We start from the raw sequence: 72,089 nt of genomic DNA on the forward strand, positions 1-72,089 counted from the left end.
CAAATTCATTTATTAGTTCTAGCAGTTTTTTTGTAGATGACTTAAGATTTCCTACATAGACAATCATGGTGCCTGTGAATAATGACAGTTTTACTTCTTCCTTTCCAGTTTATAGGCCATTTAGCTCTTTTTCTTGCCTTATAATACTGCTGAGGACTCTGGGTATAATGCTGAATGTAAGGGTAGAGTGAATATCCTTGCCGTGTTCCCAATCTTAGAGAAAAAAATCTTCACTCTTTCACTATTAAATATTATGTTAGATTAAGAAAGTTCCCTTTCGTTCTTAGTTTGGTGGGAATTTTAAATCAGAAATAGGCTTATATTTTATAAATGCTTTTTCTGTATCTATTAATATGATCATAAGATTTTCCATTTTTAGTTTGTTACTATTGTGCATTCCTGGGAAAGATGCCAGTTGTCAAGCTATATTATCTTTTTATATATTGCTGAATTCCATTTGCTAATATTTTGTTGAAGATTTTTGCATCTATTTTCATGAGGATATGGGTGCATAAATTTTTTTATCATGCATTTATTAAGTTTTAAGATTAGGATAATGCAGACCTTATAAAATGAGTTGAGAAGTGTTTCCTCCTCTTTTATTTTCTGAGGGTTTGTGTAGAACTGGTATTATCTATTTCTTAAATATTAAGTAGAATTCATCTGTGAGGGATCTGAGACTGGAGGGTTTGTTTGTGGGGGGAGAGAAGATGGCGTGGGGAGAAGGATAGGGGAAGTAAGACAGACTCTTCTAAATTGTTACTTTAATATTTCTTATTATATATTCTATAGCAACTGTTGATGTTAATATCTTCAGGCCCATTAAATGCTTTCAAGTTGAGATCCTTAACAGTAGTACAGTAATTGCAGATTTTAAATAATTTACTTTGGTCAACCCTTTTTTTTTTGTAATGTCTCATATTTATAGTCTTCCAAATACTACCACACTCAGTTTTGTCTTCAAAGAGTCCAGTTTTCCGGTAGCTTACAAACCATTAAGATCCAAGAAGTTACCCTCGCCAGTTGACTTTTCTCTCCATGACAATAGAGGTAGCTAGGTTTCATCACTTTTCATTTTACCCAATGGTCAGTTGAAGTATAATATCTTATTGCAGCAGCATGGTAAGAGCTTATGAGACTCTTATTATCTTATTAATAGACATCTATTCTGGAAAATTAATTTCTTGGTCAATTGAATGCTGCCCCTTTTCTTCTCACTCTTCCTTCACTTGCAATTTTGACCCCATCTTGCACCATTTTGCTTTTTCTACCCTTTTCTTTTTAAGTAAAAATTGGAATCTAGGCTGTTTCAAAATTTGGTCACCTTGGATAGGAAGCTCCTTAAAAAAATAAATGCCTTTGAGTCACAGAGACTTCTGTTCTCCACACTAATCTTGAGACTGGCTTTAGACAGTCTATCTTGAGACAAATAGAGCTGGAAACTATGGAACTAATGCCAGTGACAGAGAATCAAAGTAAAGCACGGTCATTTGTTTAAAACTGAAATTAAACACAGTGAAAAAAACTTTAAGACTTTAAGATTATCTGGAAGTCCATATCAGAATCCTTACATAAAAATACCTGTCAAGTCATAATTCTTTAATTAAATATATCTTCCCCACCTACCAGCATTCAAGACACATAGAAAACAGTTTATTGTTAAGATTTATTATTCTGGTTTTGTTTTATTACAAGTGTTGCAACAGCATTTCTCTCCTCCAGCTTGAATCATAAATCTGCAGTTTCTGCATTTTATTATGAACTAGATAAGTGCTGTAGGCTGACCTAGGAAATTAACCTCTAATGTAGCATTTTTTCCATGAGAAATTGCATTTGAAATAATAATCTCTCTTCATTCAAAACCAGATTTCTTAAGAATCTAGGCTACATTTATTACCACTAGTTACTCACTTTTTATTCCTCCCTCACTCACTGCAATCTAATTTCCACACCAATCCCTCCATAGAATCTACTCTTGCTGAAGCTACCAAAGACCTTGTATTTATGGAAGCTAATGACCTCTTTCCAATCCTTATTTTCCTTGACTCATCTTTACTCTTGATAGTATTGATTGCCTATTTCTCTTAAGAGTTTCCCTTTGTTTCTATGATACTTTTTCTTCTAGTCCTCTTAATATCCTGACCATTTTCTATTTGTGTTTCTCACTACATTTTTCCCTTTCTGTCTCTTTGGGGCAAGTTGTTGATTTTCTTATTCCTGAGTATATTCTTGCCCATCGTCTGTTTGGGTAGTCTCATTCACTCTCACAAATTCAACTCCCTAGACTTGCACACTTTACTTTTCTACTGAGTTCCAGTCTCATATTTCCAATGCTGAAGTGTAGTTTATCCTTTTCTTCCTTTCCCTCTCTGTTTCAGTTAGTGGAGTCATTCAACATAAACCCAGTCTCTCTTCGTTACTCAAGTGTTAGCTAGGGCCATTCCAAGTTGGACTTAAAAGTGACTACAATCAGTCCTAGGGCTGTTGAAGGTCTGTGCAATGCCTTTTTGCAAATTAGACAAAGTCACTTCCTTCTATGAGATATTGTACTTCTTAAAACAATATATAATAACTTCCATTGTGTAGTTATTTATAATGAAACATTTTATGTAAATCTATAGTGACTAGGATGTAAATGATACTCCCTTAGATACTGTGCTGCTTCTGTCGAGCACTGTACAACCTATATAACTGTACAGAGCAGAATAATATTTCATATCTTTATGGCTAAGAAAGAGAAGGTCAAGATGGTACTCATCGTTCCTATGGGGCTCTACCAAAATTTAAAAGATGTGATTCCAGCTACTACTTTCCAATGGTTCATGGAAAAAATGATTAGTGATGTGAATTATTGGGAAGAACAAGCTTGAATACATGATATAATTATCTTAGAAATATCTTGCAGGCAAATGAACAAATGTCTTGGTGATATAATCTCAACACTGTTCCTTGACTGATGCCGTGAAATACATGAGATGCTCAGTGTCCAAACAAGTGCTGAGCGTAAATCCTGAGAAAATATAGGTCACAATCTTTGTCAAATATCTGAGAGTTCAAACGTTTTTGGGATTCAGTGATTTGCTAAGTCTTCCAATAGTCTGAACTGTAGGTTCCAGACAATCAGCAAACCATCATGAAAATAATACATGAAAACAGGCATCTAGAACATTTTGGGGAAGGTGAAACTTATTATCCTTTGCGGCTGTTGGGAGTGTACAGCTTTTCTTTTTTTGAGCATTATTTAGTCATTTGGGAATAGTGTCTGATAAAAGGTAATGGTGGCAATTCCTGGCAGAAACTTCAGTTCTCAGTAGGGCAGTCCCAAAGAAAACATTGTGAAGGAGTGCATAGTGGTAGTTAAAGTGAACATATTCATGTACACTTCCAGGTTACTCTCAGAAATACTCAGGGACAATTTTGTAGGAGACTAGGTAATACAAATTTGTGTATATATATATTATATATATATATATAATATATATATATTAGATCTACAAACTAATGAAGCATAGGAAAGTCTATTTAGTTATTACACATACATATAATACCATTATTTATACATGTTAAATATACTTATAAAATTAGATTATACTATTTGCATTCTTATTTTTCATTTGTCTTATCATGAACATTTTGCCCATGTCCATATATATTTTTCAAAATCATTGTTTAAAAGTCTGTATAGTAGCTCATTTTGTGCTATAATGTAATTTATAATTCTATTTTTATGTTTGCTTTTTTAACCTTTATAAATAACACAGAAATAGAAGAAATATAAAAGAATGTAAAATCCAGAAAAAGATTTATGCACATAATGTTGGATTATTTTCTTGGTATATATTCCTGAAGGGAGATTTTATAAGATGATTTTTGTGAGCCTTGGTATATACTTTTAAATTGGTTTCCAGAAAGGTTATACAACTTCTTTTTGGCAGATAATTTGATTGTTCTATCAAGGAAAAATAGCAGGTGTAATGTAACTCGATGTAAAGAAGGGTTTGGAAAAGAATTATTTCAAAAAAAAAAAAAGAATTATTTCATCCTTATGGAAAAGTTTGTGAAATGCAGAGTAGATAATAGTTCAATAAATGAATTTAATGTACCCAGGGGTACTGATTAAAATAAAGACGTCAGCTTTAGACAGGGTTTCTAGAAGCTTGCCACTGGGCTCTATTCTATATAGTATTTTTTTAAATCAATGATATAAATGAATATATAGAAAATCTTCTTAGAAAACTTAACGATTAAGAAAACTGACATCTAGGAAGCAATTGTTTGGCTAAACTTTGGAGGCACCAGAACATAGTAGTAGTTAGATGCATGGGATTTGGAGTCAGACTCAGTTTTAAAGATCAGCTTCACCACTTGCTGGCTCTGTAACTTTGGCCAAGTCACCTAACCTCTCTTAATCTCGTTACCTTTCTTTTTTTAATAAAAAGTACCTCATTTTTGGAGCATTTTTAGGGTCACAGCAAAACTGAGAGGAAGGTATAGTGATTTTTCATATACTCCCTGTCCCCATACACACATAGCCACCCCCTTTATCAACATTACCCACCTGAGTCAAACATTTGTTACAACTGGTGAGCCTACACTGACATATCAAAATCACCCGAAGTCTATAGTTTATCTTAGGGTTCACTCTTGGTCTATTAGTTTGGACAAATGTATAATGACATGTATCTATCATTATAGTATCATACAGAATATTTTCACTGCCCTGAAAGTCCTCTGTGGTCTGCCTATTCACCCTTCCCTCTCCCCAGTCCCTAGCAACTACTGATCTTTTTACTGTCTCCATAGTTTTACCTTTTTCAGAATGTCATGTAGTTGGAATCATACAGTATATATCCTTTTCATATTGGCTTCTTTCACTTAGTAATATGATTTAAGTTCCCTCCATGTCTTTTCATGGTTTGATAGCTCTTTTCTTTTTAGTGCTGAATAATATTCCATTGTCTATATATATATATATATATATATATATATATATATATATATATATATACACAGTTTATCCATTCACCGACTGAAGGGCATCTTGCTTGCTTCCATGTTCAGGTAATTATCAATAAAGCTTCTATCAACATCTATGTGCAGGTTTTTGTGTGGACATAAGTTTTCAGCTCCTTTGAGTAGATACCAAGGATCACAATTGCTGGATGATATGATAAAATTATATGTTTAGATTTGTAAGAAAACACCAAACTATCTTCAAAGTGACCATACTATTTTGCATTCCAACCAGCAATGTGTGAGAGTTCCTGTTGCTCCGTATCCTTGTCAGCATTTGGTATTGTCAGTGCTCAGGATTTTGGCCATTCTAATAGGCATGTAGTGGTATCTCATAGTTTTAATTTTCATTTCCTTGATGAGACATGGTATGGATTTTTTCAAATGCTTATGTGTCCTATGTAGATATTTGGTGAGGTGTCTGTTAAGGTTTTTGGTTAATTTTTTAATCAGGTTGTTTTCTTTATTGTTGAGTTCTTAAGAGTTCTTTGCATATTTTGGATAACAGCCCTTTATCAGATGTGTCTTTTGCAAATATTTTCTCCCAGTTTGTCGCTTGTCTAAGTTATCTTGACACTGTCTTTAGCAGCATAAAATTTTTAATTTTAATGAAGTCCAGCTTATCAGTTATTTCTTCTTCCTTTGGCATCTCATTATCTTTTTAATTATGACCTTCCTACCTGTTCTTATCTATTTACATAGTATGGACACATTTTTCATGAAGCTTATTTATTTATTTAATATACAGTTATTTATATAATTCCATTATGGTAAGATTGCTGTTCACCTCCACTAAGAAAATTAACTTCAATCAAAAGAGTTATGTTTTTCTTTCCAAGGGTGAGGGGGTAGAGAGTGGTGGAAGCTGGGAACAAATAAACACATTTCCAGTAAGATTGTTGTGAAAAAATGCAATAATATAAAAGATATAAAATGCTTAACATGTTTTCTATCACACAGAAACTATATAATTAGTTATTACTAATCCAAAGTTGTCTTGGCAAACTGGAAAAATGAGTATATTAATAGGATCAAATATGCTAGGGATAAATACACACTTATATATTTGGATTAAAAAATAACAAAATTGAGTATCAGCTTTAATGATAAAAACAAGTTTGATTTAGTTAAATGTAAGGTCAGTAGTATGATGTAGCTATCAAAAAAAGTAAATATGACCTATGGCTGCATTAAGAGAAGTAAAGTGTTTAGAATAAAGGAGGTGATAGTCTTGTCCTACTCTTTGCTAATCACACAATGCCTGAAGCATTGTGTTCAGTTCTCCACACAAGATTTTAAAGAGGCTGGGGTCTGGATTTGGGATTAAGGTCTATTTTAAAAAATTCATTTCTTTAGACGGTTGGGATTTTTCTCCCCCAGGAGAATAATTTTGAAGAAAAGATTAATTATGTTTTATGTGGAGAAGGGAAGTTTAGAGGGATATGATAAATATCCTTAAGTATTTGAAAATGTACCATCTGGGCAAGTTAAATAAAGTTCCTTTGGATACAAGTAACAGACATTAGGAAAGGATCAGGATCTAAGGAAGATCTGAACAACCAGGCTTCAGTGAGGCGGGCATCAGGGAAGTTTCAGTGTTTAAGCTTGAGACTCCTTTTTCTGGATGCCACTGCCGATGTGTCTCAGCGCCAGCATCCCAGTCTCTTCTCAATTCTCTGGAGAGAGAATCTGACCATCCAGCCTATGTCAGGTCCACTCTTGGATCAGAAAAGTATGCTCAGGTAGTAAAGTGGGCTTCAAATTTAGTTTTCTAGAAGTCAGAACTAAGAAGGGACACTTCACATATTCACAGCTAGAACTGTGAACTTTACTCTCTCTTTCTGCCTTCTCTGAAGTCCAAGTAGATAGAAAGATTTTAAAAGAAGCTTTATTGACATTCTCATCCTTTTCTTCCAGTGTATTGCCCTAAATTCATCATATGACTGTTGCTGTTGATCTGTCCTTAAGACTGAGCAGAAGGAAATGTCCTTCAATAAGAGATTTCCTTTCCTCTGAAATTAATGATTAATGTGATGCAGCTTAAAAGGTGGAAGACTGTAGTTGAAAATTCTGTGTAAAGGATAACTGTTAGGTAACGGATTTGTTTTAGATCTGGGCCTGTGGAGGCAGTCCCTTTTAAGACTAAGCCATTGGTATGGAAAAATAAACGTAAATTTCATGGCAAAAATATCATATCAATTTTATTAAAATTTTAATCAATATCAATGGCTTTTAATAATGAAAAACAGGTTTTTAAAAAATTCACTGAGCCAGGGAATTTTTAAAAAATGTCTTAGATACTGTAATATTGTAACTCAGGGGTTGGCAAACTTCTTCTTAAAGACCAGAGTTCAACTATTTTCATCTTTGCAGGCGGTACTGTCTCTGTTGTAGCTACTCAGTTCTGCCATTGTAACCCACAAAGAGCTATAGACAATACAGAAACAAATGAGCACAGCTGTGTTCCAGTGAAAGTTTATTTACAAAATCAGCTGGCAGATAGAATTTGGCCAAAGGGCCATAGTTTGCCACCCCTGCTGTAACTAATTATACAGTTGTACTTGTTTTGGCTGTTAGGAAGCTCAGACCCAACTTTGCAGTCCGCTTCCAGCATGGACCACACCGCATGCAAGCTGTACATCACCCCACTCATGTCATCTTTCCTTTATGCCAGTGTCCTCAGCCACCTTTTAAATATTCTGTTCTATTGTTTGTATCTCAAGCCATCACATGAATTCATTTTTGAAATAAGATTAACATAATTGAATTAGATTAAACATAGTATTTAATTGGGAATTGATTTTATATTACTGTAGATATAATTCTCAGTTCATAATGTGTAAATTTGTTAAGCAAATACCAAAATATCAGTTTGGTAGATACAGATATCTATTTACCATGGTAGCTGTATCTACCATGTGCTATGGTAGCTGACTTCTATTATATCTCATTCTAGCTAATATTCAAAGGCATCAAGTTGTACTGGTGTTTTCTGATTCATCTTCATCCTGGATATTGGGAAAATGATATCTTTTTCTGTTTATTATCTTTTGGGCTATATTCATAGGATATAAAAATTAAAATACACAAAGATAAAAATCCCAATCAACCTCCCCCCAAATCCAGTGGTTCTGACAGGTTTTTACCCCAGAATCTCGGAATGTCAGTTCACATGCCCAGTGCCTCTTAAGGTTAGACATGCTTCAGTTAAACAAGATATCTGGGGCTTCCCTGGTGGCGCAGTGGTTGAGAGTCCACCTGCCGATGCAGAGGACACGGGTTCGTGCCCCGGTCTGGGAAGATCCCACATGCCGCGGAGCGGCTGGGCCTGTGAGCCATGGCCGCTGAGCCTGCGCGTCCGGAGCCTGTGCTCCGCAATGGGAGAGGCCACAGCAGTGAGAGGCCCGCGTACCGAAAAAAAAAAAAAAAAAAAAAAGATATCTGCTATTTAAGTTGAAATAAATGTCTCACAAACCAGTCATTCATATACAACCTTCATAATTTTTGTCATGTTTTATAAAACTTTTTTCACTTAGCCTAGTAAATGTAAAACAAAATTATGTATCACCAATATAAACAGAAAATCAGTGTCGTTTGTCATAGAGAGGTTAATTAAAATTATTAATGTACATGTATTATGTGATCTAATTTTACCTGTTTAATACCTGTAGTAAGTGCTATATTTTTGGAAATACTTGTTTAAATAATTTCTGCTTCCTGCTCCCCTGCTAGTCCTAGCCTAATCAAGCAATCAATCAGTTAATCAATCAGAAACTAGGAATTTACTCCCCGCAGTTTTGCTCCTACCCCTGCCCAGTCAATAGCCATATAAATTTCTTGAGGCCGAGGATCTAACAGAAACTGGCTCACCTTAAGATCCCTGCTTCTTAAAATTACTGGGTCCCAATCTGTCCTGTAGGTGCTATATCCATCTTGTCAACATCCACCCAAGGACCACAGAAATCCCTAAAGAAAGGACTGCACGTGACAAATCCATGGGTTTCCTTTTTTGAGAGAGAAATGACAGTTTCAGACCTGATTTTCTTTTCTTTGATATATTGATTTCTAGAAATCAGATGTTTTTCTCCTTAACTCACTAGACGCAATTTCTGAAAAGGATGTTAGACTTTTATCATTAATGTACACAAAGCTAATCATAAAATAGAATTTTAAGGAGTGAAAGATGGTCCTACCCTTCATTTCCACATTATACAGAGCACACTGCATTTTTCAAAAAAAATACATGATGTAAGATTATATAATAGTTGAGACTTGGTATCATGTCTTAAATCTCTTTCTTTATGATGCAAAATTGCTTTAAAATAGACCAAGATATTGTTTGTACTCTGGACATGTTGATTTAATTCTCTATTACCATTAAAATTTGACATAATTACTAAAGGAATTTGAAAAAGTTAAATCTAAATTTTGTCAAACCAACAAGCGCCCCTGAATCTTCACCTTCTGTTTAGCAGAGAGGACTTTATAGAAAAGCCACAAAAATTTGACCTACTTAGTCTGTCACAAGAGTTGTCCTTCTAAATTTGAGATCTGTCCAGTTGGCAGTGTGACACTGACAGGCCTAATCCCTCCAACCAACTGCCATTTCCACAGCCAAAAAGGCTTACAGGGGGTCACACTGTCCATCTGTCATCCTTTCCAATGAGTAAAATTACTTTAGATTTAATTAAAAAACCCATGACCATTCCCCTGAACTAGTGGTACAGTTGCTTCATATCCTTTTGTAAGATGCATTTCTATCCTTATAATGACGACCTACTAAACCCTTTGAGGAACTGCCTTACCTGTGTATGATGTTTCACCTGCACGCAGCAGGGAACAGAGAGGAAGTCCGAGAGCAAATGTCTATCCTAAAATTAGTGGTTTAAATTGTTCATCAATATCAGTCTCATTATTATAATAATTCATACCTACTGCCTTTCATTTTGCACCATATATTGCATAGACAATATGCATCATTCTAACAACAATCCAGCACAATGGGTAATTACACTCATTTTTCTGTTGGAGAAACTGAGACTAAAATGTTAAGTATCAAAGCAAGGCTGTGCTTCACATTGAGTTCCAACTGGCATCATCCCTAACATTTCTATTTTACCCCATAATCTTCCCTTTTTATCCTGCATGCTTTTTAAGTCTGGAGTCTACATGATTGACAATCAGAGCTACTGATTGGCATGAGATGACCAGGTCAACAACCTTGAGGTCGTATAACGTGCTTTAAAACACCTTTTAAAAGCTTTGTTTAACCTATGCATTCTGATTGAGGGGATTCACTGGCCTCAAACTGTGTCTCCAGCACCCCCCCACACAGACACAAAGTTGTTGCAAATAAAGTTCCTGAATTCTCTACTTTCCAGGACTTTCTAGAACACTGGACTTGGCTTGGCTGTCTAAACCATGATTCTAACAGGCTCTCTCTACTGAACTCTGTGTCCTTGATTGTTCTTGACCGGATTTGTGAATCGTTGGTGACCTAGCTTAATAACTTGTCCTCCTAGAGAACATCTTTTTCCAGGCTCCTTCTTCTTAATCAATGTCTAGCTATGGTCCCTTCTATCACTTTTTTTTTTTTTTTTTTTTTTTTTTTTTTGCGGTACGCGGACCTCTCACAGCTGTGGCCTCTCCCGTCACGGAGCACAGGCTCCGGAGGCGCAGGCTCAGCGGCCATGGCTCACGGGCCCAGCCGCTCTGCGGCATGTGGGATCTTCCCAGACCGGGGCATGAACCCATGTCCCCTGCATCGGCAGGCAGACTCCCAACCACTGCGCCACCAGGGAAGCCCAAACCCTGAATTGTTGACTTGAGTCTGAGAGTAAAAGTCAGGGCCAAGATTCTACATGCCCTAGCTTTTGACTGTATTGTAGCAGAGAGCTATTTCTCTGCGAGCTCCATCAAAAGCAAGAAAATAAAATATTTGCTGAGAGAGCTAAACCATTCAAGAAGAAACGAGGGGTTAGTGGAAAAGTGAGGAAACCCATTTCCTTTATGGAAAAGAAGGATATTCTTTTGTGTTTAATATGTAAATGAAGTATATTAACGCTGAACCACTATCAAATGGGAGCTTCACTCCTTTACTCACCTCTGTGGGTATTTCTACATGTGATCCCTACCTCAGAGTGACTAATCATAGTAATCGGAACTAACAGTAGTGGAAGTGGAGCAGGAGAGAAAGGGAATCAAATGAAATAGAGACCTATTATGACAAAGAGGAAAAGAATAAAACAAATAAATATGTTCTCCCCTACTATCCCTGACACTCTGTATGGTGGCAAGAAGACAGTTACTGATTCTCTCCTTTAAGGGACATCATTAAATAATGTCTGAAATTAATTGAAAATAATCAGTTTGGATGCTTTGCTCCTCTAATTTTTTTTTTTTTTTCCACTAGGAAGCCTGTGTAGTAAAGAATTTAACCTTGCTCAAAAAGCATTCTGGCCTTTGACCTTGGCTTCTGGGAGGTAATCACTAAGCCCTTGGAATTACAGGCCTGAAAAAAGTGTCTTTATTTTCCTGGGCCTTGGTTCACCAGATAGTCTAGCACTATGCTACATAGTGGGCACTGGCTATACCCAGATAGTCTTAGGGTGGAGCCAGCCACCCTAGAAAACCCAGCAATGTCATTTAGAATTATGCTGGGTCAGACAACCACATGGGCAGTGAGCCCATCAATCATATCTATGTAATGGAGCCCCAATAAAAACTCTGGACACTGAGACCTGGCTGACTTTCCCTTTTTGGCAGCACTCCATGTGTTTTGTCACATACTGGTGCCAGGAAAGTAATGTGTCCTGACTCCATGGGGAGAGGACAGTGGGAGCCCCATGTTTGGTACTTCCCTAGACTCCACCCTGTGTGCTTCCTCTGTTGACTGATTTTCATCTGTATTCTTTCCCTGTAATAAACTGTAACTGTGAGTATAACATTTTCCAGTGAGTTCTGTGAGTCCATCTAGAAATTGTCAAAACTGAGGGTGGTTCTGGGATCCCCACAAACTTGCAATTGGTGTCAGAAATGAGGATGGTTTGTGTATTCTGTGTGCCCTCTAATTTTACAGTTGGCTAAACTCTTCCCAGTCTCACTCTTGATTTTAATTTAATACACACACATATCATATCTTGATTACTTAATGGCAGTAGAATTCATGGGGACAGGGACAAATGTTACCTCCTACTTACCCACTTCCATACTGTTTTAAATTTTTATAAGTACCCATTACTTAATAATAAAAAACATTTTAAAAATTTAAGAGTCTTATCTTTTCAGCATTACCCCTTTATCAAGCAAGAATTATGGTGGAGAAGGAAGATGGTTTACAAAGATAACAGAAATGTGAATCTGGAAACTAATCACAGAAATACGTAATTAAGGTGAAATTATGCACTGTACATTATAATTTATTTTAATCCTTGGCAATATTTTAAAGAAGTATGTTGAATTGGGCATATAATGTGTCTAATTTTGAATAGCAATTAGATCATTTAAACTATAATTAGAATTTTAAAAGAAATCATCATAATTTCTCTAAATATGAACACTGAGTCATAGTATTGCTTTATGGAAACCACATCAGAAAACTATTTAAGTAAAGCTTGGAAACTTTCATGAGTTTATGTCTATGTATGCATTGGACAAAATAGAGTTTTTCAGTCTGAAAAAAAATGAACTCTCTAAATGCCAAATTTGGGACTAAAATAAAATAAATATTTGGAAATAGTATTGGGAGATAGTAGAGTTTAAGAAACACAGAATACTAAAATAAAATAAAATAAAATAAAAAAGCATCTTCTGATTTCTCTCTACCCTCTTCCCTCTTCATCTTGGGAGGTGGGGTAAGATAGGACCCTGAACTTAGGCTCAAGGTGGAACTGTTTCATGATGTCAAAGACAAAACTGCATCAGAGACAAAATGAGCAAAGGCTGTTGATTCATAAACTGGGCAAGGGAACCCATCTGTCATTGCTTTCATTTCGGCAGGAGTTCTAAGGTGGTAGAAAGGAGAATACGTTTACAGAGTAAAGAGAGGAAACACAGTCTCTGACTGGAAACACTCTCTGGAGGTGGGATTTTTGCAAGTGAGGGGGACTTGCTGCTTGGACTCCAGGCACACTCATAATTCCTTGGTTGGCTTTAGGGGGCAAGTGAGCCACCCAGGGACATTTCTAAAGAGGAAGATGTGTTTAGTGTTGGGAGTAGGGGTGTTCTGGAGGTGGCTATTTCCTGGAACAAGTTGGGGTCCATGGGATCCTCTTTTTGAGGTCCAACTATCATAATGGCACATAATGGGCAGGGATGGCTACCATGGTAGATAGTTTCTCATTGAAGACAGGGTTGGACAGCTATGCACTATTATTCTAGGGAGAATGATGTATTCTTCTTCCTTTTCTTCTGCCACACCCTCCCTCATCCACTCTGCATCCATCACTTTGACCTTCCTTCTGATCCTTAGATACAAGATACCAATTTCTGTCCTGGAGCCTCTGGTCTCTCTCTCTCTTTTCTCTCCCTGGAATGTTCTCCTCTTCATCTGGTTCAATCTTCCTGCTACTCAGGCCATACCTAATTACCCCTTTTAAACCAAGCATTTAAAGGAAGGGAAGAAAAAGAAATAATCTATATTCAGATGTGTTTATGCATGCATAGTGATACTCTGGAAGTTACATGAGAATCCAACAACAGTGGTTCCATCTGGGAAGGAGCAGTGAGAACACCTGAGAAAATGGAGGTGAGCATTGGAAGGGGAGATTTACCATATATCTTTTTATAAATTCTGATTTTTTAAAGCATGTGAATAAATCACCTATTCTAAATGTTTTTTTAAGCTGAAAGTACATTAACATGAGCAGCAGCCACTTGGCCAGCCACCATCACTCTCCCTGTGCATGTGTTTGCCTGAAAATGACTTTCTTCCACCTTCACAGTTAGTTAATAATTTGAGTATAGAAGTTTAAGTTGAAAATAATTTTAACACAGACTTTTGAATAGATTTTTTCTTCATTATTTTCTAGTATCTGGTGTTCTGATGAGAAACTGAATGTGCTTTTTTTTTTTTTTTTTTCTGTAGGAGACCTGTCTTTTTTCCCCCTCCCCTTTTAGGACCATCTCTTTATCTCTAGTGTTTTTTTCCCAATTTAAAAAATTGTGGTACAATACAAATAGCATAAAATTTACCATTTTAACTATTTTTAAATGTACAGTTTGGTGGTTTTAAGTACATTCATATTGTTGTACAGCCATCACCACCATCCATCTCCAGAACCCTTTTCATTTTGCAAAACTGAAACTCTCTATCCACTAAATATAAACTCCCCATTCCCACCTCCCCCCAGTCCCTGGCAACCACTATTCTCTTTCAGTCTCTCTGAATTTGCCTATTCTAGATACCTCATGTAAGCAGAATCATGCAGTATTTTATACCCTGCGTTTTAATAGCACTTTTCAGCCTTTTCTTATTTATTCATTTGTTTATTGTTTGTTGCCTCTATTGCATTTTAAGTTCCATGAAAACAGGGTCATTGCTTTTCTGATCATCCCTGTAGCCTCAGAATTCAGAGTAATGCCTGGAACAGAGTAGAAGGTGACTTGATGAATGTTAAACGGTTCCCATCATGGCAATTCTTCCTAGGGGAGGGATTCTCTACACCACTTTCCCAGAAGAGGTTTGAACCTGGCAGACATTTAACATGTCATCAATTGCCTGGGATATGGGGCGGGCTTGGATTTGCTCTTTATTGCCTGAATTTCTGACTTGCTGTCTTTGTGATATTATGATGGAATAACCAAAGCAAGTCCCCATTTTGTATAATTAGGATCAAATTACCACTGTAAGGAAGACAGTTTGGGGAAAATTCTTATGATGCAAAATCAAGTGGAAGTTCTCAGTTGGCGAAGAACTGGTCCTCTTTACCTTCTCTCTTGAAGCAGATTATTCTACAGTCATCAGATAAATACCAGCTTATCCTCTACTTAGGAAAACCTTGGCTATGATCTTGTTAGAGTGCCAATCTTCCTTTCTTTCTAGGATAGATTTAGGCTAAATGGTAGGGGGGGGGGTGTCAGCAACATTTTCTTAAAGGGCCAGACACTAAATATTTTAGGCTTTGTGGCCGTATGACTTCTGTCCTAACTACTCAACTCTACTGTTGTAGCACAAAAGCACCCAGGACAATAGACAATATGTAAAGGAATAATAACACTTTTTTATGAATACCGAAATGGTAATTTTCATGTGTCATGAAACATTATTGTTTAGATTTTTTTTCCCCTACCCATTTAATAAAAATCATACTTAGTTCATAGGCTATATAAAAATAGGCAGTGAGCTCAATTTGTTCCATGGGCAGGAGTTTACCCCCCTTGAAGGAAGGATTACCTGTGAAATGTAAAACGTAATTCTCAGAGAGTGCAGGGCACACAGAAGACAACATATAAATGCTCACAGTTCTTTCAGTGTAGACGTTCTTGAAACCAACAGGAAGAAAACAGCTTTGTTAACCTGCTTGCAGGAGCAAACACTGTGTATATAAACACCACTAAAACATGCTACCACATGGTAATGACTTTCACTTCTCTCCTAAAAGAAATTACTCTAGCTCTAACATTAGACACTAACTAAAAAGCCTACACTGAGCAAAGCTGAATAAGCTATTGCCTTCTTAGTAGAAAGGAAAAGTATCATGTTGAATTGGTTGCACAGAGAGTTCATGCTTGTGTATAAATTCTCACTGTTGCCCTTGGTGTTCTTTATCTTTAACCACTCAGCTTAAGGATTAAGTCTATGACATGCTACAAGGGTTTGTGTATACATGCTACAAGAGTTTAAAGATGGGAGAGCCAAGGCACAGAGTGGTTCAGAAAGTCGCCTAAAGTCACACAGCTATTGCATGCAGAACCTGATTCAGACCCTGGCAGTGGGACCCTAGAATTTGCTCTTTTCACCACTGTGCTATTTTTAAATCATCACACCTTTTAATTTTCATGCTAGTAACAGTCTTTCTCTCCAAGGAAAATTGTGCCCTCTATAAAACGAAAGTGAGAGTTTAAAAATATTTCACCTCCTTCAATAAATAAACGGTGATACATAAACATTCAAGTTTTAAGTACAGTCTATAATATTCTCATCAGCCTGGCAAAGTGAGTCCTAGTGAAGACCTAGTCAGGGACCTAGCCCACCTGGGCTCTACACAGACACAAGATAGCCTTTTTAGAAGGAGGTTTATTTAGTATTAGGTTTGTGGGTTTTTTGGGGTTTTTTTAGGTAAAAACATAAGATGAAAATACATTCTTCTGTAGAACTGCTCACTTTGCCAGATTTCATTATATTGTAAAACATAAATAAATAAGATTTCAAATTGGTGCCAGTAAAATACCCCTTTGACAGAAATTTTTTCATCTAAATATTAAAAGCTAAGCAAATGTCCATGTTATCTTTAAGTACTAATTGTAGAATGTAATTCAGGAGCTGTTGTCTCTTGGGGGAAGGATGTTGGTCAAAGGTCTATTCCAGAATGCTGATATAGGTGCTGGCAGGTGAGTGATTTTCTCTTCATCAAACATACCTGGGAAACTATATTATAAAGAAATGAGACCTTGTGGTGATAATTCTTCTTTCCCAGTGGTTAATATATTTTTAATCTCATAATTTATCATTGCCATTGATAAGTTTTTTTAAAAAAGGTGATGTAGGTTAGCCTTGAGTTATTAATAAGGATAAAATTATACAGAAAATGCCACTTTGTGATGAGGCAGTTATTCAGTGTGCTTTGTTCTCATATTTGAAACCACGTCCTATGGGCTTCCCTGGTGGCGCAGTGGTTGAGAGTCCGCCTGCCGATGCAGGGGACACGGGTTCGTGCCCCGGTCCGGGAAGATCCCATATGCCGCGGAGTGGCTGGGCCCATAAGCCATGGCCGCTGAACCTGCGCGTCCAGAGCATGTGCTCCGCAACGGGAGAAGCCACAGCAGTGAGAGGCCCGCGTACCGCAAAAAACAAACAAACAAACAAAAAACCATGTCCGATATCTTCAGCCACTTCTATCCCAAATAATAAATAACTTATACTGTATCGTGTAATTTATGAAGCATTTTTGCATATGTGAACTAAGTTTATCTATAAAACACTGATAGGTGTTCCTGCTCCTTTTTTTTTTTTTTTTTGCGGTACGCGGGCCTCTCACCGCTGCGGCCCCTCCCATTGCGGAGCACAGGCTCCGGACGCGCAGACCCAGCAGCCACGGCCCACGGGCCCAGCCGCCCCGCGGCACGCGGCATCCTCCCGGACCGGGGCACGAACCCGCGTCCCCTGCATCGGCAGGCGGACTCTCAACCACTGCACCACCAGGGAAGCCCCCTGCTCCTTTTTATGGAAAAGGAAATTGAGAAAGATTAGATGAGCTTGCTAGGATAATTTTATTCCTATTGTCTCATTTTTTTTTGAAATGGATCATTTGATTACCCACAGTCTCATAAGAAGACATGTAGAGAAAGGAGACTATTATGAGTATTCTATAATTCTTCCTGGTAAGTGGGTAAAGATATGTAACTCTGGGAGGGATAAGAGAAAGAAATATTGCTGTTTGTCCTTTGCTTATATCTCTTAATAATATTAGCCACCACCTATTGAGTTCTTACTTTAATTCTTACTCTATTGAGTTCTTACTAGTATAAAGCTTACTTGTAAGCTTTATAAAAAAACGTTTAATTAGCACATTTAATCATCATAGTACCCTAAGTGGGTATATAATACAGACATGGAAACTGAAGTGTGGAGGTAGTAATTTACCCCAGAGTGTACATCTAGTAAATGGTTAAACAGGGTTCAACCCAGGCCATCTGACCCTAAAACTTGAGATCTTCTATATTCTCCGCTAATTCTTTAGACTACTAGTACTATATTCTGTATTTTCCTTAGCTATATCGTTTTATGGCCCTTGTAGGGAACCACGTTTCCTGTATCTTATATAAAAACTAAATAATTTGAAAAAAGCTGAGATTGGTTTTAGGCTATGTATTTTTTAAAATTTTGTTTTGTTTTTGATAACATTATATGCTGTGGAGGTTAGAAAGATGAGGTTTTGAAAAGGCAAATGTCAGAAGCTTCTACTTACTACTGTTCATTTTGGAATATAGGATGTGGCAACTGGCAGAGACACAGGAGAGATAAGATTAGGTAGCTATGAGGGACAATCTTGAAAAAGTAGGTTGGGTTCTCATCAATAAAATCTTAGTGAAAGTTTCCATAAAAATGAGTCAGGCTTAAGATAAGGCTAGCCTACTCCCATGGTATCTTACATATTATGGGGCCATTTGCTCCCCTAAGACTGTTAAAAACAGGCCCAGACCTTAAAAAACATGACTCCCAAGTGAGGGTTCCAACAATAGGGACAGATTTGCCCAACTTTACCAACTTGCAATATGGCAGAGCTAGGTCTCAAGCCCAAGTCCTTTAAACATTGTTTGAAAGTAGAACATTACTTTCACGCAAATAGGACTTGGGCAAATCACAGGAGGCACATTTACAGATTCTCACCTCGTTTCCCTGGACCCCAAGCACTCAGGACCTGCAAACTTTCCTCAGGAGTAAGAGGGTTTTATTCTGCCACCCCTCCCTGAGCAAGGCAGTGCCCCCGTGACCACGCCTCCATCCTCTGCCCCTCAGTGCACTTCCCTTTCATCTAGTTCAGCAAGTGGTGCAGGACCCGCTGATGACTCACGCACAGTAAGGTATGAAGGACTGACAGCTAGCATCCCTGGCCAATCAGTGTTTTAATGCGAAGGAAGAATTCTGGTGTTTGATTAGCAATACCATTCCCCCCAGAAAAGAATTCTGGATGGTGGAATTTCCACAGTGATATATGGCTCAGAGTGAGAAATGGGGTAGAGAGGAGGGAGAAATTATTTTTAGGAGGAAGTTCATCTTAAGGCTAGAGTCGGCAGAACTGGATTTGAGTGCAAGCTCTACAGTTCCCTAGGCTGTGTGAGCATGTCCAAATTATTTAACTTGTCTAATTCCTAGCTTCTTTATCTGTAAAATGGGGCTAATGATGAAATCCACCTCCGAGGGTTGTGGAAATTACGTAATCTCATGGGTGTGAAGCATGAGATTTACATGAGAATGAGAATTGCTCTACAGATACTGACCATTATTTTTGGCCTTAGCACTAGGATTGGGGCTGGTTCATTCAAATGCATAACCAAACATAATCAAATATAAACGGATGGATAGAATGCAATGGGTAGTTAGCAAATTGTGTCTAATCAAAACTCGGCACATCCAACTCTTCATATCTACACGCACATGATTTTGTTCATGAGCTTTCCTTGTGTTCTCTTATGTTGCACACTGTTCCTTATGGGGGAGATTGTCATGTAATGACAATCATGTAATGATGACAAATAACTGTTCAGTGTTTTTCTGATATGTATATTTCAAAAATTGATTTTAACATGAGTTATCACCAACACTAATTTTTGCCATTTATCAAAATATGGTTTGAGACAAGCCATTCTAGTCAATAAATGTTCTAAATATTCTCTATACCAGAGATTCTCAGAATTTACTGTGCATTAGAATCACTAGGGAGGTTCTGGTTAAGAATTTTGTTTCATGGGCCCCTCCCCCAGATATCCGGATATAGAACATTGAAGATGGAGCTTAGGCAGCTGTATTTTTTTTTTTAACATCTTTATTGGGGTATAATTGCTTTACAATGGTGTGTTAGTTTCTGCTTTATATCAAAGTGAATCAGTTATACATATACATATGTTCCCGTATCTCTTCCCTCTTGCGTCTCCCTCCCTCCCACCCTCCCTATCCCACCCCTCCAGGTGGTCACAAAGCACCGAGCTGATATCCCTGTGCTATGCGGCTGCTTCCCACTAGCTATCTACCTTACGTTTGTTAGTGTATATATGTCCATGCCTCTCTCTCACTTTGTCACAACTCACCCTTCCCCCTCCCTATATCCTCAAGTCCGTTCTCCAGTAGGTCTGTGTCTTTATTCCTGTCTTACCCCTAGGTTCTTCATGACATTTTTTTTCTTAAATTCCATATATTTGTGTTAGCATACGGTATTTGTCTTTCTCTTTCTGACTTACTTCACTCTGTATGACAGTCTCTAGGTCTATCCACCTCATTACAAATAACTCAATTTCGTTTCTTTTTATGGCTGAGTAATATTCCATTGTATATATGTGCCACATCTTCTTTATCCATTCATCCGATGATGGACACTTAGGTTGTTTCCATCTCCGGGCTATTGTAAATAGAGCTGCAATGAACATTTTGGTACATGACTCTTTTTGAATTTTGGTTTTCTCAGGGTATATGCCCAGTAGTGGGATTGCTGGGTCATATGCTAGTTCTATTTGTAGTTTTTTAAGGAACCTCCATACTGTTCTCCATAGTGGCTGAACCAATTCACATTCCCACCAGCAGTGCAAGAGTGTTCCCTTTTCTCCACACCCTCTCCAGCATTTATTGTTTCTAGATTTTTTGATGATGGCCATTCTGACTGGTGTGAGATGATATCTCATTGTAGTTTTGAATTGCATTTCTCTAATGATTAATGATGTTGAGCATTCTTTCATGTGTTTGTTGGCAGTCTGTATATCTTCTTTGGAGACATGTCTATTTAGGTCTTCTGCCCATTTTTGGATTGGGTTGTTTGTTTTTTTGTTATTGAGCTGCATGAGCTGCTTGTAAATTTTGGAGATTAATCCTTTGTCAATTGCTTCATTTGCAAATATTTTCTCCCATTCTGAGGGTTGTCTTTTGGTCTTGTTTAGGGTTTCCTTTGCTGTGCAAAAGCTTTGAAGTTTCCTTAGGTCCCATTTGTTTATTTTTGTTTTTATTTCCATTACTCTAGGAGGTGGGTCAGAAAGGATCTTGCTGTGATTTATGTCATAGGGTGTTCTGCCTATGTTTTCCTCTAAGAATTTGATAGTGTCTGGCCTTACATTTAGGTCTTTAATCCATTTTGAGCTTATTTTTGTGTATGGGGTTAGGGAGTGATCTAATATCATACTTTTACATGTACCTGTCCAGTTTTCCCAGCACCACTTATTGTAAAGGCTGTCTTTTCTCCACTGTATATTCTTGCCTCCTTTATCAAAGATAAGGTGACCATATGTGCGTGGGTTTATCTCTGGGCTTTCTATCCTGTTCCATTGATCTATATTTCTGTTTTGGTGCCAGTACCATACTGTCTTGATTACTGTAGCTTTGTAGTATAGTCTGAAGTCAGGGAGCCTGATTCCTCCAGCTCTGTTTTTCTTTCTCAAGATTGCTTTGGCTATTCAGGGTCTTTTGTGTTTCCATACAAATTGTGAAATTTTTTGTTCTAGTTCTGTGAAAAATGCCAGTGGTAGTTTGATAGGGATTGCATTGAATCTATAGATTGCTTTGGGTAGTAGAGTCATTTTCACAATTTTGATCCTTCCAATCCAAGACCATGGTATATCTCTCCATCTATTTGTATCATCTTTAATTTCTTTCATCAGTGTCTTATAATTTTCTGCATACAGGTTTTTTGTCTCCTTAGGTAGGTTTATTCCTAGATATTTTATTCTTTTTGTTGCCATGGTAAATGGGAGTGTTTCCTTAATTTCTCTTTCAGATTCTTCATTATTAGTGTATAAGAATGCAAGAGATTTCTGTGCATTAATTTTGTATCCTGCAACTTTACCAAATTCATTGATTATCTCTAGTAGTTTTCTGGTACCATCTTTAGGATTCTCTATGTATAGTATCATGTCATCTGCAGACAGTGACAGCTTTACTTCTTCTTTTCCGATTTGGATTCCTTTTATTTCCTTTACTTCTCTGATTGCTGTGGCTAAAACTTCCAAAACTATGTTGAATAAGAGTGGTGAGAGTGAGCAACCTTGTCTCGTTCCTGATCTTAGTGGAAATGGTTTCAGTTTTTCACCATTGAGGATGATGTTGGCTGTGGGCATGTCATATATGGCCTTTATTATGTTGAGGAAAGTTCCCTCTATGCCTACTTTCTGCAGGGTTTTTATCATAAATGGGTGTTGAATTTTGTCAAAAGCTTTCTCTGCATCTATTGAGATGATCATATGGTTTTTCTCCTTCAATTTGTTAATATGGTTAATCACATTGATAGATTTGCGTATATGACGAATCCTTGCATTCCCGGAATGAACCCCACTTGATCATGATGTATGATCCTTTTAATGTGCTGTTGGATTCTGTTTGCTAGTATTTTGTTGAGGATTTTTGCATCTATGTTCATCAGTGATATTGGCCTGTAGTTTTCTTTCTTTGTGATATCTTTGTCTGGTGTTGGTATCAGGGTGATGGTGGCCTCTTAGACTGAGTTTGGGAGTGTCCCTCCCTCTGCTATATTTTGGAAGAGTTTGAGAAGGATAGGTGTTAGCTCTTCTGTAAATGTTTGATAGAATTCGCCTGTGAAGCCATCTGGTCCTGGGCTTTTGTTTGTTGGAAGATTTTTAATCACAGTTTCAATTTCAGTGCTTGTGATTGGTCTGTTCGTATTTTCTATTTCTTCCTGATTCAGTCTTGGAAGTTTGTGCATTTCTAAGAATTTGTCCATTCTTCCAGGTTGTCCATTTTATTGGCATAGAGTTGCTTGTAGTAATCTCTCATGATCTGTTTTATTTTTGCAGTGTCAGTTGTTACTTCTCCTTTTTCATTTCTAATTCTATTGATTTGAGTCTTCTCCCTTTTTTTCTTGATGAGTCTGGCTAATGGTTTATCTATTTTGTTTATCTTCTCAAAGAACCAGCTTTTAGTTTTATTGATCTTTGCTATTGTTTCCTTCATTTCTTTTTCATTTATTTCTGATCTGATGTTTATGATTTCTTTCCTTCTGCTAACTTTGGGGTTTTTTTGTTCTTCTTTCTCTAATTGCTTTAGGTGCAAGGTTAGGTTGTTTATTCGAGATGTTTCCTGCTTCTTAAGGTGGGCTTGTATTGCTATGAACTTCCCTCTTAGAACTGCTTTTGCTGTATCCCATAGGTTTTGGGTCGTCGTGTCTCCATTGTCATTTGTTTCTAGGTACTTTTTTATTTCCTCTTTGATTTCTTCAGTGATCACTTCGTTATTAAGTAGTGTATTGTTTAGTCTCCATGTGTTTGTATTTTTTACAGATCTTTTCCTGTAATTGATATCTAGTCTCATGGCGTTGTGGTCAGAAAAGATACTTGATACAATTTCAATTATCTTAAATTTACCAAGGCTTGATTTGTGACCCAAGATATGATCTATCCTGGAGAATGTTCCATGAGCACTTGAGAAAAATGTATATTCTGTTGTTTTGGGATGGAGTGTCCTATAAATATCAATTAAGTCCATCTTGTTTAATGTATTATTTAAAGCTTGTGTTTCCTTATTTATTTTCATTTTGGATGATCTGTCCATTGGTGAAAGTGGGGTGTTAAAGTCCCCTACTATGAATGTGTTACTGTCGATTTCCCCTTTTGTGCCTGTTAGTATTTAGGCAGCTGTATTTTTAATAAGCACTCCCAGGTGACCTGATACAAGTGGTAAGAGATGCCCATTTCGAGAAATTCTTTTCTATTACTTTTTTTCTAGTCTGGGGAGAAACAACTGTTTATATCTGGCCCAAAGTTTCCCATTTTTCCCCAGCTTCATTCTCCTTTCAGTCTCAATTCAGGAAATCTGATGGCCCAACCTAGATTTGCATGTGAAAGAACAACCTACCTGCCATGTATCTCCAGAGACCACAGTCCAAACTTTGAAATACTTAGAAAACCTGCATTTGAATCTCAACCTAGACACTTTTCTCCCTATTCTGAGGCTTAAAGTATCCCTACACATACATAATGATAAATCTCTCTTTTCTGAGTGAGACATTTTGTAACTGTTATTTTAAAAAATTTGGATCTCATTTTCTTTTCTTTTTCTTTTCTGTTCTCAGAAGACCTCAGTAATTCTTTTTTTTTTTTTTTTTTTTTTTGCGGTACGCGGGCCTCTCACTGCTGTGGCCTCTCCCATTGCAGAGCACAGGGTCAGGACGCGCAGGCTCAGGACGCGCAGGCTCAGCGGCCATGGCTCACGGGCCCAGTCACTCCACGGCATGTGGGATCCTCCCGGACCAGGGCACGAACCCGTGTCCCCTGCATCGGCAGGTGGACTCTCAACCACTGCGCCACCAGGGAAGCCCTGACCTCAGTAATTCTTGTTTCTGAGTTAAGATAAAATGAAAGACGGGTCATATATGCTAAAATGTGTAATTAGGCGATGCTAATTAAGTACTTTAAAATGATTAGATGAAAGCACCTTATGTGTACTTCCAGCCTCAGTCAAGGGCGTGGCTTCAGGCTAACATCAGAGGTAATTGGGTTGCCTTCCCTGACTCAAACTGCTTTTTTGCCAGGAATCCTACGGATCTTGCATTTCAGATTTCATTTCTTCCTTCAAGCAAGTATAGGAACAAAGTATCTTCTTCCTATCCCTTAATCAAAAGCCATAATGCCGGAACTCTTCTCTGTGCCTCCGTAGAGTGTTTTAAAGACTCCCGTGGAGGCCTTGGGTTCAGGGATACTATGTGAATTGGACCATGAGTTAAAAGCAGAGGAGTTGCTTTTAACTCATAGTTCAATTACTGTGAGACTTGGAACAAGTCACTTTGCCTTTTTGAGATTTGATCCCAGGAGTTGTTGTGAGACTTGGTGATATAATATTTAAAACACGTGCAAAATATTTAGCACTTGATAGATAATCAATGAATGCCAGTTGTTATTATTACCTACTATTGTATTTGCCAAACCCAGATGATAAGCCAGTACAACTACTATGGTAAAAATCTGGGCTTCCAAACAGCAAGTGAGATCTGAAAACATAATGGGTCTAGTATTTGTTCTTAAAGGCCACATATGATTTAATCCTTGAAGTATTTTTGTCCTGTGGAAAAAAGTAAAAAAGGAAGAAGGAAGGTGGTTTGGAGAGCTGGCAGTGTATTGCTCAGCTGAGCTAGACTGGTAGCAAAAGCCAGCATTAGAGAGGATTCTTGGAGAGGTGGCCTATCATTAACTGTGAGGGCAATGGATCCTCTGAAACATCCTCATATTATAGAGCGCTCGTTGTTTTCGGCATTTCCTTGCTATCATTTTCTCTTTCTTGGGTCATATATGCATACATTGAATTACGTGGAAAATGTAACCGAAGACCAGAGCCTTTCTTTTTTTTTTTTTTTTTTGATCCCAAGAAAACAGGAGTTTACTGTGGTTTAGAAGTCAGAATGACGGTACATAATAATTAGGTTTAATTGACAACAATTAAATTGACAATTGACAACACTTTTTCTGAAATTTCTGAATTTTTGCTAAGTTTTATACATTATCACTAGCTTGAGTTTCCCCCCTCTCTCTTACTTTTATTACTCGAGTCACCAGAAGGGAAATTTAAAGTATTTCAAAAATAGCTGTTTCTGGGCAAGTCACCCAGCACACACTCCTCATGTTTCCTCTGGTTTCAAACATAAAGGGGAAGCCGGCTCAGACAAGAACAATCCTTGCTGCACACCCGCCAGCTCGCGCATCCCTCTTTTTATTCTGAGAGGCTCCAGCTCAAAACAAAAGTTACAAGGTTAAGCGCTACTCTGAGTTCCTGACACAGCTAAACCCTGCTTGGTCTTCAAAAAATAGAGGTCTGTAATTCCTTTTTGAACATGCCTTCAAAGTGGAGGTCTTCAGCCACGAGCTCCTCTTTGACGCCATCTAGTGCCCACTGGTGGTCGGTCGGCTCCAAAGCTTCCCACTGTCTTAAAAGCTTTGTTGGTGTCTGCGGGCATGGCCATGGCTGCTCCAGTCATCTGTTCCTGCATCATCCGCGATTGGTCAGCAGCATTATCTTGGCCCCAAATCAGAGAGTAAATGCCCCGAAGCCCAAAGACATTGAGGAAATACCAGGATGCAGAACTCACCCAGGAGGCATCTAATGTGAGTAGTTTAATTCCTTGCTGTAGCATGGGCTTAAAAGGCAGGGTCAGTGGAAACGGGACCTTGGTTGTGACAAAGCCTGAAAACGTCATGTTGAGCCATCCACCAATAAGAATCATAGGGAGGACACGTGTGACGTTGCCTTTCATCATGTCTATGAGCATAGCGGGGAGGGGGGTCAATCACAGGAGAAGGAGGCACATCCTTCCTTTTAGTTTTTTTGGAAAAATCCATCCTCTGGGTTGTTGAAGTAATATGTTTGTGCCAGGAGAGACTGTTTGGGAATGTATTTTCCATTTTCCCTGAGGCCTCTGCTTCGAATGAGGGCTTGACTGTCGGAGACTTGTTCCTGGGTGAGCTTCTTGTCGTTCTGCAGCAGGATGGATACGTAGTGGTGAATCATGCCCACGAAGAAGGTGATGATAACTATGGGCAGGACCACCCAGAGGCGGATGTTGGAGTCGAGTAGCAGCTCGGGCCCTTCCATCCTCACAGAGAGCCAGCTCCCGGCTTGCTGTAGCCGGGTTGATTTTCACTGGGGCGCGGGGCTTCTCGTCGAGTTCGCCTCCCAGCCTTCTCACGCCCCTCAGCCAGGCGAGCCCGGGACCACTGGGCAGCCCGCAAGCCCTTATTTTATTGACAAGTCAGGAGCATCTTTACCCAGAGGAAATGCCAGGTTACTGAATTTACCCACAAAACTCTTCCGAATCCTTTGTTACTTTGTGTGGATTTGATCTGTATAGATGACACATTAATAATGTTCTAGGGCCCAGAGAACTAATTATTTACCCACAGATCCAATCTGTCTTTCTCATTTGTATACCTGGCAACTGCAAAGGATGGGAGTTGGCAAACTTGTTAGCACTGTGGGAGTCTGGATACAGAGAACATTTATAGAACAAATTCTTGTCTGTGTTTAGGCATGGATGCCGATCTTAAATACTTTTGTACTAATCTACTGGGGCACTTGATTCAGGAAACATTTACTGAAGACCTGCTTTTTATGCTGCCCAACGCTGAATATAGCCATTGCGTTTCACTGGGTGCAGGTGTGCATTTCATAAAGGAAACACAGCAGTACAAGAAGGAAAGTACATTTCCTTTACTAGGGAGAAGTAGCAGGTAGAAGAAATGTTGAGACTTTTTTCCCCCTCTCTTGCCCTGAATCTTTTCTCCCTGTCATCCAGAAAGTCAGGTCGTTTATTCTGCTTCATCCCTTCCAAAGAGGATTGTGACACTCCCCAAAGAAGTCACAGCAAACCTTCCTGGATTTTGTTTCCAAAAGTCTAAGCCAAGATGAACAAATCCAAACACTTAGAAGGGTCTGGCAGATAAAGTGATGGGAGGAGTGAGCTGGATGGCTCTGTGGTGAGTGGAGGGCATGTGGTTTGCATAAAGAAGGCATCTGCTGCGCTGCCCCAGATTTGTTTTGTTTTGTGAGCCCAGAGAAGCCAGATGTCCAAATTTCTAAAGGAAATCCAACTTTTGGTACAAAGAACTACCGGCCCCAGCCTACTTGGGAGAAGAGAACTAGATGGAGAGATAGGTTCCCCGAGACAAAAAAAGGGATTTTCCTGGGTTCAGAAAGGAAGATAATTTTGTGCGCTCTATAGAAATAGAGATCTTTACCCACAGCCTCATGGCAGCCTCTGGGTTGATGGAGAGGAGAGAGATGACTTCATGGTGCCCTAGGGAGGTGGGATCCCAGGCACTGAGATTTCCAGGGAAGCCTCCAAAAATTTCAGTCAGCCAATAAGATGAACTCTGGTGTAGAATCCCGTTTTAAGGGAAGACAAGGAACTATGGATATAAAAAATAAACTTAAAATGCTTAATTCCTTGCATAAGATAGTATTTTATCGAGGTGCCTATAGCAGAGTGGTTTAACATAACCTGGTTTCAATTACTGAGTTCAGACCATGAATCACACATTTATTTGCTGTGAGTCTTGAGGAAACATGTAAACCCTCAATGCATCAGTTTCTTCATGTTTAAAATGGGAATGGGGGCTTCCCTGGTGGCGCAGTGGTTGAGAGTCCACCTGCCGATGCAGGGAACACGGGTTCGTGCCCCGGTCCGGGAAGATCCCACATGCCGCGGAGCGGCTGGGCCCGTGAGCCATGGCCGCTGAGCCTGCGCGTCCTGAGCCTGTGCTCTGCAACGGGAGAGGCCACAGCAGTGAGAGGCCCGCGTACCGCAAAAAAAACACAAAAAAACAGGGAATGGTACTTAATAATACTAAGCCTACTTCAGTATTATGAGAATTAAAGTAAATAATATGTGTATATCTGGTATGATGAGCAAGCAAGATGCATGAGATACAATTAGAAATCATCCTTATTTTAACTTCCTACTATCCTTTTAAAATTTATTTAGAAAAGAAGTCCTTCTTCTGCTGCTGGTTGAAAACACAGGCTGATGGATGAATTTTCGACTTCATTTTAGATATTAAGACCTTTTTCAGATTTCAAGGTTGCAAACATAATCTTAATTCTGAATATGGTCTGATCCCACATACCAGTAAAAACTCCAAATTTGATTTAAAGTTCAATCTTCTCCTCTCTTTCATCTGAAAGATGGGAAAGGAGGGAAGGAAAGCTCTCCCTTGTTTGCTACTGCTGTAAGATGGCATTGTGCACACTGGGCCTGGCAGTTAAATATGGATGACTCCTTGGCCATTTTATATATCCTTCGGTGCCCCCATGAGAACTTACCAGTACAAGCCGTACCTTGTCTTCCAGTTGCCACTTTCTCCCTCAGTCCCCGTTTTCTTTTCTTTTTCTTTTTTCTTCTGGAGGTCCACAGAGCAGACTCTATTGCCTTCTGTCCTATTACTTCCCCAGACAGTCCTCTGGGATAGGTTTTAAAACAGCTCTATGCTGGCACATGGTAAGTGTTTTTAAAAATGTCATTATTATCACCACAGTTGGAAATAACAGGTTTGAGAGGATTGTATGAAAAGACATATTTATCTAGTTCCAAATTAGGCACCTTATACTATAGATACATTTTTTTTTATAGATACATTTTAAGAATGTTTCTTTAAATGAAAATTTGACAATTTGATGCTTTTCCCATGTACCTATTGTAAGTACCATACATGAGTTTACAAAGTATGAATGGGCCAACATAGGATTCATTTACTAAATATATGTGGATTTTTATGAAAGGGGCATTGAAGGCTTCCTGAAAGGAGGCAGCATTTAAATTAAGCCTTGGAATTTGAAGAGAGTTTTACCATGATAGGCCCAGATGGTGGGAAGGGGAAGGAGTGGGAAACCAGAGGCAAAAGAAATGTGTCTGGAGCTAATACTCATGAGTGACAGTGTGTTACAGCAGAGGTTGATTACAGGTAAAAGTTAAAGCTAGTATTGACTGAGGATTTCCTGAGTGCTTCATTTGGACTACTTCATTTATTCTTCTCAAGTTTGTGAGGCAAGTACTGTGAGTATCCCTCTGTTATGCATAAGGACATTGAGCCTTAGAGAGGTGAGGGTAGTGGCCTGAGTTCTCCCAGCTGGAGAGGGCAGGACATGGGATTAGATCTGGCTGTCTGACCTGGGCAGGACCATGCCTAACTACTGCATTATGCAGGGCCCTTAGTTGTTAGGGGTTATAGGTGGCATTCATAATACACATTGGATCATAAAGAAGGTTCAGGATGGTCTGCATAAGAAAAATTTTAATTTTGTACATCAATCTTTGAAAAACTTACCGTTTTTCACTATATAATACTTTTAATAATTTCCTGCCATTCCTTTCTTCTTCTTCCCTTCCTCCCTCCCTTCTTTCTTTTTTTTTTTTTTATCAAGTTGTTATTAATCCAGGGACTGTGTTAGTCCCAGGATATATAATGGTGAACCAAAATATATGCAGTCTCTGCCCTCATGGGAATTATATTCTCCGGGTGGGAGGGAGATAGATATTTAAATAGTTTCTAAGATTAAAATTGCAAGTGTGACTTTTACCTAAATGAATGGAAATTTGAGCTATTACAGCTTAAAGCGGGAGCTTTGATTTGAAAGGCCAGGGGAGAATTAGTGACTTTGAACCAAGTTCTGAAAGATAAATGAGAGTTAACTAGATGAAGTAGGAAGAGAGGAGTGCCCAGGCAGCATATGCAAAAGTCCTGTGGTAGGAAGAAGAGTGGGCTATAAAGGCCTGAGTGGCTAAATCTGAGCATACCGGAGTGGGGCAATGTACAGAGCAAGACTGGAAAGGTGGGGGCCTGGTCATGCAGAGTCTTGCTGTACATGTTCGAGCTAGATATTTTCCTAAAGGCAAGGGGTTCTGACTTTTAAAATGAAGCATTTTAAGCAGGAGTGGCCCCATGCTCAGATTTCATTTTGAACATACAACCCTAGCTGCCCTGCGGGGAGCAGATTGGAAGCGAGAGAAGTGGAAGTAGTTGGAAGAAGTAGATTATTCAGTCAGCCAGGTGAGAGAGGCATTGCTTAAACCAGGGGGTGGCAGTGATGAAGGGAGATGGGGGGGATTCAAGAGACGTTTAAGGGGTGAAATCAACAGGACTTTGGGATTGACTCCATATGACGGGTGAGAAACAGGGGTGGCATTAAGCAGACTCTATGTTTCTGACTTGGAAACTGGATGGTTTGCAATCATTGAAAAAAGGAAGGCTAGCAATAGTTTTGTTTTGTTTTGTTAAGGATTGGGTTGAGAGTAGCAGGGAAGACCATGAATTTTGAGTTAAATCACCTTTCAGATCTCAAAGATTTTTGGTAATGGAGTTTTAGCTTTGACTAAAGAGTACCCTACCTCTAATTTCCCCATTCCTGGCTCAGTTCCTATCCTGTGTGAAAACTGGGTCATCACAGACTGACAGTCAAGGGCTGCTGTCCAGTCGTTCACCGGACATGCCCTATAGCCCCTCAGATTCAACCTCTCCCTCCTGCAGATCCCAGAGCCAGCCTGGCTGCCCAGAGTAGACCTCAGATAGCTCAGGTGCTCTAGGCTTGTTACCTCAACTCAGACTACGACGTGCGACCCCTCCCGATGCTGATAAGGGCTGTCCAGCTGCTCCTATCTCGCTTCACTCTTGCTGGTTTGGTTTTATCATCACTGGCTCCCCTCTGCCCATGTCTTGCTTGCCACCTCCTCTCCACCTCCTTCCCAGTAGTTCCCAGCATGTCTTATGGAGGGCTCCACATTATATGACTAGTGGAGATGAATAATTCCTTCCTTCCTTCCTCTGGTCCTTCCCTCTGTCCTTCCTCAGAAACAATTCATGATTCTCAAGTGAAGCTGCTAACCTGAAAACTATCCACCAGATGGCACCAAAACATTATATTCCAAGTGTTCGGCCCTCAGTACACCTTCAAGAAAGCCCAAAGGTTTCACTACTACGAGATGATAAAGCAGAGCCCCAGGTGCCAGTTCAACAGAAATTAAAATTCCCACTCGAACCTCCCAGAATATTTGGTTTTGGATTTTGTCGAGAGAGAGAGAGAGAGAGAGAGAGAGAGAGAGAGAGAGAGAGAGAGAGAGAGGAGAGAGAGAGAGGGAGAGGGAGAGGGAGAGGAGAGGGGGGGAGAGAGAGAGAGAGAGAGAGAGAGAGAGAACACCTTTCTCAGTAAACAATCTTTATTTTTTATTTTCTGCTCTTTAGATTCTGGATAAAAGACTATGATGGACATTACAAAATGAGGAACATGAATATTTTCAGGGACACTGTCATTTTCACTTGTGTTTCCTTCACTGTCCTTTTCTTAGTGCTAAAGCTTTGCTTGTTACAGAACATCATGTCAAGAATAGAAATACAATAGCTCCCTCTTACCAAAGTAATAATTAAGATTAAGTGAAAACAAATGTATACATCCAGCATCCTAGTTAAACAGAAGAGTAAAATTAACCATTTTCTCTAGTTTTAAAATGTAACTGTAATTTTTTTCCGTTTCAACATTTAGCTATCATTAATATAGCAAAAATAGTATGAGTGACGATTTAAATGATTAAAACAGTTAATGAAATGAACATATCTTCTTGGTATTATCTTCTAACTGTGGGATAGTGTTTTCTTCAATCAACATAATTAACAATTATGTTGTTGATGACAGTTTAAGAGACTTTGAGGGTTGTTTGTTGTTGTTAGTAATATTTCAGTGGCTTAAAAAATACCACACCCCTTATAAATTAACATTTTTTACTGGGTGATCAAATGTCTATCTGGCCAAATTTAGTCAAAACTTCATATGAGGAAATATCTATAAGGATTTGTGCTTTCAAATTTGGAGACCTGGGTACTGAGTGATTAAAGACTTTGCCAGGGGATGGAAAATGGGTAAAGAAACAATAGATGTTAAAATTTACTATTTTGATTCTTCTTTGGAGGCAAAAGAAATGATCTATGAATAAATGCACAGCAGGAAGTGAATTTTTAAAAGGAAGACATGTTAAATAATTTGATGTTAACTCAGTTTTGTGTATATATTTTTATAATATTTCGTATGTATACTCTTTTGTCAAATTTGGCTGGCCAGCAATTGTAACATGCACATATATATACATAGAGTACATAAATATTCCTTGTTTTGCAAAGGTGTGTGTGCATGGGGGGGTGGTGCTGTGTTTTTCCACTGCACAGAATAGAATGTGTCTTGCTCTAAAGCTTGGATGAATGTCTAGATGCTTCCCTACCCTAGGGAGTCATCTGAATGTCCACAGTTCCCAGAGTGCTTTGGGATCACTTAGGCTAAAAGATGCTACTTATTGTGAAGCTATCTTGTTTTATTCCTAAAGGAATTTCATCATTTTATATTTGTGAAAACTGTCAATGCATCTTTCTCAAAATGCAATTACCTGAAAGAAGCAAACCAACACAGAGTGGACCCCTTGTCTTCAAAGTCATTTTATTAAGAGTAAATTAGACTGAAAAAGTGATAGTCTGAAATGCATTTTCAATAGATTGCTGTCAGCCTTGCTACCTGTCAAACAGAGGCCTGAAGTTTCATAGTGACATATGGATTAGCCCAGTCTTCCCTGCAGCGTGAAAACAAAAGACAATTGGTGATGCATGGGGCAAACTCATCTTAAAACAGAGATATCAACAAAGGAATATGACAGCACGAAAAGACAGAGTGCAGCCTGCTGTCCACATTTACAAAGAGATTCTGTCTGAATCCATAACTTCAATACACTCTGAGACAGAAAAAGAGAAAATACACGTTAAGTGTAATTGTTCATCGGGTAGTTTGCTTTAGCAAATGCTGAATTTCATTCTCGGAAGGGAGAAAGAAGTGGGAACAATGGATAAAATAGCTGCAGTTATAAAGAGTCATTAAGAAGAACCATATGGAATTAGAATTATTTGATTTTTTAAAATCATCCATCATAGGGACTTTAAATGAATGTTCAAAATTCTCATCCATTAATCAATTGAAAAAATAAAGGCTAAAGTCACAAAAGAACCTCAAGAGCAAAAAACTCTTTTCCCAGTTAGAGCTTTAAACTAGACTGGCAAGGTCATTTAGTTCAGGGTCTGTGTGAAAAAGAAGTGCATATCAAAGTAAGAGAAAATCATACAGATCTGCTTAGGTCTGGGAAAATACAGTATGGATTTTTTTTTAACACCTCATGTGAACAATTACCTAGGCCACTTGTATGACCAGTAACTTACAATTAAATAGAAATGAAAGTTCCTCTCATAGTCATTTTAATCCATACATCCTAAGGGACTCAAAAAACAAGTTTAATAACTAACACGATGCAAAAGTCAGTGAAGGAAAATGGTGCATTGAATTATAGAAAATTCTGATTTTCTAAGCTTAGGATTAGATGCTAAAAGACCAAAGTAAGAGAGTTTTGGAGTTACGCAGTGGCCACCAGAGACCCACGCAGAGCTCAGAAGGAAAAGTTCAGGAAAGGGCAACTTTGGGGTATCCTGAAGGAGTTTGCCCATGGGACAGGGGGTCTCTCCCCCCTCTCCCTTTCTCTCTCTTTTGTCAAATCATCACCTGCATGATGGCTTCCTTTGGCGACAGGGCTGACTCTGCAAATGGGAATAGGCAGCTGTCTACAGAGGGTCACTTAAAATGGGAACTGGAAGCCTCATTGGGGTGCCTTGAAACTCCTGTGATTAGTCACGTGTTAAGTGTTCATGGATATTTTACACAAGTGGAGGATGGGGGCATATTTTCTAATTAATATATTAGGGAGCTTTAGGATATCCATGTCCTTCCTAGGAAAGTGCAGAGTCCTGAAGGTTTGAAAAATGGAACAAATGAGTTTTGGGTGTTTTCCTTGGTCGAGCCAGAGGACACACATTTAAGATACGATTGATACATCAGAAGTCATGAGGTTTTGGAGGGGGCTGAGGTTATCAGAAATCAGTAGGGAAGTAGGAAAGAAATTAAGGGCATCAGTGGAAGCATTTCCAAAATTCATAATTTTGCCTTTAAGCAGAGCTCTTCCCAGAGAATTTAGCTTATTGCTATTTGCTTTAGTACTCTATGGCCTTAAACATGCATAGGAAAATTATGTAGGAATAAAATAGACATGTTTGTTGTATACTTTACATCATTTTTTAACACTTGTGTTTTCTTGTAATGTCCCTTTGTTTTCTCTATTCATTATATCTCTGTCAATAAATGTTTCTTTTTGAGTAGCATCGACATATATACACTACCAAATGTAAAATAGATAGCTAGTGGGAAGCAGCCGCATAGCACAGGGAGATCAGCTCGGTGCTCTGTGACCACCTAGAGGGGTGGGATAGGGAGGGTGGGAGGGAGGCTCAAGAGGGAGGGGATATGCGGACATATGTATGCATATGGCTGATTCACTTTGGTGTACAACAGAAACTAACACAGTGTTGTGAAGCAATTATACTCCAATAAAGACCTAGTAAATATAAATAAATAAATAAATGTCTCTTTTCCCCACATACCCTTAGGAATCTGCTTTGATTTCTCATTTTTGGAGTCTAAACTCACACCCCTGAAACCACAGTGTGTACTCTTCTGACATAATTGCTGTTGATTTCGTTGCTATTAGATTTGTTCTTGTTGTTGTACCGGTGTGGCTACACTATTATCTGAGCATTAACACACTGTGTCAGATAATTTTCAACTGCATAAAAGGGATCATAGTCGATTATCCAAATGAAGGTTTCTTTTTCTCTCATAGAAAATAGACCAGGATCAGCCAGCCAGGACTTTTACAGTGGCTCTCATTAACATCAGAATCTAGATGCTTTCTCTCTTTCTGCTCCTCCATTTTTGGCTTATGACTTTTATCCGCCTGGTCACCTCATGAATCCCAGATGTTTGATCTCTAGCCTTTCCTGAGCATTACAAGTGGAGGAGGAACAAAGCCACATGGAGAAAGGGTGGTGTCTTTATCAGGAAAGCAAAGCTCTTCCAGATATCTCCAGGCACCTGCTTACATTTTCTTCACCCAAACTATGTCTGATGACCATCCCTATCTTGAGAATGCTTGGAAATACAGCTTTTAGCTGGTCACGAAACCAGTTCTCTATTTGTATGGAAGAAGGAAAGACTTAGAGATATTGGTAGGTGACCGGCAGTCTCTACCTTACACTGACTTTTCTGCAGAGTATATGTAGAGCAGAATAGGAAAATGCATTTCTAAAAAGATTCCATATTTAACTGCTTAGGGTATAAAGAAAAGATCTTGGAGGGAAATGTAGAGCAATGGATGGATGGTTGAAAATTCTAGCTGGGAATGTTGAAGAGGTTGATGTTTGGCCCAAGTGCACCAAGAAAGCTATTTTTTATTTTAAAAGGGTTAGAGGTTGACTTGTGTGGAATAAAGGTAGAGGCACAGGAAAGAATACTAACATGAAGGAAAAGAAAAAGATGACCGTGACTTGTTCCTTCATAATGTTTGAAAACCAAAGATAGGTAGGTGAATTTCACCTATCTGCACCGCACATGGGGCGGTAATGATGAATAAAGGCAGGCAGAACAGGCCAGTTCTGGCTTCTTGACTCTTTGCTGCTTGGGTGACTCAGTTACTTAGCCTCTATCCCCATGTCTGTGGAATTGAGACATTGACTATTCCTATCCCATTGCTTTGCAAGATTAAATGTTATAATGCCCAACCCATAACAATCCATCAAACCATGCTAAGTATCATCACCATTAATCTCATGACTGCAGGCCTGGAAAGTATTTCACTGATTCGCCTCTATCTTCACACAGCTGTTCTGTGTGATCTTGGACAAGTCATTTAACTCTGGGTGCAGATTTTTTATTTCAGTAAAATGAATGTAGTAATATCAACCTCATGCACTAGTTGTAACAAACAAATAACAGACTTATGTAAAGATCCTTTAAATGGAGAATCTTTATATCCAAGTGTGAGATATTATTAGTGTTACTATATTGCCTATACTTTTTTTCCCCTTTCCTATTTGTTACTTTTTTTTTCTCTACTCTGTGCTTACTTTCTCAAATGAAATTGGCACAGGGTAGAGTAGCTAATATTTGGGATCTTTCTAAAAATTAGAGTTGACAAATAGGGATGGTATTCCATCAATCTGTAGCCGCTAGTGCCCAAATATTTATCTGTGAGAAACTGAGCTGTGGTCTAAAATACTCCTTGTGAGTTTTCGCTCAGATGGAAAAATTGTGTTTTCAAGCTGTGTGTGCCAGAGACCAATGTACTCTTCTGACATGTTACAAGTTCTAACTGCTTCCTTTCGGCTTTGAAAAGTATTAAAATTTTCTACCGTTATGATAAACAATTCCCATTTAAAACAATCTCAGCTTGGAGAGTCTGCAGAGGAGAACAGTGCAGATGATCTGCCTCTGCTGGCAGGAGTTGTCACTGATCTCCACTGCCCCCTGCCTCAGCCCTGGGGCAATTCCACATGCACTCGGTCTTAACAGCACTACAGTTCCCACAGATGTTGTCAGCTTTAGTCACTTTAAGTGGTCTCTGGTAGGCAGTAAAGAAATGGTTTCAGTAGGATATTCTTAATTTTTAGAGTTCAGGTAGATACTAACACATTCCTTTTATGCCTCCTAAATATATATGAATACTATATATATATATGAGTGCAATATATTGAATTTCTATTCCAATTTTCCATAATTTTATTTAAGGGACACTTAGTACTTGATAACAGCTTTTTCCAGATTGATGCAGCAGAACTTTTGTTTTTCACCATTAATTCTAAAACCTTAAAAATGAGGCTGAGTAATGGCTGGCATTTTTCTTTTTTATGTGTTAGGAAGAAGAGTTCTTTGTATCTGGCTTCAGCTCTCCTTTAGTTTATCCCTCTTTTCTGCCCTTCTTTCTTACCCTACTTATAGACAAGATCAATGTCGTTCAAGATGTCAGCCAGCACTTAGGCAAAGCACATGGGTGCCATTGTCTTATATGATGCCCGTGGTTTGGATCTCATTCTCAAGGACACAGGACTAGGGGACTCAATTGACTAGATGCTGAGGAAGTGGGTCACAATCAAGAGACCCATTAGGGATTTCTTTACAAGTAAGAAGGCCAATATACTAATTTATAATAGAAAATATTTCTTATCACAAGAATATCTATGACTAACCATCCCTGGTATTAGCAGGCCCACCCCTAACCGTGTGGGGCTGAGACGGGGGTACTAATCGGGGCCCACGTACCATGTAAATGTTTAGGAGTAATAAATTAATATATGATTGATCAAAATATGTTCTGTCTTCCTACCTTGACAAATGTTCCTACCTTGACAAATGTACCTTTGTTATAATCTAGAAGGCCAGGTTAGGATTAGAATTCTTCGCTTTCCTTGTGGGGAGGAGCCAGTTTCATGGCTCCCAGCCTCCATACCTATGCTCGCCAGCCTCTGACCCATCTCTTTTCATCCCTGGATCTTTCCATGGCCTGCCAAGCATCTCACATGTATGTTGTGAACACCTCAACTGACACAAGCACAAGTTCATCCGTTCCACCAGCAAACAGCCACCCACCGGCCATTCCTCTGCCTGGCTTTGGGAGGTGAGACCCAGGGAAGAGACAGTACAGACTAGTGTGGCAAACTTGGAGCCATTTAGGTAGGAACTATAGGGTCCTGGGCAATCGGAACATGATGCTAGAGCCAGCCCAGATGCCCAGAGTAGACTTAAGTTGTCTCAGGTGCTCTAGGCTGGTGACCTTGACTCAGACCACAATGTAGGGGCCCTCCTAACACTGATTAGTGCCGTTCAGCTGTTCTGTCCTTGCTTCAGCTCTTGCTAGTTTGGCTTCATCACCACTCACTTCTCCTCCACCCCCACCATCTGGACTACTGCTCTCCTCCATCTCCTTACCAGTAATCCCCACCATCCCACACTCTCCCTGCCCCTCCACTCTGCCTAGAAAGCTTTATATGGACCCTCAGATCCTTGTTTCCAGAAAGGACAAACATCAATTACCTTTAATCAAATAAATTTTAGGTCTGCCATCTGGAAATTCCCCTGAGTCACCTTGCCTGGATTTGGGGTGGGTCCCTTAACTCCTCAGTTATCTGTTCTTAGGAATTTCCTGCGTTTATGTACCTATTACTGATCTCATCTATTGGATAAGCTTCCTTAACCGTTATGAAAAATCATTAAGAAGTATTTCACTGGTTATCAGGATGATCTTAATATAAGTCTCACCCCCCATATTCTTTTTAAAAAATTTTTAATTGAAGTATAGTTGATTTACAATGTTGTGTTAGTTTCTGGTGTACAGCAAGGTGATTCAGTTATACATGTATATATATATATATATATATTCTTTTTCATATTCTTTTCCATTATGATTTATTACAGGATATTGAATATAGTTCCCTGTGCTATACAGTAGGACCTTGCTGTTTACCTATTCTATATATAGTAGCTCGTACCTGCTAACCCCAAACTCTTAATTTATTCCCACCCCATATTCTTAAGTAAAGACTTAGTATAAATTCCTCCTCACTATTATTAAATAACCACTTCAAGTTCCTCACAGGAATCAGTGGTTCTCAAACCCTAGGAAGTATCAGAGTCATCTGGAGGGCTTGTGAACCCCAGATTACTGGCTGGGGAATATGTGTGTATGTGTGAGAATTTCCATTTGTAACAAGTTGCCAGGTGATACTGATGATGCTGGTACAGGGGATGCACTTGGGGAACCACTGCTCTTCATGTGCACTGTTCAGTCTCCTCTCATTCACTCCTCAGTACAGCACAGTCTATCTTCCAACCTCGCCATCTACTGACATTGCTCTGACAAGAGTCACCAGTGCTCTCCTATGGCTAAATCCAGTGCTTAATGGCTAAGTCTAAAGGACACTTTTCATGTCCAATAGATTCTTAGGAAATTTCGGATGTGTTTGATGTGATTTACCCCTACTTCCATGTTCCCCCTTTTGAGTTTTATTTCATACAACTTTCTGGCTCTTCTGCTGGTCTGGATTCTATGCTCTTCTTGCTTCACTCTCCACCTGGAGGGCCTCTACCCACTCATCTTTCTAGACTGGGGCCCAGTGTCACTTCCTCAAAGAAGTGGTTCCTTTTCTTGTCCCAGAAACATGGATGACCCTTTCTTTTTCTTTCCCATTCTACTCTACTCATGCTTATATCATTCTCTCTGTAATGCCTATAATGGCATATATTTACTAGTCTCCTTACTCAGGGGAGTAAGGATTTTGACCAGATTTTTCCAAGTATTGCTAAACAGTAGGTGTAAAAACTTCCTATGGTTCCTTAAATCCCTGCTGGGTACCAGTGCCCACTCTCATTCTCTGGGATGTAGCAAAGGTATGTTTATGTGACGCACATAAGAAGGGTAAAAGCTAAGTCTCTGGATTGGGACAGATGTCAACTGCTGTGTTTCCCCTTGACAAAGTGCTGGTTGCCCATGAAGCGAAATTCTCTACAGATGCAGTTACCGGTGGCAGGAACTGTTAGCATTATCTTGAGAGTGTGGAATGTTTTGCAGGCCTGGTAGTCTGAGGATGAAAATTCAGCTCCCATTCATCTCCCAGATGCCTGAACAATGCCATAGTTGCCCTTTGCTGGAAATATATTTCAGTTCGCATGGCTTTAGTGGATTTGGCCCTCTCTTCCCTTTCTCATTAAACTCTCTGCCCTCATCCTTTCCCCTTTCATCTCTCCTCCCTGAAAGAAAAGGAGAATCTTTATCTTTGAAGCAAATATTTTATCCATTATAGGAGCTCACTATGTCCTTTAGGCTTAAATCTTTGGAAGCAAAGTCAGAAAGAAGGAAGACTTTTTTTCTTCTTTGCTTTTTTCACCCAATTATGTCACTCTTCTCAGTAATATGCACAGCACAGACTTGGTGCTTCTCTGTAGGATAATGTGAGGGTGAGAAATACTCCGTCTGCAAAAAGAAAATATGCTGGTTATTATGCCAAAACATAGCCTATAATTCAATTCATTGTGCTGCCAGAAAACCTGACTATAACCTCTCTGCGGCCAGGAGCTCTATGCTATTCATCTTTGTAGCTACCTTGCCTATTACACCTGTCATGCCTGTCATGTTTATTAGGGAATCAGGAGGTATCATCATTTCACACAAAATGATAGCCTATTGCCACCATCTTTAGAAGAGTTTCAAAGAATACACAGTTAACCCCTAATATTAATGCACCTTGGAGCTTTAGGTCAGTAGGTCTGAAAAGAGCCTCTTGAATAATCATCTTTTCCCTCCTCCAAAGCCCTGTTTCTCCATATAATCTGGGGTCAGTAACAGCAGTAAGAAAGTCAGCAGCAGTCACATATGTGCAAGTCAAGCTTCTCTCCATCTGCTTCCTCCTTAGGGAAAATCTAATGCTAAAATGACTTTCTAAGGGGAGGAAGCACAGCTGTTTTCACCACCATCTATGGCGTCACGGGATAAAAAAAACCTGCTTCCTTTCCCCTTAAGCTCTGGTTTCTTTTGGACACGTTTTGGATGGCAGCGATAATTCATTTTGCTGCTGGGATGCTGGTTCCAACAGCACCTCCTTTGATGCTTTGGCCTCCACCCCATTTATCTCTGGCCCTGGGAGCCAGGGAGACAGGGCTATTTCTATCTCAGGCATCTGTGTTTTTGATCAGCTCATGTGTTAGGCCAATCTAAGTGTGAGGAGGAACTGAAACTACTTCACACTTGTCTGAAGTAGTGCCTTCATTTGGGTGAGGGGCAGAGAAGTGTGTGTTGATGCCGAGATGCCTGAGTCAGAGGGCAGAGATTCCGGCAGGGACACCGTCACTGCCTTTGACAGTCCTGGTGGAATCCAAGAAATGTAGAATGTGAGTTATAGAGGAAAACTTTGGACAAATCTGGCAAAGTCTTCATATTTCTTTCTCTAAGAATGAAACTATGTCTAGATAGAATCACTTTTTATTTTTCCAGCCCCCAAAATAAGATTATAGCCTGGCCAAGTGACCTCAGGTTTTTTACTGTAGTTTACTCACCTATGTGGAGGTCCTGATTTTCGAGAGGAGCTCTAACTTTAAAAGTTAAAATTGTATATTGATAACTCTTAGATTCTTTTATTTCTTTCATGTGATATCATTCTTCTCAAGAAGGAACGCTTAATTCTCGTTAGTTTGAAGGGCCTGACATTAGTGTGATTTCAATACTCCCCATATGATTGTTGTACAGCCAGGGCCGAGAGCCACTGACTGAGAATCCGTAAGAGCATCTCACTCTAAACTGTAATTCGATGAGTCAAAGATTTACTAATAACTTACTGATATAATCTATCGAGTGGTTTCTTACTCCAGACTATAGCAGTATATAGTTGGCATCTTTAAATTTCATAATTTGTTTTCAGTACAGAAATATATTGGAGTTGGAATACAGGGCTAACTGACTGTTTCCTTTGTGACTTAACAATGATACTGTGAGAGCTTACGTTTTATGGTGTTTTTTTTTTTTTTTTGCGGTACGCGGGCCTCTCACTGTTGTGGCCTCTCCCGTTGCGGAGCACAGCCTCCGGACGCGCAGGCTCAGCAGCCATGGCTCACGGGCCCCGCCGCTCCGCGGCATGTGGGATCTTCGCGGACCAGGTCAGGAACCCGTGTCCCCTGCATCGGCAGGCGGACTCTCAACCACTGCGCCACCAGGGAAGCCCGGTCCCTTACATTTTATCAACAGCATTTATACAACCTCATTTTATTTTGGAAACAATTCCACTTGGTCAGTATTTTGGCATTTGTAATGATATGAGGGAAATATTTTTTAGAATGCTTCATGAGGAATATTATCAGAAAAGTAGCTTTTCTCTCTGCACATGGTCCGCCCTGTGGTCCCAGCAAAGGTCAAAGTCGGGGATGTGAAATAGAAAAACACTTGACAAACCCAAAAATGTGTAAAGCCGGCCCCTTTCACCTCATGTAGGAAAGGGAAGGAGAAAAGGCTACAAAATGAGGAGAGGTGGGGGCTTCCCTGGTGGCGCAGTGGTTGAGAGTCCACCTGCCGATGCAGGGGACGCGGGTTCGTGCCCCCGTCCGGGAAGATCCCACATGCGGCGGAGCGGCGGGGCCCGTGAGCCATGGCCGCTGAGCCTGGTCGTCTGCAGCCTGTGCTCCGCAATGGGAGAGGCCACAACGGTGAGAGGCCTGCGTACCACACACACACACGCAAATGAGGGGAGGTAATTGGTGAGACATGGTTGCAATGCCGTTCTTTCTCTGGATTGAATACCCCGGAGGACATCTGGGACAGTGGCAGCCATTTTGAGAGGAAATCTGAAAGCAGAGCTGTACTCTGGTCTCCCGTTGAAACATAGGAATAGAGTAAAAGTGGAAGCAGGACGTTTGTGTCCCGCTTGTAAGAATTGTGTAAAGTTCCACGTGACTTGGAAAGGCTGCAGATGTTCTCTTGGCCCCTACAAGAAAGCAGAAGGTTGAGAGCCATTGGCTTACTCTGATGCTATGAAGTGGAGAATATAGACAGGACTCAGAGAGCTCTGAATCAGTGACAACCAAGGTTGGGTCAAGTCCTTAGGGGAGGGCAACTCCTCAGCTATTTTAGTTCTCCCCTAAACTCATGGAAACTGCTCCAGACGCCTGGGTTATCTAACTATGTCTCTTCTGAATGCACACTGGTCTAGAGTGAGTGGCAGCTGAATGGTTTAATGTGGATGATTCACACTGAGAGGCGTGGACTAGAAAGACCATGTGGTCAGACAGACCTCATCCGGGTGCAACACTCTCTAGTTTGTTCTCCTTAAACAAGTCCTTTAACACCTCTCAGCTGAGAATTCTTCTCTCAGCCTCAGACACTTACATCTAGCTCTTAGAGCAATATAAAAATCAACTACATAACTCTACTCATTAATTTTGGCCTCTTTGGGTCATTGCAGAACTGGACCTGGTCTATAGTGAGTGCTTATACTGGTCTATAAGCAATTGTTGAATGAATTGAATGAATGTCTCAGCCAAGAGGCTTTTAGCTACAAGTGGCAGACAACCCAACTCAGATGCTCTTCAAGATGAATAAAATTTTAATATATAGGATAACATAATTGAGAAAGTCCAGAAACTTGGCAATGATTAATTATGGTTGAATTGATAGCGCTGTTTTTGTTTTTATTTTTATCTTTTGTAATTCTCTGACTTTGACCTCCTGCCCATGCTGACTTCTTCATAGCTGTACTGATGGCTGCAAGAGTCCTAGACAAAGAAAATTCAGAGAAAAAGAGGACATTTTTGGTGATTCTATCTTCGGAGTGAGGAAATATCTTTCCCAGAACTCCCAGGTTCTCTTCTTGTCTCATTTGACCAAATTGTAACACATGCTCATTTTTGAGTCAAACTCTCAATTAATGCAGTGCACTGACTGCTCAAGGCCTGGGTTCCTGTGCCCGTCACTTCAGGGACAAAGGGATTATCCTTAGAATAATCAGTCTCTGAAGCTAGCAGAAGGGCCAGCTCTGCCTGAAGCACCTGGGTCATATGTGGGAGGGGTGGGTACTTGAACCCAAGGAGAAAATGGATGCTGGTGAGACAATCAACCACTAATATTTACCACAATATGTAAGCACCAGCACCGTATCTGACAGGTAGTGGGCTCTCAATTAATGCTGCCTTCGTTTCTCTTATAAGCAGGACTTGTATAAGAACTCAAAGAAAGTGAACACGTTTTCTGGGGTGGACAGTAAGTAGATTAGTGGGATTGGAGGAGGATGGAGAGTATATCAGTCAGAATCCCAGGAGCAAACACATAATACACTCAGATGAGGCAACTGAGGAGAATTTTTACAAAAGGGCTATTTACAAAGCAAAGGGAACCAACCAGGGATAGAGAGGCACTGCAGTGTTGGCAATGAGGGGTGTGTTACTACCCCTAGGACTGAAGGGGCAATGGGAGGAAACTGTTAATAAACCTGGACAGAGTAGCTCTCAGTTGGTCTCAGTAGTAGGGGTCGAAGTGGGGGAAGGGAGGGGATTTTTCCTCTTAGGGTACATTTGGCAATGTCTGGAAACATTTTAGATAGTCATGACTTATGAGATGCTATTGACTTCTAGTGGGTAAAGCCCAGGGATGCTGTTACACAGATCCATACAATAAAGTATTATCCTGCCCAGAATGTCAATAGTGTCAAGGTTGAGGAACCCTATACCAGAGAAAGCACTGTGAAAACAGAGGGATGCTCAAAGTCTGGCCTTTGCCTATAACTCCAAGCAGCCAGAGACAGGGAGAGAGCTCGAGCAAGAGATACACTCCCTGCCTCCTGCTGGCGCATATCCCTGGGGCTCCCACTGAGTAGCAGGCTCATTTTTGTAGTTCAGCAATTGTTTAACTGGTTTTGGTGGCCTTCGAAAGCCTATCCATTGGATGGAGACCAAACCTATTATAGAAAGGGTCATCATATGACTATTACCTTCTTCAGTTTTGCATAGGGGTTCATAAGAAAATAGTCATTTGAGACTGTCCTATGTAAAGAAATGAAAGACTTAATTTTCACTGATTTTTGCCACTCTGGCCTCTGACCAGCATGTTTGAGAATTAGACATATATACACTATTGATACACTATATGTACCCATATATACACTATTTATACTGCATGTATAAAGTAGATAACTAATGAGAACCTACTGTATAGCACAGGGAACTCTACTTAGTGCTCTGTGGTGACCTAAATGGGAAGGAAATCCAAAAGAGAGGGGATATGTGTATACGTATAGCTGATTCACTTTGCTGTGCAGTAGAAACTAACACAACATTGTAAAGCAACTATACTCCAATAAAAATTTTAAAAAAGAAAGAGAAGTAGACGTGGGTTTTTTTTTTTTTTTGCCTTATTATAGATTTTTTTCCCCTTAAGTAAGTATGGAGCAAACTTTTGTGTAGTTTATTATCTGAGCTTGTTATTTATCAATAATTAATTAGAAAAAGTATAAATGGAAAATACGGACGTTTACTCCTTTCTTACTTCATGCACTTTTGAAGGTGTTCACCCTGTTGTCTGAGACATTCCACTTCAGGGTGTTTCAGTTGGAGGATAACTTGAAAGAAGACGCTCTGAAACTTAAACAAATTAAAGTAATTTAAGACCTTGCACCCCTTGGCTAAGTAGTAGTAAAGCTATGCCAGACAGAATGATCACCAGGTCTACAGCCATGTGAAGACATTCAAGGCTCTTTTCAGTGAGATTCAAGATAAAAGCAAACTTATGAGTGAAGTAAGAAGCCAAATTTTGTGCTACTGATAATAATTAGCTTCTTTCTAGAATTTTTACTATTAGATTTATTTATTTACAGCTAAATGAACGAAGTCATCTAACAGATTGTAAACAAATATGGGCATATTTATCAAATTGTATCTGTGGAATGTCTTGGAGATTTGTAATTATTTTATCTTAAAATTCAAACCCAAACAACTGCTTGGTTCATGCAGTTCTAGTAAGTTAGTAGCGAGGAACAGAGGCACAGTCTGAGAGACCCTTATAACTCACTTAGGATGTGCCCCCCCCCCCCTTATCTACAGTGATGGAAATGACACGTGCAGCCCACGGAAGTAAAAAAGTAAATGCGCTGACAGATGCATCCTGGACCTAGAAAAACCTGTGTAGAAATACAAATCTGGAAGATTTGTAGTAAAAGTTTTTCGGTTACTCCACCTGAATTTCTGTATGAAGCTATAGTAGTTTTGAGGGGGTTTTTTTGTTTGTTTGTTTGTTTGAAGCAAGCTGAATAGCAAGGTATTAACTATAGACCACAAAAACTTCAAGGGAAGTATGCAGAGAAATTCATTTAGCCTGCTGCTTATCCCTCAGCTGAAAGAGCATGGTCTCTGTTTTGTTTTTGATAAGCCAATGAATTGAAATTAAGATTTGGATATCAAAAAGAAGTTAGAATTTCAGGAGATGAACCCAAACCACTAAAACCCTGAGAGATAAAAAGGTGTTCTTTTTAAATTTCATTATTGTGTCTCCTTTTCCAGCCTCCCCGCTGTCCAACAAAATCCTTCAGAAAGTAGTTACATGTCAACATCAAACATAGTGAGGCACATGTTTTTCCCTAAAGAGAATGTACTCAGAATATTTTCAAAGCTTCTTTAAGAACGGAGGCAGATACTGACAACCTTGAAAACCTTGAAGTGAGAGTCCAGGGAGGGGTTTAGTGCAAAACCTCCTGCAGAAAGCTCACATGAGCCACCAGAGAGGTCTGGTGAGAGAACATTACTTTGGGGACATAGATGCCCAAACTTTACCTTCACTCCCCCAACCTTTGCAATGGAACCATTCCTTTGAACAACCAGGAAATAAACTCAACTTTAGCATCAGTGTTTTCCAATGAAGCAATGTACCAATTATACCCGAAGACACTCCCTCACTCCCCTGTCACTCCAGGCCAGCACCTCTTGTCACACTCTACGTAACACTCCAATGCGTTCCATATGTGCCTATGTCTGTGTACAAATCATCCATAATACACACTTTGTTTTTTTTTTGAGTGGAGACATTACTCTGTATTCCAAGTTGTCTAAGGCTATTCCGTATGATGAATGTGCTGATAACTTTCTGCTATTATTCATCTATTTGGCCAATCACCTCTCAGCATGTCTTCTAGCTCCGATGGCACACACAATCACAGCTTATCTCTTGATCATACATTGTAGCTCAACACAATTTTATCTCTGAAACTACGTACTGTAGCAGGTGTATCTTCCATTATGCCTCTGCCCTTTTTATTCATCTTCCTGGACTGGGAATCCTAAAAGTGGCAATCTTGGAAAGCAAGGTAATGAATCACAGGTCCTACGACACATCTGCTCTCCTTCCAGACCATATAAAAGTGCTTGCTATAAAAGTGATGGATTCCCTAAGCTTGTTGTTCATCTCCTGTGACACACTCCACTCCGTGTTCAGGTTCTATCTGACTCTCTGTATAGCCCTGTGGAATTTGGAGCTTAGGGAACCAGCACATACATACTGATATGTTTGCTATTGCTTTTGCTGTGAGTAATAAAGGCCCTTGTTTCTGACAGAGAGTCTTGTGTCTAGCAACCACAGAACTGCAGAAGGCTACTTACTCACTTTGCATAGCTATTTCATTCAGTGTTCTACTGCTTCCATCCTCCCTCCACTCTGTCAAACTCATTTAAGTAAGATAAAATCTCCACAGCTGTGAGCCCGTACATCTACCTAAATGCACGGGCATTCCCTTCTACCCTTCCTTCCCTCCTGGCTTCCTACCGGTTTTATCTATCTATCTATCTATACATCCATCCATCTCTACTTATCTGTCATCTACCATTTTTCTCATTTATTCAACAAATGTTTACTGAGCATCTCCTTTCCTTCAGGCACTGTTCCAGAATATGCAAATTCAGGAGCAAGCACAACCAGCTAATATCTCTCATTGTTGTATCTTTATCTTCATCTTTCTTTGAAAAAAAATATTAAAAACAGATTTCAAGGAATACATACAAATAGCACAGTCCATACTAGATATAGGTAAAGAAGAGATGAAAAACAAAGAGAAAAAGGGTAACAGTGCTTAGGGGTGAGATTAATACAAAAGATGAAACATACTTGTTCTTGCTGCAAATTTGGCTCTAAGGTTTATGCTGAAAATTGCTAAGTTCTCTGGGTACGGAAAAGCTTCCTAGAACGGGCACATCTTTCAAGAAGGCCTAATGGCCAGGCACATAATTATCTTCCTTGTGAGATTCTTTCGAGTTGAAAGTGCTCTGCTATTCTGTGGGGGCATCTAATCATGGGGACCAGGATTAAACCGCAGAGTAAGAGCTCATCTAAGCCACGCCCATTTCCTGGGCTTAGGTTCTTCATTCATAAATTGGTCTATTGTACTCTATAGCTTGCGTGTCTTCACTACTGTGGTATTATCTGTGTCATAGTATACAAATGCAGAGACATATGAAGGTTAAGAGTGATTATGACTCTAATCTGAGAGAGAAAAAATGGCCCTTCGGATAGATTCCTGTATGTGTAGAAAATTCATATTAATTCCTTCACTTGTCCTTCATGGTACCCAAGTGCTAGCCTTTCAGCTCCTTAAGATGCTAACTTGTTCTTTAAGACATCCTTCATATATTAAACTCTTGCAATAAGGGTTGCTCAGTATGTTACTTGTTCATAAAGGACATCTGCATTTGTCTAAATGCTTATTTAAAAAAGAAATTGGGATTTAGTGCTTGTCGGCACTAATGGAATCAATGGTACTTTAATATGTGTTAATGGTACTTCAGTTCACTTAACAGCAGAAAACAGTGTGGTTATTAACCAAACACACTGTTGTTCCAAATGAAAGAAAAAGTGTATGGAATCTAGAAAAGGCAAAGATGGCACATGATTGTGCTAGTGTGAGGTCATTTGAACCTAAACGAAATGTATGCATTTTTCTTCTTTGCTGTGTTTTAGTCCAAAGGGTACACAAAATTGTAATGGCAGGTGTTGGTGAGGCTATCATGCATCTTATCAAAATTGAAGGTAAAAGAACTTGCTTAATGCTCCTCTGTGTGAAATTTCAGTGAGATGCTAACCGTCAGCTGCTAGCTCTAGGAAAGGGTTTTTCCTCCCCATTGATGTAAATATCTTTAAAAGACCAAGTGAATAAGAGGGCAATAAGGGAACATGTATTCTAGAAGAGCAGAGGAGGGCAGTGCATTTGGTTAGACCTCAGCTTATTGTATTAAACTCAACAAAATATGAAGGCAAATTAATGGTTGAGGCCTTGACTCAAATACCTTGCTTTTGAACCTCCAAGGCTCCCTTTACCTTGCACCTGTATATAGAGTTTGTTCTTTTAGTGTTCATTTCTGGATGCATTCATTACATCTGGTGGCAGATTTTATAATTTAGACACTGCATGTTGTTAAGTCAAAGGCTAGAAATAATGTTATAAGAAAGTATGACATGATTACCTTCCAAAAGAAAGAACTACTTTTCCAATTCCTATCTATATCAAAATGATCCTAAATACTTCCTAATATGGCTGATCCCTAGCTTTTTTAAAGTCTGGTGAAATTTTTCTGCAGCTAAAAGATTAGTCAAGCATTTTGAATTAGTGGAGAATGTGCTACACTTTTGGAATATTTTGTGTAGTTATTGGAAAATATTTATTTTGTTCATCTCTCCTTAACATTTGTGTTATTCTTCTTTGGGATGGAATATAATAGACTTACATCCTTGGCTGAAAGAAGAAGTCACTTGAATTCTTACAATGATTTTTAAACTTTTACTTACTGGTTTATGGACTCTAAAAGGATCATCTCTGAAGTAAAACCTTTCTCAAGTCTTGTATAGAATGCGTAATTTTTGGCATTGTTGGAAACTGAAAGGATGTCTAATGATTAAATGTTTGAAATAGTAAATTAGAAATCAGGAAACTTAAGGTATTATCTCAGCTCAACACACCGTGGTCTCAGATACTGTGCATTGCTGAATTGTTACAAAACCCAATAAGGCAATTTTAAGAAAGTGCTTTGTACTTTTTGGAAGAAAGTTTTTATGTCAATATAAAGCATCAATATGAGTCGCTTGAAGTTCCATTGCCTGAAATCTGGGAGTCAATACAGTATTCTCTATTGCTAGTGTCTAGTTACATAAAACACGCTAAGATTATACTGTCAATTTAATATCCATGCAGGGTTTTTGTTAATGCACACTCTAAGAGGGGATGCTAAACAATGAGATCAATGAACTATTAGATATCACTCTGTATGTGGGCAACATTTCTTCCTGTATCATCCCTCCTAGTTTCCTAAAGAAACATTTTCCTATCTTGAATTTCAACAGGTTATATTTACTTTCACATCACAGAGACAAACATAGTGTCTATTTTTTTTCTCTTTTTAAGAACAATGGAAAACAAAAATCAGTGGTTTTGAATATTTCTCAAAGGGAACCAATAATTCCACTGTGAAACTACACCAGGCTGCTGGACATGAGTCCAACAGAAATGAATTAAATCAATAATGCCACAGCTTCCACCCAGAAAGATTAGACTGCCTAGAAGGCAAGTATATATGTAACACCATTTCTGCCACAAGACTGTAGCTATTTTCAAATTTTAAGAAAATGCATTTCAGGTAGCATTCTTAGCATTTTAACATGGTTCTTCAGTGTTCTCTTCAGGGTGAATATCTATCATCCTACAAAATGAGAATTCAGGGCACATGTCAAACTTTCAAGGAGGGACACTGGGAGGTGATAATGCCCAAAAGATAAATTGGAACGTTACCGTAGGTATAAGCCCGTGTAAATGCTGCTTTCAATTTGTGTAGCAGCCACTGTAGCACTTTCAGAACAAGATAATGAATTAAATGTAATTCTTGGCTGTCCCCTGAAGTCCTAATAAGGACCAAGCCGCTGAATCCAAACTGATTTGAAACCTGTCCTGGAACCATGACATAGATGCCTCACTTTCATTCTATAATTGAGCCAAGACAAGCTTTAATATAGCTTAATTTCTATCCTTGAAGGCACTGACAAGAATGGCTCTTGAATTATAGCAAAATCTCATGTGTTTTCTTGTTTTATGAAGGACTCAATAAATGCCAAGACTTGTCCTTGGTTCTCATTTCTTAAGTGGGATGGTGTTTATATTTTAGCCCAGAGAGGCATTGCTATTATCTTATGCGTCCTTTTTTTTATCTGTTAACTAACATAATAATGGCAGTATAAATCAGCTCATTTGTTAAATGGTTCTCTAGGCTGGCCTTAAGAAAACGTTAGTTTTAAGTAAAACATTTCAATCACTCAACATGACCTCACCTGATACAGTCTGGTACTCTGAAGGATATAAATAAGATATTTCTCATCTTAAGGAGCGCACAATAAATTTAGATGGAGGAAGTGGAGAGTAAAATTGAAACACTTGGATATTAATATGAAAAAAATCAACTCAGATTTTAGCATATGAAATTCATTTTAAGCGGACAGAAAATGTTGCAGATTTTGTTTGTTTGGCCTTCCAATATTAGCTATTGCTATGAGTGTATTGAGAAGGAGTTTGCAATGAGGAAAAATTGTGAGGTTGAGTTAAGAAGGGCTTATCTTCTTTGGAATATGCAAGTTGATATTTTCTAAATTCAACTTGTATTTTAATTCGTGTTTTGCAGGGCTTTTCCAAAATTGGTTCAACCAACCAGTAAATCAAAAAGGATTGATTAAAGCATTTCATTGCAAGGCACTGTTTATAAAAAAGTAAGAAGATAGCATCATTTAGGTTTGAATGATGTATAGAGAGCACCAGCTTATGGAGTCAAGATTTTCTAAAAGAAGAGGCAGAGTGACTCAGAGCTCCCTCATCCACAACCAAGTCATCAGAGCAACTCCACTTCCATGAGGGCACCCAGGTTACTGCTTTACCATTTTTGAAGCTCTTGCTGGCCCTGAGACCACAGTCTTACACTTCTCTATCTGATCTCTTGCCTTTAACTACTTTGCAATTTGCCCTCTTGAATGTCTCTGTAACCAGACTCCAAGTTCTACCCGACTCTGAGTGTCTCGTCATCCAGTCTCCAGGGTCATTCCAGCCAGTGACCCAGGCTCTTGTGGGATTTCCACTATTTAAGTCTGTGTGGAAGTTTCCCTCCCATTATCCTCCAGATGTGTTGGGTTCAAACCCTCAGTGTATGATACTCTTCCTAGTACCAGGTGGGCCTTTGAGACTTGCAGAATTCAGGCCCAGGACGTGGTCTCTAATTAGCAGGTGGATCTCTCTTTTGAGCACTGACACTGAGGGAGTGGCCCCAGTAAGTTATGCTGAGCCTCCAGCGACCACAGCATAGAAGTCAGGGTCCCGTATCCTTCCGGAAGGAGAAGGGAAGCTGTGGCCTCTGCCTCATTTGCCAGGGGGCCTGGCTACTCTTGTTTGTGTGACTTCTGTGGAATTAATATAAGTCAGATAGCATTCTTTCTATTGAGGCTCTTACAACCAAATACTTAAGACAGTATAAAGCCAGAGCTTTTCTGGATTTAAAGAAATGGAGTCATTTTAAGAAGAAAGAAAATTGTAGCTTCTGGAAAAACAAGGTAAAAAAGCAATGAGATCTGAACAGTAGTAAATGTATTGTTTTATTCAATGAGAGAGAAGACAAAAAAATATTATATACTTAACGATTTCCTAAAAGCACAGCTTTATTTATTTATTTTTGTACTTAGTCTCTTCTTGTGGTTTGGGACATTTCATTAAAAAAATGTTAAATAAAATGTTCCCTATCTATAAAAATCAAAACAAAACAGAAGAATATCTTTGCATTAACAAAAGGCATGATGTAGAAAATAACTTGGCATTGATGGAGTCCAGACAACAGCAGAGTTGCTTGGGAGAACCTGGGGTCAAGCATCAGATTGGCATATAGTCTTGAGAGCATGGCCACATCACACAGTAAACAGGAATTCACACAAGGAAGCACCGAGAGTCCCAGAGGGAGATTCAGGATACTAAAATCAGGGTCCCGCATTGATAATCAAATGGGAATTCATGTGTCATGAAAAAGAACAGGGCTATCAGGCAAGGTGGCTCTTAACAGATTTCTTCAGTATCAGCCAGCTTTCACTGGTCCAATCTAATTTGTAAACAGATAAACCAATGGTGTCTTCAGTGTAGCTGAGGCTTCTGACACAATCTCTGTGACAAAATTTCATTATGTGAGGATACGAAGAGAAATAGGCACATAAAAACTAGTCAAATAAATCCATATATCTAAAATACCTTCTATGTTTCTTGTAATCTATTCATCACAGGTGTGAGAAAGAATCCCTTCAACAAGAAAAAATTGTTTAAAATTGGATATTCATTCCAAAGTATGAAGATCCTATATCTTTTATGGTTCCCTCTTACATTATCCATCAAACAGCAAATAAAGTCATGTGCAGAGGTTTGGGGAGAGTCCCCAGTGAGGGCTACTGTGAAGACAAATGGTTAATGTCTGCTCTCCCAGCTGCTCAGTTAATTACTGTAATAGAAAACATCTTGAGGGAAAACACTGCATACAGTTATTAGCAATTAACCCACAACTCTAAAAATCACAATTCTTACTAATAATAGAACATTGCCCAGCCAGCCTCATTATAATCTCTACACAAGAGTCTTGTATTTTCAGAAAATGTGAAATCTTGTAGGTTACTACTATTTCAAATGCAAATAGGAACTTGGGATGATGAATATGACATTGAGAAATGCAAAATGGAGTAGAGAAACAGAGAGGCCATGATTTATGTGGTAATAAACTAATTCCCGGACATGCAAACGATTCAGATATATTAGTCAAAAGAACTTCACTCTGAGTGTTTACTATAATTACAGGGCCCGGTGGTGTTAATGGCTGATGGTACTAAAGTGGTAAAGAAGGTAGGATAAAAGAAGGCAGGGCAGGAGAAATCTGAACTAAAATAAACAGATATGGTATTGCTTTGTTTTTCTTTGAATCATGGAATCTTCTTAGACACAGCAGGTCATGAAGCTCCAATGCTTTTCCTCCCATTTGGATATGTTTCATCTACTGTTCCCCATACTGTTGACCTCATTCAATGCTTACCAGTCTTCTTGCCTTTCTAGAACACACTAAGTTTATTCTTGTCTCAAATTCTTAACACTTGCTCTTACTTCTATCTGTAATATTGGTCCCTCAGGTTGGGTGTGACTGCCTCCTTCTAAGAATGCAGATATCGACATAGAAAAGGTCTGATCGCACTACACAATAGCCTGCCTCTCCTTTCTCTTTCTGTTCTATAACATTCTCCTATTTTTCCATACATATACATCTATCTGATAGAGTAGCCTATTCTATTATTTCTTAATTTATCATATTAGGCAGTATTTATTGACTTCCTCCCTATTTTGGATCCATTATACCCCACTCCAAACCTTAATTTCCACTATGCCTTCAGTAGTTGTTTCACAAATCTGTGTCAATATTTGCATTATTTTATAGATGGCATATTGTTTGCAACTACACCAAATAATGTCAGGATATTTACTTTCTCAGTAAACTTTGTTTTTCCTTCAGTTAATAATTTTCTTGTGTTTTTTTTCTCATTGATCAGTAGTTAGTTTTCTCCCCAAGTGTTCTAATGCCTAGAAATCATTTCTGTAACTCCCAAACACATTAAATGACCCTCCTCCCCTTTTATCTTCCAGAGATTTTTCCTATATTCTCTACTTACGCACTGGCTGTAGGAGGCTTTTTAATTTTGGCTCACAGTTTGGGTTGTAAAGCTTCCCTTTGTCACCTTCCTGAGAATACTCTTTTCCATATTTTCTGGTTTCCGTATTTTCCTTTCTTAGCTCACGTCCTCATTTTGCTGGGATATATCCTCCACTAGCTTCCTATGAAAGTATATGTGAGTGGTCAGTTTTTCTGTGCTTTTGTATGTCTGAAATGTCTTTCTCTTAAACTTGATTGATAGTTCAGATTAGTATGGAATTGTAGGTTGAAAACCATTTCCCTCAAAACTTTGAGGTTATTATTCCCCTATTTTATATCACTTGGTATTTGTTTTCAGAAGCCCAATGCTATTCTGAATGGTGTCCTTCGTATTGTACTATCTCTGTCCCTTTTAGAATTTTTTCTCTGTCTCTGCTGTTGTGGAATTTCAAGATGACGCATCACTGTGAGTTGTTGTCCCACAAACTCTGTGTACTTGGTCCATCTGGAGATTCACGTCTTCTGGTTCTTAAGCTTTTTTGTTTGATGATTCCTCACCTTTGTTTTCTCTTCTCCTCTCTTTCTGCTTCTCCTGGATTAATCCACTCATTTTATTTCCTTTTATTTCCTAGTTTCTCTCTCTTCCTCCCTGCCTCTGTCCGTCTGTCCCTCCTTTTACCTTCTGAGAGATTTCCTTGATTTTCTCTAACCTTTCTATGGAATGTTTTTTCACTGCAGTTATCCTATTTTTAATTTCAAAAAGATATTTCTCACAGTGTTCCTTTTCCATAGCAAAACACTTTTTTGTGTATGTGCATGTAATATATCCACTTTCTTAAGATAATATTTATAATTTGGGAGGCAGGGGATTTTTTTCCTTTTCTTTCAGGTTTCTTTTATCTGTTATTTTCATGTGGTCTCTACATACTGGAAGCTTTCTTTATATCTGGTGACCCTTAGCTGATTATGTTTAAGAGTAAGCACTACAAAGATTATTAGAAAGAAGTTCTGCTTTTGTGGGTGGGTGTAGTCAAGTGGTAGACTTAACTGGGAGATTATCAATCACTGACCTTTTTATTGGGGTCTCCAGAAAACAGTCCTCCAGCCTCCTGCATGGTGCATGATACACAGTTGGATATAGGTTTTCTGGGACCACAAGTGAGAAGGGCCATGAGAGGGCTTCAGTTTATTCTGTGGACTTTCCACCTAGTGCTCTTGCGTTAGCCCTCTGCCAACCTCTGTTTTCCACTGTGTCAAGGATAAACCCCTGTAATTCAATTTTTTCAGAGAATACATCACCTGGGTCTTGAGGGGTCTAAGGAGAGGGAACATCAACTACCCAATATATTTTACAAGCATACCCCTCATTTTAGGCATCACTCACTCCTTCCAGGTTGCTTCAAGCACCAGATTTCTCAGATGTTCTCTCTGGGGAACTAGCTCACTTCTCTCCTCCCAGGCATTGCCTTTTACAGGCACCTACCTTGTAACTTTCGTGACTTCTATCTACCAATGCAGTTAGTAATCCTGCATCAGGCTTCTATCTTCCAAACTCTTCTTGAAATAGTTGACTAGTTGTCTCCTCTCTCGTTCGTATTGGAGGATAGTAACTAAAAACATTTATTTACTCTTCATTTAGTAAAATTTGGGGAGGGAACAGATGTAAAATATTATGATCAATTCACTGTATTAAACTGAAACACTATATTTTTTTTCAGGACAGAGCATCTATTTTTTAAACTAGTTGCTACGTTTATCTAAAACAGTGGTTTTCAAGCTTTAGTGTGCATCAGAATCATTTGAAGGGCTTGTTAAAACGAATTGCTATTGCTCACCTCCAGACTGGCTGATTCAGTAGTTCGGGGATGGACCTGAGAACTATTTCCAACAAGATCCCAAGCAATGCTGATGCTGCTGGCTTGGAAGCCACACTTTGACAAACACCAATTTATATGTAAGGACTTCTGGTTTAATTTACTCTGGTTCTAGTCTTTTCTATTCAGAAGTATGTGCCTGCTGATCTCCTAATCATCTTTTATCACCTACCCCGTATACATCCTCTGGAAGGCTTTGCAGACCATATAGAAAGCATATCCTCCCCCAAACTAACCCCTTTCTCCTCTATATTTTTTTTTTTTTTTTTTTTTTTGCGGTACGCGGGCCTCTCACTGTTGTGGCCTCTCCCGTTGCGGAGCACAGGCTGCGGACGCGCAGGCTCAGCGGCCATGGCTCACGGGCCCAGCCGCTCCGCGGCATGTGGGATCTTCCCGGACCGGGGCACGAACCCGCGTCCCCTGCATCGGCAGGCAGACTCTCAACCACTGCACCACCAGGGAAGCCCTCTCCTCCATATTTTATTGCTACTTGTTATACTAATCACATAGGACAAGTCACAGGTCTGACTTCCATAGAAGAAAGTAAACTCTTTGTGCACGTAGCACCTGCCTTATTATTTATTTACCTTCTTCTCCTCCCCCTCCACCCTCACTTCTCCCTCCAGTTTCCAACCTCCACTCTTTCCCCTTCTTCAATTCTCTTATGGGACTCATTGCCTCACATACAGAGGCATGATGAACGGAAGTTTTGTTACCACGTGCAGTTGATACATAGGACATGGGTTTGGAACGGTTTCTCTCAGAAGTTGTGAATGTCTTCATTCATTCCTCAGTGTGTCATGTAACCGTTGGCAGGCACATTCTTGAAGTCAGGCGTGCAGCTTACAGCAGCTTTACTCAAAGTAGCTGATCTGTGAACTCTTCATTACCTGGTCCCAAGCATACCTCAGAAGGAAATCAATGGACTGCGTACTTCACTGGGAAAGTCTTGCCATTAAAATATATCAGCTGAACTAAATAGTGCACTTAGTGATGCAGTCTACTTTCATTCTGGCAAAAGCTTCTCATCTCGTCAGGGACGAGTATGAAACACGTTGCAGTTTGGCACCGGTCAGCAAGCAGCACTTAAAAAATAGATATAATTCACCTGTCATAAAATTTACCCTTTGAATAAGTGTACAACTCAGTGCTTTTTCATGTTTTCACAAAGTTATACAACCGTCACCACTACCTAATTTCAGAGTGTTTTCATTACTCCAGAAAGAAACCCTGTACCCATGAACACTCTCTATTTCCCACTGTCTCCCAGCTCCTGGTAACCACTAATTTACATTCTGTTTCTATGGATTTTTCTATTCTGTACTTTTCATATAGATGGAATCATAAATAAGTATGTGGCCCTTTGTATCCGGCTTCTTTCACTTAGCATAAGGTTTTCAAGGTTCATCCGTATTGTAGAATATATCAATACTCCATTCCTTTTTATGACTGAATAATATTATGATGTATGGATATGCCACATTTTGTTTATCTGTTCATCAACTAATGGACATTTAGGTTCTTTCCATTTTTTGGCTTTTATAAGTAACACCGTTACAAATATTCTTGTACAAGTTTTTGTGTGGACATATGTTTTTCATCCTCCTACAGTGGAATTGCTGGGTCATATCGTAACTCTGTGTTTAATGTTTGGAGGAACTACCAAACTATTTCCAAAGTGGCTTCACGATTTTACATGCCCACCAGCAACGTGTGAGGGTTTAAATTTCTCCACATCATTGTCAATACTTGTGACTGTCTCTTTGATTATAACCATCCTAGTAGGAGTGAAGCTGTACCTCATTGTGGTTTTGAATTGCATTTCCTTCGTGGCTAATGATATTGAGCATCTTTTCAAGGTGCTTATTGGATATTTATGCATCTTCTTCAAGAAATGTCTATTCAAATCATCTCCCCATTTTTATTGTTGCGTGGTAAGCATTATTTATATATACTGGCTACCAGTTCCTTATCAGATATGTGATTTGCAAATATTTTGTCCCATTCTGTGGGTTGTCTTTTCACTTTCTTGATAGTGTGCTGACTGCACTTTGTATACCATAGCGCCATAGCTGAAGCTGTCTGTCTCATATGCTTCAGAAAACACACAGTCAAAACTACAGAAAATGTTCCAGGAGCAAGCGTGTACTGTGTTTGTATGAAAGTGGAGGATAATGAACTTTCAAATACACTAGCTTTGGGTTGGTGATTTAGAGCCTCAGCTATAACTTGGGCTTATCCTTCCAGAGAATAGCCAACAATGTTTCCTATCTTCTTATGTGGCGTTTAAATGGATAGGCTCAAGACCATATTAGCTTTGATAATTTTTCCTTAGGGGGATATTTTTTCCTTATTTACACTGAGGTTCATGCGTCACTACTATGCTCCGTGATTCATTCTTGTGAAACCCTCCTCTGGTTTATCCATATTGAGTTGGAGAGGAATGGAAAATTCTATACTCTCAATGCTTGATTTTGATCTTTCCTGGTTGTGAATGCTTAGTTTATAAAAGGCGAGCTAATGGCACAGCATGAGTAGCTTACTGCAGCCAGGGCCTAAATAACTGGGCCCACTATGAAGCACGCAGCAGGCTGTGTTGCTCCATCTGTGTGTTCATTAGGATTAGATCTGTTCAACATTAGCATGGTTAGTTGTAGAGGCATTGACAGTGGCTGTTAGGATTTGATCAGTTACCCAAGGCACTCAGACATTAAAAATTGGAATTCAGAATAAAAGCTTCCAGGGAAGGGATTTTTGTATTCACTTTTTCTTCTTTGACAGAAAAAAAAAAGTGTTAGGAAAAGTGGGATTTATGCAAATAATAGTAAAGAAGCTCTTTACATACAAAAATTAGCTTTAAGTCACCCCAGATAGTCAAAGCAATCTTGAAAAAGAACAAAGTTGGAGTCCTCACATTTCCTGACTTCAAAATATACTACAAACCAACAGTAATGAAGATGGTATGGTTCTGGCAAGAAGACAGATATATAGACCAATGGAATAGAGTAGAAAACCCAGATGTAAACCCTTGCACATATGGCCAAACAATTTTGACAAGGATGCCATAACTACACAATTGGGAAAAGGGCAGTCTCTTCACCAAACGGTGCTAGGAAAACTGAATATCCACATGCAAGAGACTGAAGTTAAACCCTTATCTCACATCATACACAAAAATTCACTCAGAATCGATTAAAGACCTAAACATAAGACCTAAAACTATAAAAGTCCTAGAAGAAAACAAAGGGGGAAAACTTTAAGGCATTACATTTGGCAGTGATTTCTTGGGCATGATGCCAAACGCACAGGCAACAAAAATAGAAATAGACAAAGGGGACTACATCAGGCTTAAGAATTTCTGTGCATCATAGGAAACAATCAACAGAATGAAAGGCAACCTAAGGAATGGGAGGAAATCTTTGCAAGTCCTATATCTGATAAGGGGTTAATATCTAAAACATATAAGGAACTTCTACAATTCAACAACAAAAACAAATTACTTGATAAAAAATGGGCAAAGGATTTAACAGACAGTTCTTTAAGGAAGATATACAAATGGCCAACAAACACATGAAAAAATGCTCAGCATCCCAAATTGTAAGAGAAATGCAATAAAAGTTACAATGAGATATCATCTCACACCCGTTAGGATGGTGACTATCAAAAGAATAGAAGGTAAGTGTTGGCGAGGATGTAGAGAAATTGGAACTCTTGTGCGCTGTTGGTGGAAGTATAAAAAGGTGCAACTGTTATGGATAACAGTATAGAGGTTTCCCCAAAAACCAAAAATAGAATTACCATATGATCCAGCAATCCCACTTCTGAGTATATATCCGAAAGAATTTAAAGCAGGATCTTGCAGAGATACTTGCACACCCACATTCATTGCAACATTATGCACAATAGCCAAGAGGTGGAAGTAACCCAAATGTCCATCAACAGATGAATGGATAAACAAAATGTGGCATATACCTATAATGGAATATTATGCAACCTTGAAAAAGAAGGAAATCTGTCACATGCTACAACATGGATGAATCCTGAGGACATTATGCTAAGTGAAATAAGCCAGTCATAAAAGGACAAAACCTGTATGATTCTACTCATGAAGTGGCTAAAGTAGTCAAAAGCATAGAAACAAAGTAGAAAGTTGTTTGCCAAGGGCTGAGCAGAGAGGTGAAGGGGGAATTCCTGTTTAATGGGAATAGAGTTTAAGTTTTGCAAGGTGAAAAAGTTCTAGAAATCTATTGCACAACCACACGAATATACTTAACAATGTTGAACTGTATATTTTAAAATGGTTAAGAGATAAATTTAATGTTACATTTTTTTTTTTAACATACACACACACACGAAATTAGCTGTGTAAAGTACAGTTTCCAAAAAAGTACAAGTCAAATGTTTATCTGGGCTGATCTTCTAATTATGTTCTAATAAATATACATAATTCTGGAGTTGGTAATTCTATTATAACGCCCATCTGATTGGTCAAGTCTTTACGGCCAATGAGTAGCACAGTACTGAGAAATTATGTATTAATCACTAGACAGATATCTTAGGAGTTTTATGCTAAATTTATCACTTTCCTTAAAAAGAGAGCTGTTGGTTTATAGGGACAAAATTTAGTGGCAGATGAAACCAAAGCAAGAATGATTATTCACATCTTGGTGTGACAATCCCAGTTGGTTCCTGGGTGAATTTCATTCTATTTTGCCTGACATCAAGATTTCAATGTACATGGCTCATTAGTGCTTGTAGGCATTTCTATAATGGCAATTTATTACACTTTCAGGTGACAGAATCTGTCCTTTGAAGAACTGCTTTCTGACCTCCTCCTCTTTCCACCCACAACACCTGCCAGATGAAGTGGCCTGTTCTCTTTTCCTGTCCCCATACAGACACTGGAAGTTTTTGTGTGCAGGAGAGCAGGGCTGAAAAGCTTTGGCAGGAAGGTTTTTGCAGCAGCCTGCCTGTCGAACTGCATGGATCAACAATTTCTCAATTAGAAGAAGATAGACGAGAAGATAAAGTATGCGGGGACTGTAAAGCTTCAAGCAGCAGCTGAGGAAGATTTTGGAACATCTGGTCAGAATATATTTCTTTTTAGGTAAGCATTCCTTTTTACAACGAGCATATATAAAGCGTGAAATTGGCTTACCCCAGCTCCTCCTTACAAGGGAGAAGCTAGTTAGATTTATCACTCCTTTGATGCAGGTCTGGAGAGAGTGGGGTAGCATGTGGCATTCCCACCGGAGGTTCCCCCAAATCCTTTGGGCTCTTCTCAGAGAGAACATTTGTCTGCTATATCAAACCCATTTTTAAAAACCTGTTCAGGTTGGCAGTGTAAAATACCATTCACAAAAATAAAACCCAATTCATGATGTGTCTGTTTTTTTCCTCCATGAAATTTGTGTCTGAGCAACGGATGCCATCATCACAAAACTTCTCTCTCTCTTGATTTAAAAAGTTGATTCTTTGTGTATGTGGCTCATTCCCTTGCTTTGTTAAATTTTAAAATTTCTTTCATGTTGGGCAATAAACGCTGAATGAATGGTTTTGTCTGTATCTGGCTTCATGTTGTGTGTTCATAGCATCCCCAAACCAAACTGCATTGCTTTTTTCCTGTGTAAGACTGTAACTAACAGGTTTCATAATGCACCCTTTTTTAAGAGAATAGCATAACCAGCCAATAAAACCAAATTACCAGTTATTTTAAAATTGTATGAACAGACTGCAGAAGGAGAGCTGAGTTCAAATTAGGGCTTCCCAGTTCATGGAAAATTTTAAATCCCTATGCTGGAAGAGTATATTTCATTTAATGGTAATTGCTTACATGGCATTGTGTTATATTATTATCCATGCTATAAAAATTCGAAATCAACCTCACTTTATGAAATATACACTAATCACATTTAGCGTCACATCCGAAGTGCTTTTAAATATTCATCTATAATAAACATGGTTTTAAACTAACGTACATAAAAGGAAATTTTTCTATTTTGGGATTTTCAACTTACTGATTCACTTCCCCTGTACCCAAACTAAGCATGCCCTTTATTAAACAACCATGCAATCAGATAATTTACATACATTCCTGTATTTCCCCATTATTCTTTAGCTCTTAAAATAGTTCTGAGTTTCAGCTGTGGCTTACATAAAATTTAGCCTTGTAATAAAGAAGGTCTATTATTTATGCAAGGCTTTCTGTAATATAAAGAAAAAAAATGATTAGAAACTTTTTACACTCCGGGAGAGAATGAGATTAGTTGAAGATAGAGCCCTACGGAGTTAAAACTATTCCAGAAGCAAAGAAAGGCTTAGCGAATCATATGAATTTCAGGGTACAGTTAAGCTATACTGTCATCTTTGGGTGTGCTATACATTTTCATTAAAACAATTAAGATCAAACTATATTGAAATAACCCGGAGTCTTTAGGTTTCATCCAAAGACAAACTAAAAGCTGAATCGATGGAAAGAGTTAATCTTTTCACCTCTACTTACATCCAGAAGGGAGGAAAAACAGCCTCACCTTATGTAGTTAGTACACACAGTTCAGGAATCACCCTTACTGTGAATTACCAGTTTCCTTTTCTTTATTTCCGCCCTCACTGTGCCCTGCCTGCCCTTGGTCATTTCACTGTTCATTAGCACCTCACTAGAAGAGGGAGAGGAGAAGGAAGAGGATGTGAAATTAAGCATTCAACTTTGTCACTTGGTAACAAAGGTGACAAAGAGGTTCAGGAGAAGTTAAAACTAAGAGTTAAAAATAGATGTTAAAATTATCAATGTGTTTCAGCGACCCATGCTGGGCATGTCATTATCAGAACTAATTAAGAGTTAGCCAAGTGACAATGCATTTCTACAACAGATGTCAGCACTTTCCTGAAATCCGCTCTGTGATTGGAGAAGGTTTGGTTCATGTATAACAAGCATTTAGAAAAAAAAGAAAGAATGAATCCCTGTTTTATAAAATAAGGGGTTCAAATAATGATTTCTATTGTGCAAATTGCTTCAAAATTCTGTTTGTTAAAGATATCTGTCAAAAGATGGAGATATCATCTAGTTGTATATTTATGATTTTTCACTTTAACTTCAATTTAAAAAAAAGTAAAAAGAATAAATATGTCTAGGAGAAATAGAGAAGACTGTAGGGTGGTGTGAACTCCAGCTCCCCAAATCAAGGAGGGCAAAGTCACAGAATGCGAAATAATTCAGGGGTGGAATGGTTCTAACGCACCCTCATCTTTTTCTTTCTTTTCATAGAAACCCCAAAAGTTTGTTCCCCAGTCTCCCCTGTAAATGCCCAGTTGCTTCTTTGGTTGCAGAAAAAGAAGAAAGAAAAGAAGGGAGAACAAAGGCTCAGAAGACTGAAACTAAGAGCCAGATGGTTAATTCAGCTATGAAGGGCAAAGGGAAGCCCCAAAGACCATTTGGGGTAGATCCTTTTAAGGCTCCTAGGATTGAGGAAATCAGGTGGTACCACTTTAAATGTTTGACTATGAGTGAGTCATTGGAGAGCCACTTTTGGTAAGTTTAGGAATCAGAGAACAAAGTTGTCCCGCTGCAGATTGATCTGTTTCCTGCAGGGCTGAACAGATTATGGCTTCGGAGCCGGGCTGTCCTTGTTGGAGGGCACAATGCACCATAGATTTTTATTTTCACGAATCAGACTCCAGAGGTTTGTGGCCTTCCAGACAGCAGCTGGCGCCGGGCAGAGGCATCTCTTCGGGCCGGAGCTGCTGGCGACCGCGCGGCGCTTGGCTATGCGTCCCAGGCAGGCGGGCCAGCACCGCAGCCTATGCCTCCCGTTCCGAGCAGACGCCGTTCCCTTCTGGAAGGGCTCTGGGGGCTCGCAACTGACTGCTCCTCAGCAAATTTGGGGGAAGAGGAGCTGGTTTGAAGGAAAGGAGGGAGAAGGTTTGGAAAAGGGTTGGCTCCTTCTCATAACTCTGGTGCCTGAAGGGGGTGAGATAGACGGTGGCCAAATAAACTGAAGGGAGATGATCCCATTTGGAGAAACGAGGATTTCTGGATGAGCCGACGATGTGCCCTGCAACTGTCGATTTGGCAGGAGATTTGACTCAATCAACTGCTGTTTGGTTCCTACTTCAAACCGACCTCGCCCCCCCCCCGACCCCCCCGGGCCTGTGTTCTGACCGACTCCCAAGACTCGGGTTGGGAGCGAGCGGAGCAAGCAAGAATCAAAAGTCAGCCTTCCTTTGGTCTCTGTTTGTGGCAGATGTACAGCTGGCTTGGTTCTGAGCAGGTTGGTGTGTGAGGGGAAGCCAGAGCCGCTTCGTCTCTTTGGCGAGGTTTGGGTGTGTGTCTTGGGTGGGTGGGTAGGAAGAGGTAGGTAGCAGGGTTAGGCGGGAGGATTGAGCAGAGCCCCCTAAATATCTTCTTAGCTGCCCCTCCAGCCCCCAACGTCCAGCCCCCGCCGCGCCTCCTCCTGGCGGCGCGGGAGAGAGGAGCGGGTGAGGAGGGCGCGGGGGTGGGGGACGCCCAACAGCTAGTCGAGCCGCGGTGGCGGCGGGGCTGTCTCTTTAAGCGCTCCGGAGGGGCCGGGCCCGGAGGGCGGCGAGCGCGTTTCCATGGCACCAAGGCTGAGGAAGCTGCGGGGCTGCTGGGCTCGCAGGTTGCCAGTCGCTCCCGGCGGAGCAGGGGCGCGCATCTCGGCGGCCCCGGGCGCCTCGGGGACCCGCCAAGGCGCTCCGCCTGCGCTCTCCGCGTCGCGGGTGATGCCTAGTGGGGCCGAGCTGCTTTCGCGCCCTCCGCAGGGAGACGCATCTCGTTGGACCCGCGAGCCCGCACACCAACTTCTGCCCGCCCAGCGAGCTCAACTTCTGCGCGGGGCTCGGACTTGCGGAGCCGGAGTGGCGCGCGGCGCGCAGCCGGCGTGGCGGCTGGAGCAGCTCCGCCCGGCGGAGATGACCTGGCGACTGTGGCTCTGGTGTGGCTCTGGTGCGCTTGGGTGGCCGCCGGCTGGCCGCCAGGCAGAGCCCTTCAGCTCCGTCCGGGCATGTAAGTGGCGCCCGCGCGCTCCGGGACGTGGGGGGAGAGCCGGCCCCGTATGCCTCCGCCCACCCCAGACCTGCCGCAGTCCTGGCGGCCGCAGCCGTTCCCTCCCGGAAGGGATGGAGGGCAGGAGGGGCAGGCGGGCACCGGGCGGGGTCGGCGAGCAGTCCCAGGCAGAGCGCGGGAACGCTGTCCTCAACGGGTCCTCGGGTCAGAGACGAAGACCCGGGGGGGCTGGGTGCTTTCCACCTGACATACTTTCTCAGCGCCTGACAGAATTTTCCCGCAAATTGTGTGTGTGTGTGTTAATTTCCTGTTTGGAAGAGTAATTGGCTAATGATAAGTTCCACTTTCTGAAAGGGTTTTGAATGAAATCGTTACTTGACATGCCCTTTCTAGAGACCAAAGTATATATATATATAGTCTTTTTTTTTTTTTTGAGAAGTATCTCCGAGTCCGAAGGAGTGGATTATTCCACAGGTTTGACGAGAGGCGAACCCCGGCTCATTCGCCGAAGTGAGGAGCTGGGGAAGAGAGAATGTCAAGGACTGAATGCGCAGCCACTTAGATGCTAGCCCGGTTAGGAGAGAACTAAAGAGTAGGAAGATGACTGAAACGCATCCTCTGAGGGTGGGTCATGGTTTCATTTCCAGATTAGAAGTGAAGAAGGGAGGAGATACTCGTTCTTGGTCCCTGTGTGAGCTGTAGTGAGAAGCTCAGGGGAAGTGTGAATCTTTCCCAATTGCCCGGTCGCCTTGACCGGCGGAAGAAGTTTGCATTAAATTCTGTAGCATCAGGGGATCATCATCGAACTGTCTGAGAGAGAAGCCAAATTTAACTGATTTTCCTTTCTGCTCCTGAGCGGTTATGAATAGACGCCAGGGTATTTTGAACCTTTAAACGTCTTTGCTACTTCTTTGCTTCATCTTTGATTTTCTGAAATGTGAATGCTTTATAGTAGAAAAATGGTTTAGAGGAGTACACAAGGCCATCCATACCTTTCTGGGTCTTGACTTTTTCTTGTCAAAAAAATACTATTCTTGGATTCGCTTTACATTTCCATATTTCATTCTTCTCATGTGAGATTCGATTTACTACCTGGTTACTGCAAATGTCACTAACCATAAATCTTGAGACATGGCCACAGTGAGGTGGCATCGCAGAACAACTTGCCTACATAGTTTGTAAATACGTTTTTCGGCAGAAATGCAAGAAATTTCTGGGTAGGTGATTTATTTTACATTGATAAGATGTGTCTTGTTTATCTGAATAGGCGTTTCCTCTCCAGTTTATCTCAGGAAACACATCTTACTTTGGGTAGCTTGTACATGCATAAGCCTCCACTTTTTAGCACCTGCTTTTTTAGCATGCTTGCTGGCTAGCCATGCTCTTACTTTTACAAGCGCTGTTATTGAAGTGGACCCTGGCTGGCCTATTAGGACCCTGGCTGGCCCATGAACATGAAACAGAAAAATTCCTTTGGGGAAGGGACACTGAAAAACAACTGAAATACCACCTCACTTTTCATATTGCTTAGATATTTTAACTCATGTTTCAGTATTGATACTTTTGTTGAAAAGGCTGGAAGGATGACATTGCATTTTTTTTAAAGGACACTGCTGCTGCAGCTCATTCATTTATCAGGTGAGATGAGATTGGCTATTAAAACCAATATAAATTCTTGGGTGTTTAATAGAGATGCTCTTTTTTGGAGTTATTGAGATCACTCTGATGACTCTTAGTACTTTCTGAAATCTGGATGGGAAACCCTGGTATTAGAGTTAATGGTTTCTTCAGCAGGAACCATGTTGGGATTTAGTGCTAGGTTTCTGCAGATGCCTTTGCGATCGCTGTAGGCATGTGCAATAAAACCATGTATAGCACTTGGCTTCCACACACCTGTCCATCTATTAAATTAAAGAGAATTCTTCCTGAGATTTTTATTGACCTCTGAGGTCCATTATCAGTGAGAGCAGGCTTCTAATGAGATGAGGACCACTAATGAGAACACATCATCCTACTGACTGGCACTTATAGGTCATTAACACAGGTAAAAATTTTGTGTAGCTGATCTTGTACTTGAGCAGATTTTGGAGCTGGGGTGACAACTGAAAAGAGGAAATGACTGTGCAGCTAAATAACAGTCAGCCTAAATGTAATGCATTGTATTTACGGTACATTACTCCACAGGTAAGCTCATTTTCAAAGGAGATTTTACTAATGAAGCAAAAGATGTAATGTATGACTTACAGGTCCTCCAACTCTAATGATAATTGATCTGATAACCTTGTCTTATCACTTTTAGGAAACCCCGTATAACTAAGGTTAGGCAGATTCATAAAGTCAGTATTTCACAAAGAGTGCCTACGTATCTCCTATGTAATTCCACGTTGGAAATCACAGGTAATGAATACTTAATCTTTTTGAATTCTTAGTTAGGTGCCAGGCAAATTTCTAACTACTTTACATGTATTATTTCATATTATCCTGGAAATAGCCCTACAAGGTAGGCATCGTTATCATCTCCGTTTATGATGAAGAAAGAGACACAGTCAGGTTACGTTCACACTCCAAGAGTTCATGAGATTTGGATCCAGGTAGTTCGAATTCCAATGCTGGAGTTCTTAACAAATGTCATCCCTTTCAGAACACCTAGGCCCAGCCAGTGTTTCTAAGAAGTTCTTTGTAATCAGTGCGGGGGGTTCTCAGTGGGAGGCTGACTAGTACCTTCTACCTAGTGCGTATTGAGGAACCTGTGGGGCTTTTTTGACTGTTGTGAAAGCTATAGGGTTCTGTTGGCGTTTGGTGCTGGGTATGGAGGCGGGTTGGGGTGCTGATTGTCCTGCGGTGGGTAAGATCGTTCCACACAAGGAAGATCTGCTTTTTCTCCTCACTGAGACTCTTCATAAGAAATTTCCTGCTCTCTCATGGCTGTAGACACTTAAAACACTTAAAGCAATGGGCTCGGCTTAAACTGGGAATTGTGGAATAGGGAAAGCTATCCATGGCAAGTATATTACGAATTGGAGGGTTGTAACCGGTGATGGCATTTAAAAAAAAATTAAGTTTTGGCTGCGTTGGGTCTTTGTTGCTGCACGCAGGCTTTCTCTAGTTGCAGCCAGCTGGGGCTACTCTTCATTGCGGTGTGCGGGCTTCTCATTGCAGTGGCTTCTCTTGTTGCGGAGCACCGGCTCTAGGCACGTGGGCTTCAGTAGTTGTGGCATGCGGGCTCAGTAGTTGCAGTGCATGGGCTTAGTTGCTCCGAGGCATGTGGAATTTTCCAGGACCAGGGATTGAACCTGTGTCCCCTGCGTTGGTAGGCGGATTCTTAACCACTGCGCCACCAGGGAAGTCCCGGTGATGGCATTTTGATAAAGGGGTATTGAAGAGTTTACTTATGTTAATGGTACTCTGCAAATGTTTTCTCAAGGATTAAATAGATGGAAATAAACTCTACTCCACATCTTTGAGACATCAAAGGAAAATGGCTGTAATACACTCTATTAAAATTTATTCTTTGTGATGCTCTCTTGTAAACACTTGCATAATTATTGTATACAACATGATGGATGTAGTAAACATGAGAGTCTTGCAGATAGATATCACACAGGCAGAAGTCTATAAAGGCAGATCCAGTAGCTGAAGCTCCTGGGACTTGAGATACTTGGCATTCTCTGACACTTGGGGGGAATTTTAAAAAGGTATGTCACTTTGTGACTCAAAGTCTCCTAAACTGTTTAAGACAGCGCACATCCATTCCCTAATGTAGGTATCCAATACAGGTTGACATACAAATCCAAAATGTGCCTGATCTGATACAGTTTATCCACTCGACCCTCACATCCAACACATGCCTGTAGAACTGTTTAACCTCAGCCTTCCGTAGCTGATATAGAAACTTGTGGTCAGAGTGGCAGAGATTTAGATTTTCAAATAATGAATAAATTTAGAAGTAGAGAAAGGTAAAAAGGTTTAATAATTCAGAATCACACCATGCTGGAATTTGTTTTATTTTGGTTTTGTTTTTTACTTCTGAGAAAGCCTGACATTGAGCCAATTAGAGACGTCTGGGGCTAATAACAGTCCACTTTTAAATTTACAAATAATTTAAGAATGGTCTGTGGTCTGTCATTTACTCAGTGTAATTTAGTTCAAAAATATTTTCCTTTTTCATGAAGTCAGCCACACTGAGTATAAAGTGAAGGAGAGAAGGCTGGGTGTTCTCTCCATGGGCAAGGCATTATTTCCAGTAATTTGTATTTATTGATATCTTTAATCCTAACAACAATCCTCTGAGGTAGATAATACTATCATCTCTATTTTTCAGATAAGGACACTGAGGCAGAGAGAGAGGTTAAGTAACTTGTCTGAAGTTTCATAGCTGAGAAGTGGCGGGATGGGCTTTGGACCCATTCCAACCCCAGAGACTTGTTCATAATCACTGTTACTTGTGATGGTCCCTCTGCCCTTGACCTCTCCTTTCTAGGCTTCCTAGGGTCTCAAATTACCAGCCTCCCAGACCCTCCTGCTTATATTTAGCAGTAGTTTACTCTTTCTCCTATTGCTTCTAGTGGACCTGAGCCTCACCTCTGGCCATGTAGTTTTAGCAGTCAACTTCAACCCATACTTTATCGATGAGATTGACATTATATTATTTAATATATAATATTTTGTCAGGCTCCCTGTTCTCAGCTTCAATGTTGTTTTCTGTATCTTTACTTCTTTCTTAGGTGTCTCATGGGAATAACTTTCTACTTTCTTCAAGGTAATCCCTTCCCTATATGTTCCACATCCCACCTTTAAAATTTTTCTATATTAGTCATCTCTTTTCTTTCTTTTATTGCCAACTCTTTGCTTTCTACTATTTTTTTCTCTTCTCCCCAATGTGTCCAAGTCACCTTATCTACATCTCTTTCTGTTCCATGTTTATATGTTTGTGTCTATATGTGGATCTGTTTTGACCTTGCTTCTCTCCTTCATCTTCAATTTCTCAAGAACAGCTCTTTGATGCTTATCAGTGATCTTATCATTGATCATTTAAACCACTGCAGTCTGGCTGAAATTCCTTCTCAGAGGCTGCCTTTTTTTCCAGGACTCGCCCTACTCTCATTTTCCCGTAGTATGTGATATTACTGCCTATTCCTGTTTCCCACTTCTCCACTGCTGCACTTGTTCCTTTCCTTTGTACACTCCGTATCATCTGTAGTTCTCCTGCACTGGCCCCTGCTTTCTCTCACCTTCTATCCTCATCCCTCTTCCCGTTCTATATACTTTACCTGGTTTATCGCTTCCTTTCCACTGGCTTCTATCATATGTTCTATTCTGGTGAGACCCAGATCTGTACATCTAGCCCCGTTCTCTTCAGAGCTACATACTTGCATTTTCAACGATAGATTTATCATCACCATTGGGTTCAGACTCAAAATGTCCTTAGATAATCTCTAGTTATCAACGTTCTGTCCCTCTGAGGTACTTCCCTCATCTTCCCCTCCCTTCGTATTTGAAATCCTTTATCTGTCACTTTTCTCCCACTTTACCTTGTAGTTATATTATGAGCTTTAGGTGGGATGATTATGGAAAGGTCTTTTTATATGACAATTGGATAACTAGAAATTAATTTTTATATTCCTATCGGGTACCAAAATTCTAGAAACACCAGCAATGAAATATCTCTTGAATTAGTTCTCTTCCCCATTGCCAGCACTAAAGCCCAGCCAAGCTATTTTTACTCATAGACTGCTATAGTCATCTCTTGGTTAGTCTTGTTTCATATTCTCTGGATCCTCTTTATTTTTATTATATATATGGTTTAACTTTCATCAAAGTTGGTTTCTAAAGCAAAGACTTACTAGCATCATTTCCTTTCTCAAAAACTTTGATTGTCCATGGAGTAAAGTTCGAGCATCAGAATATTATTCTTAAATAGCATTTATTAAATGCCAGGAACAATTTAAGTACTTTCCATATTTTAACTCATTTAATCCTCACAACAACCCTATCAGAGGGTAATACTGGTATCCACATTTTATAATGAGGAAATTGAGATCTAGAGAAGTTAAGGTTTTCTGGAGAAATTGCATATAAAGGTATAAAGCTCAGGAGAGTTTATATTGTTAATAATTTTAAAAGCTAGGCTATGAACCCAGACTGTTTGACTGTAGATTCTTGCTCTTAACTTGCTCTTAATTATACTCTATTTAAGATTTTATCTTTCTGGTAGTATTCAATTTCATAAACATTTATCAAATAGTTAAAAAAATTTCCTTTAGTTCCCTTCTCCTTGTCAGGAACTCTGAAGTGTGTAAGATTTTACTCTACCTTCAAGGTAACAAGTTAGTTTGCCACAGTACATGGCTGCTGACAGAAGATATGAGGCTCCTGGTCAGAGACAAAAGACTTTATTAATCAAGCCAGAGCAGGTAGTGTGAGCTTCATGTTTGCATAGGCTTCCATCCCCCCCACCCCCAATTCCATGGGGCAATGAGGAGTGGCCCAAATGGATACTGTGTACATAGTGGATTTATGTCGCAGCTGAGGAACCTGGGCCTTAAAAAATCTCCAACCTTATAAGGGGGCTGTTAGCAACCTTGCCCAACTTTTGCCCTTAGAGGGAGACATCGTCTTTATTATCCTTCTCAGGAAACAACTCTGTCCTCAGCCC

General features: G+C 39.7%; 1 pseudogene; it reads right to left on the bottom strand.

Annotated features, from left to right (window-relative positions):
• Positions 1-25,600: 25,600 nt before the first annotated feature.
• On the bottom strand, positions 25,601-26,482 carry LOC101269791 (ER membrane protein complex subunit 3-like; annotated as a pseudogene).
• Positions 26,483-72,089: the final 45,607 nt, after the last annotated feature.

Source organism: Orcinus orca, chromosome 5 (genome assembly GCF_937001465.1).
Source record: "Orcinus orca chromosome 5, mOrcOrc1.1, whole genome shotgun sequence".
In the NCBI taxonomy this organism is placed as follows: Eukaryota; Metazoa; Chordata; class Mammalia; order Artiodactyla; family Delphinidae; genus Orcinus; species Orcinus orca.